This window comes from Diceros bicornis, assembly GCF_020826845.1.
Source record: "Diceros bicornis minor isolate mBicDic1 chromosome 1 unlocalized genomic scaffold, mDicBic1.mat.cur SUPER_1_unloc_6, whole genome shotgun sequence".
Taxonomy (NCBI): Eukaryota; Metazoa; Chordata; class Mammalia; order Perissodactyla; family Rhinocerotidae; genus Diceros; species Diceros bicornis.
In genome coordinates this window covers 894,725-966,813 of record NW_026690859.1, presented here as the reverse complement: position 1 = coordinate 966,813, position 72,089 = coordinate 894,725, and positions in this window count along the sequence as shown.

Here is a 72,089-nt window from a genome sequence, read left to right as displayed (position 1 = left end):
GTTCTTCTCAAACTGTGGTTAGACATTTATTTACTTCAATTGCTTTTTTTTTTCATAAAGAATAAAATGGCTGGATCCTGGATACTAATTTGCCTCACTAATAGATGAGGCAAAAGTCACTCAGGGTCACCTGATGTGTTCCATTCATACCTGAATTTAAAAGACATGTTAGGAAATTATTTTACTTGCGATCACGTTATGAAAAACTTACTTACTATTGAAAACACTCATCTATCTCATTTTTGTCTTAAGGTAGTCAAATCTGTGTGTGAGAATACTTGCAGTTTTATAGTAGCTTTTGTCCATTCCTTAGAGTTACAGTGGCTCCCTTAAAGAGGAGACCCGTCTTCACTGCGAGCTGGCCCACAGTCCTCTCCAGGGCTGTACGGTGGCTGCCAGCCAGCTAAGTAGACTCATAAGTGGCCGTGACTGTCAGACTCTCTTGATGCTCGGCAGGCTGCTGAGATTTATTTCCCCACCATAGCAATATCAAACACTATAGGAACAAGAATAAAAGCTCTCCATAGATGACACACCAAAACACAAACTTTGCTTACAAAATAATATTACAGCTTTTCTTCTGTGTAGGCAAAGCCTTTTAGGTGAACTTGAGACGTTCTCTCTGTGTTTAATTTCAGTGGGGTGTGTTTCACATGTTGTCAGGAACAGATGCACAGTTTTATGGATGAGTTGTCTCTTTCCCTCCTGTCTAGCAGTTTTATGGTTTGATAGTTGCCATCACGTGTTGTCCTCCGCCTCCAGCCCAGAACCAGATCTTATGATATTTTGATGCTCTGTTCTGTGATCATATTTGGGAATCTCAGACCCAGTTTAGTTCAGATTCTGTGTTCTTCGCCTCCCCAAGCCCACGGCTTCCTGTGAGATCAGGTCACCTAGCCCCAGTTGGTAGCTGTCTTTTTCAGCTTCTTTTTAAGAAGGGCCTCGAGCCTCAAGTGTGGCTTGAGACTATTGTCTTGCAGAGAGCAAGACTCCTTTACCCCATAGGAATTGAGTTATGGCTGCCAGTGCTGGGCTCCATGCCTAGGTCCCAGTAGGCGTGGGGCTGCCCTCCTGCCACCACTGCATACATGTGTACCTTGTGCACTGAGACCATTTTTTAATTCTTGAACCCAACTGTGGCTTATGGGCTTTTCTCTTTTTATATTTTATCATTCATTGTCAGCTCCCAGAGGACAGGAACTGTTAGTTTTGTTCATCAGTGTAACTCTAGCATGCAGAGTGGAACCTGACACATAGTAGATATCCAGTAAATATTCATTGGATAAATAAATATTCCTTGCAGTTTTGTAGGACAGGAATTCAGACAGAAGACAATGAGGAAGATTCATTTATGCTCCGTGATGTCTGAGACCTCAGCTGGGGCAGGCTGGGCATCTCTCTCTATCGTGTGGTCTCAGGACCTCCCTACGTGTGTCCCCAGCACGGCGGCCTTAGGACAGTTGGAATTTTTACATGGCGGCTGAGGGCTCCAAGAGCAACTGTTTCAAGACACAAGAAATGGAAGCTGCTTGTCTCTTAAGGGCTGAGCTTGGAAGCTGGCACAGCATCACGCTTGAAGTATTCTGTTGGTCAAAGCAGTTATAGAACCTGCCCAAATTTAAAGGGAGGCGACATAGACCCCACCTCTAATGGGAGGAGTGTCAATTTATGGCCATCTTTAATCTGCCACCTTGAATATTAGAAAAACATCCGTGTTAGAAGGCATCTCAGAGGTAATGTCTTCTCACCTGCCATGCTCTGGACATTTCTTTTATAAATAGCAGCCCCAACAAAGGCAGTTCAATTTTTGCTGAGATATTTTCAATGACACGAAAGTAAGCTTTTGCTGGGATGTTAGACTAGCCTCTGACGTTAACTTTGAGATAAAGTCAGTCATAAAAATGGAGAGTTGATTTGATCACTGGGAGTCCTCATTTTTAAGCTAACCTTTTTGAAATTTTTAATACAAAACTCCAAGTAAAGCAACAGTTATAGTGCTACCCAGGGAAAGTGGGAATCTCTGGGATGCTGAAATCTGAACCATGCAGGATGTTAATGTGTCGGGCGTAAGCCCTCTAAGTTGCATTTAAAGTGGAGAAAACCGGTTGAGAGGCAACGGCCGTAATTAAAGAGGGGTGCTACAGTCCTGACGTTAGAACAAGGCAGCCAGTCAGCTCGATGGATGCTGTTGAGGCTAAATGGGAAGGACTTTTGTGTCACATCTGGTGTGGCTGATGAGGGGTGGGGAGAAATGGTGCCTCCAGGGTTTGAGTCTTGGTGGCTGGAGTTGGACTACTTTCACTGAGGCATTAAAGGAGGAGGATGAGCATTTGTCACTGAACTGAGATGATTATGAAATCCAGGCTATATGCTTGAACCTGACACATAAATACATAGTTCATCAGACAGAATATGAGACTGCCAGGTCTCTACTTGGGGACCAGACTACTTCGGACATGAAATCCGTTGGGCATGCTCACAGAATAGACTAGGTAGCTGTTGCCGTGTTGTTCTGCCAGGAGTTTCGATAGTCTTTCACAGGTAGTGTAAATCTATTGAAGAAAATTTTAGTGAGAGAATGACATAATAAATTAGGAATTTTAGGAAGATCACTTTATTGGCATTGTAGGGAGTCAATTAGGAAAGGGTAAGTCCAGCTATAAGTCTATTTCCTTAGTCCAGGGGTGTAAACTAAGCCCAGGTCATTAGTAATGGAAATGAGGTGACAGATTTGAGAGTTCTCTAGGAGAAGGATTCCAAAGGGTTTGGCGATAGAGGGAGAGACAGTGGCAGGAAGAGGGAGAGAGAAGTCTAGGATGAATTGGGCTTGAAGAATACTAAATAGGTGGTGATGTGTTAACTAAGATAAATGGTAAGAGGAAGAGGTTTGGAAGGAAAAAATGATGAGTTTTATTCCTTATCCTAATCAGAGTATAATTTGCATATAGTGAAATGCATGGATCTTAAGTGTACAATTCAATCAATTTTGGCAAATGCATATACCCTTGTAACTCACAGTCCTATCAAAATATAGAGCATGTCCATCAGCCCCAGAGAGTTCCCCTGTACCCCTTCCCAGTCAGTTCCCCCTCCAAAAACAACCATTACTCTGATTTCTATCCCTATAGATTACTTTTGTCTGTTAGAATTTCTGAATGGAAGTATGTACTAATGGCAGCGTGTACTAGTCTGTGTCGGGCTTTCCTCATTCAGCGTAATACTGCTGAGATTAATCTATATTGTTGTGTGTATTAATAATTCAATCCATTTCATTGCCAAGTAGTTTTCTGTTATATGACCATACCACAGTTTATCTCTTCTATTGATGGACGCCTGAGCTGTTTTCAATTTTGGCACTATTGTGAATGAAACTCCTACAAGAATTCTTGTACAAGGCTTTTTGTGGGCGTAAATTTTTGTTGCTCTTGGACGTATACCTAGGAGTGGAATTGCTGGGTTTCAGTTAAGAAACTGCCTAACAGTTTTTTAAAGTGATTGTGCCATTTTACACACCAAAATATGAGAGTTCCAGTTGTTTCTCATCTTCACCAACACTTGGTGTTGTCGGTCTTTTTCATTTTAACCATCCTAATGGGTGTGTGGAAGTATCTCATGGGGTTAATTTGCATTTTACTGATGACTTATGATGTTGAGAACTTTTTCATGTGTTCACTGGCCATTTCATCTTTCTTCACTGTCTACTCAAGTTTTTTGTCCTTTTAAAAAAGTTGGATTGTCTGTTTATATTGAGTTGTAGAAGTTCTTTATATATTCTTGACACAAGTCTTTTGTCAGATACATGTGTTGAGAATATTTTCCCCAATCTGTAGCTTGCCTATCGATTTTCTTGATGAGTAAGTGTTGAATCCTGGATCCTAGGAAAGAGCTTGCAAATGGATCAACTCTCCCTTATTCAACTTATGTTCCAGTCCTCTTGATCAAGCACCCTAGACTCCAGTCTCACACACGCTCTCCTGACTTATGCTGGTCCATGCTGGGTAGGTTTTGTAGCTCCTTGGGGCACAGTCCCTTTGCTCCCTTGTGAACCTCAATGTGTCAGCAGCTGGCTTATGTTGTGACTTAATCCTAATTTTGAGATTAAATCACAGTCATAGGGATTAAAGTCCTGGTGGCCAGGAAGGGCAGATCCTGAATATCCACACCCCACTGAGATGGAGGTGGGTGTTGACACGTTTCATTATACGAAAACAAAACAAAACAAAATACCATACAGTGCTTAACACTACCCCCGACCTATCAGAAAAGTCTTACATAGTGGAAAGCTGTCAAGCTCTTTGTATCAAGTGTAAGTTTTCCATAATTTTGGCTGAGAGCTTGAATTTTGTCATTGTCAACAAATACCGTCAGTTGTTTTCCTTGAAGTGATAGGCTCTTGGAGGTAATTTTTGAGAAAATGTGTGCCAAATACCCAAAACTGAATAACCCCAGTTTGTCAGTCGTTCTTCTAAGTAAAAGTGACGTTCTATCAAGAGTGGCTAGGTCAGCTCAGATTGTCACACAAGTGCTTCTCCTCAAGACAGCCATTGTCCTTCAGTGCGTAACAGAAGTGCTTCCCGCCTACTTCCCATTTCATCACATACTATGTATTATATCAAAATATTAAAAAGAGGTATATTCAAGGTCAAGATTTAATAAAGTTAATAACATATGGGCCGGCCCCGTGGCATAGGTGTTAACTGCGCGTGCTCCGCTGCTGGCGGCCCGGGTTCGGATCCCAGGCGCGTACTGAGGCACCGCTTCTCCAGCCATGCTGAGGCCGTGTCCCACATACAGCAACTAGAAGGATGTGCAACTATGATATACAACTATCTACTGGGGCTTTGGGGGAAAAATAAATAAATAAATAAAATTAAAAAAATGATAATATTTACTGCTCCATCAAGAACGTTCTTTAGGGGCCAGCCCCGGACGCAAGAAGTTAAGTGCCTGTGCTCCGCTGTGGCGGCCCGGTGTTCGCCAATTTGGATCCTGGCATGCACCAACGCACTGCTTGTCGAGCCATGCTGTGGCAGCATCCCATATAAAGTAGAGGAAGATGGGCACGGATGTTAGCCCAGGGCTGAACTTCCTCACAAAAAAAGAAGAATGTTCTTTAGTAAAACTGGCTTTTTTTTTTTTTTCCAGCGTGAGGTCATGCCTGTGAAGACTATGATGACTCTAATATAGTTTGGTGCCACCCCCTTGATTTGTGCTGAGGCGTCATCTCTCTTCAGTCATATCTGCTCCCCTCCACCTGGGGGCAGGTGACCTCTGTCCCAGCTTCCAGTGGGACAGATAAGTTTTGCCTGTTTCTGAACTTCATATAAATGAAATCATAGAGCATATACTTTTTCGTGCCTGGCTTCTTTCACACAGCATTATGTTTGTGAGATTCATACGTGTGTAAGGCTACAGTTTATTCTCATTGCTATTTACATTTTCCTTGTAGAAATATTTGTCGCTTCTGTTGTAGATAGATATTTGGGTTATGCCCATGTTTTTGTTTTTGACTCGTGTGAGTAGTGCTGCTCTGAGTACTGTACCTGTCTTTGATGAGCATATGTGCATGTTTCTCTTGGTATTTACTTAGGAGTAGAATTGCTAGGTTGTAAAGTATGTGTATTTCAGCTTAGCAACTGCTGCTGGTTGGTTTTCTATGATGTTATGTTTTTGAAATCATGAAATTAGATTGGACAAACAACTGTGATTTATATATAACAAAATAAAAGATGGGAAAATGTGTGGAGAGGCTGTTTGGGGCCACACTCTTCGGAGCTTGAATGCCATGTGAAGGCAGAGTGGGCCGGGTGGTACAGTGAAGATGGGGCTAGGTTGAATCCACTCCTTACATTCTGTGTTACCTTGGCCAAGTTACTTAACCTTCTTCAACATTAGTTTCCTCATCAGTAAAACGGGGATAGTACCCACCTAAAAGTGTTGTTTAGAAGATGAAATAAATAATGTATGAAAATTTCTTAGAAGAGGGCCTGGTACCTAAGACATCCCCCAAAGTATTAGTTTATTTCCTCCCAAAGGATTTTATTTGGAAATATTAGGAGATATTGATAATATTTGAGCAGGAAGATACATCATTAACTGTTATATCCTTTAAAGTGTTTAATAAACTAAAGGTAAGTCTGAGACTGAAGTGTTGGAGTTGCAATCCCCCAGTTTTCTGCTGGCGGGTATATTTTATGTCTGGCACAGAATGGCAGTGAGTGCATTTTGAGATTCATTCTTAAGATATTGTTCTACGGAATGCACAGACCTGCCCCTAGATCTACAGGGCTTTGAAGAGTAGAACTAACTTATTGTCATCACATAGCAAGAGCATTTCAACATTTTTCTTTCTGTAGCATCTGCCCCGGAGGATGAAGCTCTAAAAGAGAGACCAAGGATGCAAATATTGGTCTTTGTCTCAGCTGTAAAGAGATGACCATTGCTGTCATAGCCAAAGAAAGGCAAGGCCAAAGGAGCTGAAGTCCCAAAGTCTTAGGACTTAATAGCATGAACAGTGACGTCAGATATAAGGAGAAGGTAAGGAACAGCATCAGATGAACCTGACTGGAACAAAGGGAGGTGGCCTGGAGATGCTGGTGTTTTGTCTGGATGTAGGGGAGGAGGGAGCAGAGTGGAGGGCAACTCCTGCTTTCCCAGTGGACACAGGCTGAGTAAAGACTTGTCTTCTTCAGTCTCATCATAAATGTGTCAGCCTGTGATTTAGTTATCTGTGGTCTCTTCCAATTAAACAAGATACGTGCAGCCATGACCATCCTGGAGATGCTCATCCAGAAACTGTTGTTGGAGGATAACTGTTCACAAAGCTTATGTAAAAAAAAAATGAGAGCTCCCTATAGGGAGGCTGAGTGGATTAGTGGCATCTTCCTCTCATCCTTCAGTCACACACCATGCCAGAATAATCTTCCTAAAGTACCACATTGATCATGGGAAGCCCTACATCGAATGCTTAAGTGGCTCTCGTTGCCTATAAAATCAGTCAGACTTCTCACCCTGGCATTCATGGTCCTTGCTGAGCTGACCTCATTCTGTTGTGAGCCTTCTTTCTGATGACTCAGTAAAACATAATTTCTTCTTTAGGAAAACTAGTTTACTTGAGCTTTTATGTCTGTTTAATTCTTTGTGCTTTTATAAATCCTACTCATTCTTCAGGGGCCAATGTAAATTTATTTTCTGTCTTCCCTGAAGTTTTTTCTTTCCAGTCCAGCTTCCAGTATTTTCCTTCCTGTGAATTTCTGTAGCAAATAATTTGTTCATATTTAATTTGGCAACTAATCTTGTTCCATCTTGTGATGATATTTTATGGTGGAGTGTTGTTTACACCTTTTTCTCTTTGCTTACATTTTCATTGTTTTATTTTGTTCTCCAACCAATTCATGAGCTCCTTAAGCCAGATTCCCTGTTATCAAGTTACTTTTTAAAAGAATGAGGTTACTTTTTATGTCTCACTATATCAAGCTAGTGATTTACAAGTAATAGGCCCTTAATGAGAGTTTCTGTGTGTGTGTGTGATTATATGTGTCTTTTGACAGTAAAAATGAAGATAAATAAAACTATATGCCAGAAAACATCAAGGATATCTTACAAAACCAAAGATTTTCATAAGAAAAACAGAACTGAATTTTCCTGGAGCCAGACATGATGAGATGTTGCACAGAACTGAGGATGCCACGTCTACTGTGCAGAGACTGGATTGTTGGAGGCAAGTGTGGAAGCAGAGAGATGAGTGAAGAGGCTGTTTCACTCATCCAGGGGAGAGAGAATTGTAGCATATGTCACTGTGTTAGCAGCGGAACTGCAGAGAAGTTGATAGACTTGATGTGTAATTTTTGACAATACAATTGATAGAACTTGTTGATAGATTAAATGTTTGGGGAGAGCTAAAATCAAGGAGATGAGAGAAAAATCAGGGATGCCTTTTGGAGGTGGTCAACGTTGTAGAAAGAAAAGTAGGAAAGTGTTGGGTCATGAAAGTTGAATATAGCCAGGAAATCAGCTAAGATGAAGAGAAGAGCATCTATTGGATTTAGCAACGTGGAGCCCAGTGGCGATCTTAGCAGAACATTTTGGGTGTGTTGTAGGAACAGAATACACATCACTGTGTGTTGAATAGTGAATGAAGACTGGGAGGGGAAGAAGTGGAAACATGGTGATGAGAGTCTTTGGAGAAGCTTGTCAGTGAAGGAGAGCAGAGAGAGAGCCATCACTGAAGGAGGCCAGAAGGTCAAGGAAGCAGGAGATAAGACAGGCTTACTAAGCAAGTTGGTATTCTGTGTCAAGGACCCTTTGTGGGCAGTGTCAGCAGAAACATGTGGACTGATGATGAGTAACGATGGTTTCTCCACCTTTGTCCTCCATGCAGATACATACCATGGCTCCACAGAAGCCCCCAGTTGAGGACACGGTCCCAGGGCCAGGGTGGACTCAGGCTCTGAATTGAAGGAGATTATTTCTGACACCTAGAGAATGGGGGATCCTAATAGACTTTAAGGTCCCAAAGAAAAAAAGGCAATGGCATGGTTTGCCACCTGAGCGTGTGCACTGAAATTTGAAACCATTACACTTCTGTAGTGTTCCCAGTGGTATTCTTCTGTTATTTCTGCTGCCTGGACTCCTCCCCAACTTACATCGCCCCTTCTCCACTTTCTGTCATTCAAGAGTCAGCTCAGTGGCCCCAACTTCTGGGGTAAGAGTACCCCTCCATGCTCCGATGGCACCTGGGTGCCCACTTCCATCCGACTTACTGTGTTGGGTTGGGATGGCACCCACTTGTCTGCCGGTGTGCATTCTCTTTCTCTCTATGCCCCATCATGAGCCTGAAACCTGGAAGCAGAGCAGCTGAAACACAGTTGACATCTGGCAGTTAAGAAGGAGCCCAAACTCCCGAGTCATATTTGAGCGTCACCATTTCTTGACTGTGTGGCCTCAGGCACATTATTTAACTTCTCTGTGTTTTGTTCATTATCTGTAAAATGGGGGATACTAAAAGCACTTACCTCATAACACTGTTGTGAGGATTAAATGAAATAATACCTATAAAGCAGTAACAGTACCAGGCATATAGTAAGCACTCAATAAATGTTGCTATCATTATTAAGACATGGTAGATATTGATACATTTTTTATTGAAAGAATAAGTGAGTAAAGGGAAGAATAAAATCTGATGTAAAAGGAACCAGAACATGTGTCAGCCTGTTTTTCAATGCCTCTTCTGCCAGGCCGACTTAAGTACATCTCTGGTGAATTGCATAAGTTCTCTGAGCTAATTTTCAGGCCATGTACAAGGAGGAGTGAGAACAGACAAGCAGTGGTTTCCTGGGGGTGCCTGGAACCTGACAGAGCCGTCTGGCCAGTCTGATCAATGAGGATCAAAGGAAAGCTGCCTCTCCATGAGAAGGACAGTATGACTCATGACCTCTCCCTGCTTTCTCACTCCTGGTACCTCCCAAATTAAGTATCTATGTACAAGACCTTGTCTCCAGCTCTGCCTTTATTGATAAAGCTGAGACACAGATTGATAAAGGAGAAGTATGTAAATGTGATTGTGTTAATCAGCGTTCTCCAGAGAAACAGAACCACTAGGAGACATAGGAGTGCCATGACCTTCCGTCTGCAAGCTGGAGACTCAGGAAGGCTGGAGGTGTAGTTCCAGTCTGAATCCACAGGCCTGAGAATCAGGAACAACAGTGGTATAAGTTCCAGTTCAAGGGCGGTAGAAGACTGATGTTCCAGCTCAAACGTTCAGGCAGAGAGAGAGAGAGACAGAGAATTCAACTTTCCTCAGCATTTTTGTTCTATTCAGGCCCTCAGTAGGTTGGATGAGGCCCACATACAACAGGGAGGGCAATCTGCTTCACTTAGCCCACCAATTCAACTGCTAATCTCTTCCAAAAACACTTTTACAGACACCCTCAGAAATAACGTTTAGCCAGCGATCTGGGCACCTCATGGCCTGGTCAAGTTGACCTATTTAACAGCCTAACTAATGATCACAATTATTAATATAGTTATGGGATATTTACGTATTTATGAAATGTGTATACCACTTTCAACTGTTCTTTGATAAGCAGGACTGTCTTCTGTTATGAGTTTATGGCCTTTCTGATTTCTTGGTTTTAAATACTGTTCTTTTACAAACTGGCAATGATGATAGATAGTAGTCTCTTAAAAAATCTTGACTTGTCCGAATTAAAAAATCCATAACCCTACTTGGGTCTCTTGTATTTCTAAAACATTTAACTTTGAAGGGATATCCAAAAGATAGAACTCTTTGTTTGAGATTTGGGGGCAAAAGGGTATGGTGATGAACCCTGCAACGGGAAGCAGAGCCATGAGGTGGTGATGCTGGCCCGTCAATTTTGTGGCTCTTTTTCATGGAGAAACAGGCTAAAACAGCCTCAAAGCTGGTTTTGGCCAATGAAGAGGTAGATTTAGAGTGACAACTGGGCTTTTCTGTTCTATTTTCAAGACCTGGTTGGTTTTATATCTTGGCTGTATCCTGGTAAATACTTGCACTTTTGTCCCAAGGTTTGCATGGCAAAGATGGTCCTACAGCAAAATATCAGCTCCCCTAATGTGTGAAAAATGTCTGCTCATGTTAGCCAAGCTCAGTTGTCCCCCACCTATGCTGACATTTTCCTGTGGACGTTCTGATTTCTTAGTTACTTTGGGGTAGCTGAAATTCTGTAGTAGGAAAGAATGAACTTAATTAGTCTTATGTATTTTAATTTCTCATTATACAAATAATATATGAAGCGGTACCTTTGTAAAACATTAATTAATTAAAAGTTATATATGGATCAAGCTAAAGGCTCCTTTAACCACAGCCCCACATATATCTGTTGCTGTAGAAAAAATATTCTTTTCTTTTTGTTTTGTGTGTTTAAAGAAAATGGTATAAGATGCACCTCATTCTGCAGCCTCCTCTTTTCACCCAAAACTATATGGGAGATACTTCTGTAACAATTTGCTTGGATCTACTCCATTCTTTGTCACTCTGACACGTTACTATGTATAAACTACGTCTTGTTGAACCATTCTTCTTTTGGTGCACGTTTGGGTTGTCCCCATCTTTTGCTATTACAATATTATGAAGAGTATTCTTATACATGTTTCTTTTGGCATCTGTGTGAAAGTATCTCCTGGGCAGATACTAATAAACAGAACTGCTGAGTCATAGAAAATGCTCATTTGAAAAATTCAACAGGTATTTTCAATTTGTTCTCCAAAAGTTGTGCTTCAGTACTGTATGAGTGGATTCATTTTTCCATGTAACCAACACCTGAAACAAACTTTGTAAATGTTTGTCAATCTGATATCGAAGGCATGTCTCTTTGTTGACTTATTTCGTATTTCTGTCATCTCTGGGAAGGTTGAACATTTCTTGGTTACTGGCATTTCATATTTCCTCCACTGAGAATTGTTTGGCTGTTCGTATCCCTTGCCACACTTCCACTGGATGGTTTGTCTCTCATTAGTTTACAGGAGTTCTTCATATAGTCTGCGGAGAAAACCTTTATTACATGTTGGAGTGTTTTCTTCTGTTTTTTTACTTAATTTACGGTGCCTTTGGTCTTACAAAGTTGTATTTTGCTGTAGTTAGTTTTATGAATCCTATAAACTAGAGTTCTGTTTTCTGAGTCTCATTTAGCAAGACTGTCTACTATCCAAGATATAAAGATGTTCTATAATCTTTTTAAAACAATCTAATACTTTTAATATTCATTACACTTTTATTGTTTTTTATATTCAGATTTGGAGTTGATTTTTAAGGAGTGGTATGAGACTAAATAGAATATTTATTAATATTTTGTCAAATGAATATCTGATTGTCCCAAAATAATTTACTGGCTATTCCCAGACTTTATTAACATACATAGTGAATAGTTATATCAAGTGCTGGTAGATCAAGTAAATCACAGACTGACAAATGACTGTAGGATTTAGCAATGTGGTGGTCACTTGTGACTTTGGAAAAAAGAGTTGTAGTGGAGTGGTGGGGCTTCATTGGAATGGGATCAAGAGAGAATGAGAGAAATCAGAGATGGTGAGTACACACAGCCATTCCTGAGGTCAATCAGTTGTTCTTTTAAACCAATCAGAAGATGTTTTTTGACATTTTTAACAAATGGCTCAAAACAATGAAACTCTTCATGTAGATTTTAAAGCAGATTAGAAAGCATTCCATGTTTAAGTTCTGAAGTATGAGTTTCATACACTCATTGTTTTTGGCAACAGAACAGAGTCAATCCTCCTTATTCAGTAATTTGATATTCGTGAATTCACCTAGTCAGTAAAATTTACAGGTGAATCCAAACCCAACACACACTGTGTTTTCCCTGGTAATTCCTGGACGGGTGCAGAATGGCAGAAAGTTGGAGTTGCCTGAGGCGCACATTCCCAGCTGAGGTAGAACAAGGTGACACTCTTGTTTCAGCTCTCAGGTCAACAAGTGTCCTTTTCCTGGTCTATTAAATGGTACATTTTTCACCTTTTTTGCTTCTTGCTGCTGTTTTTCCTCTTTGTAATGATCCGCAAACATAATGCTGAAGTGTTGTGTAGTGTTCCTAAGCACAAGAAGCCTGTGATGGGCCATATGTAGAAAACACTTGTGTTAGATGAGCTTCCTTCAGGCATGGGTTATGGATAGTGATATTGGCTGGGAGTTAAAATAATGTGTCTACAGTCTATACTAAATAAGGTCTTTTCAAAAGAGACAAACATAAAACAAGGCTATGCGTTGATAGGTTCCCAAACATGTCACAACCAAAGGCTGCAGAAACCTAACCTTGTCCTTCCCCTAGGAGAACTGGTTCAGTCTGGCTCATGCAGTGTTTGCTAAAAATTGATAGAATGTAACTCTTCCAAATAGGGAGGATCAATGGTAACATGATGGAGATATTTTCAAACCTCTCTTTTAAAAATGATGTCTAAAAAGCAGGTACTTTCTCAACTAATGGTTGACTTGTCATCTTTACTTTGAAAGGACAGTGTTTTTAACAACATCTGCTCAGAAACATATCTTTGATAGACACATAAAAAAATCTCAGCAAATTGGGGACAACTGTCTTTTTGCAAAAGAAAATGTGTATGGAATACATATATTAACTTCAAGACAGTAGTTACCTTTGGGGAGGAAAGAGAGAGGAAGAAGAACGGTGCCTTCCACTGTGTATGTAATATTTCTTAAAAAACGACATCAATAAGGTGTGCTCTGTTAAATCTGAGCAAAGAATAAATGGTTTCTATTATGCCATTCTCCTTCTAAGTATAGTTGAAATAAATATGTAACTAGAACTGAGATGAAATAACACTAATGTAATATATGTTATTTGCTGGAGTGCTTCCACCATCTGATGGACAGCTCGTGATTGGTTGGTGATGTCACTAACCCCATCCAAATGTCACGACACGCTGTTTACCAGCTGTGGAGCTAGAAAAGGCTTGGTCACCAGCAGCAGAGCCAGAGTTACCTCGACCGACAAAGTTAGAGCCAAATAGCACCAGATCCTGCTCCAGCTGTGGACTAGTGACAGCTCTGGCACCAGCTCTAGAGCTCAGTTGCGGCCAGCTCCAGAACTAGAGCTCCCTCCAGCTCCCACACTTGACCAGCTCCAGAGCAACGGCCATTTCCAACACTGGCTCTTGCACCAAATCTGTCAACAATGCAGAGCTAGAGTCGGTCTCAGCACTGGAGCCAATTCCAGAGTCAGGTATATCACCATCGCCTGAGACAGGCCCAGCTCCAGCCCGAGATCAGGTCCAGCTCCTGGGCCAGTTGCACAGACAGAGCTGGTGGGATCTCCAGCATCAGCCAGAGCAGTGGCTCCAGCGCTAGAGCAGCTGCAGCACCGCAGTCATCGCCAGCAACTAAGGCCCGCCCGGCTTCAGCCGCACCCCAGAGCTGTCCCTCACCTTGCCTGTGAGGGGAGGTTGTCTTTTCCCTTTTCTATGTTTTATGATTTCTTATGTTTTATGTGTTCCAATTTAGATTCAATAAAGTTTAGTGTTTTCATCACTTAAAGTTGTACAATTCAGGGCCGACCATTAACTACATCCTCTATGCTGTGTACCATCACCGTTATCTAGTTCCAGATCATTGCATCACCCCACCAGGACCCCTGTACCCATGAAGCAGCCATGCCCCCATATCCACTCCCCCACCCCCTGACAAACACTGATCTGCTTCCTGTCTCTGTGCATTTCCCTGTCCCTGGTGTGGCTGTCCTGAGCACAGCCAACCCTCCTTTGGCCCCTCCCCCACATGCTGAAGACCCCTGAGGATGCCAATGTGTTCAGTGCCATGAACCCGAAGCCTAGTATGACTTTGACCTGAAGAAGCCCACCGTCACCAAGGGGGTGAGGTCAGGCATGGAGACAGTTCAACCCTGCTTCACATGAAGAAGAGGGACTCGATATTGCCAAGGGCAACTTCCCCTCAGTCCCTAGTGCTGTTCAGCCACAGGGCCACCCTCCCCAGGGTCTGGCTAGCTGGGGATACAAGCAGGTACAGACTAGAGTGACAAAAACCAGGTGGCTATCTTTTCTGTCCAACCTGCTGCCCCAGGCTAACCAGGAGCAGTTTCACCCTGAACCTCTCCTGCTGTAGACCTGATACCTGCCAGTCAGCAGGCTGTCCTGGCCTCCCGTGGACGACTGGCATCCTAAGTGCCTTCTGCCCTCTAGGGTTCAAAGGACTAGCTGACATTTGCCAAGGAGTGCTGCCCATGGGCATGAAGCCCTGCCTGCCACTGAGGCACTGCCCTCTGTGCACCTCCGTCACAACTTCCCAGGTGTGGGTTACTTGCATCTGTGACTTCAGGTGTCCCAGAGTCCCCACTCACCCAGTGGGGGTGACCTCTGCAAATGCAGCCCTTCCATCCAGCCTCCAAGCCTCCAGGCCCCAAGACAGGCTTCAGGACCAGGGACAGCTCCCACTCCAAGTGCTGGGACACCTCAGGTGGGGCCAGGACATCAGTGGCAGGGACATTGTCCAATGCTCAGAGAGCACTTGGCTGGTACCTCCAGCTCCAAGGTGGAGGAGAGCAACATGAGTTTTGACCCAGAGTCCCCTGATGGCAAAGAAAAGAAGGTGGCCTCCCTACCCATAATCCCTGACAGCCCATTCCCAGTCCCTTCTTGCCCGGGACCAGTGTTCCCCATCGACACCTACAAAGGGGCCAAGAAGCTCAGGAGCTGGATGCCGGCCTAGGGTATCCTGCGGGTCCAGAGACTCTGCTGATCATGCCAACCCCCACAGTTATGGAAATCAACCGCCCCCTGGTCCCCGATGGTCTCTGTTTTCATCTTGGCCTCCAGCAACACCTCTTCCTCCTCAGCCTCCACCATACCCGTGGCAGCTTTGGTCACACACAAGCGTTGTGTCTCAGGCTCTTCAACCATAGCTCCTCGCTGGCCCTCTGCATCCAGCCAGTGGGTGATGCTGCATCATCCCTGTCCACCTGGAATAAACAACAGCAACATGGACAGGAGCGTCTTGTTTAGCCCACTGGTGGGACATGCCCTTGGTCCCATCACTCAGAGCTCTCTGAGCACAGATCTGTCCTGAATGGCTACTTTGACAAGAAGCCCTCTCTGGCCCCTCCAGGCAGCATGCCCAGCCCTGGTAGGAGGTAGGTGACTGCCACAGTACCCACTGTACATGGGAGGAAATGGAGGCAGCCTTCTCGTCCTGTTGGTTCTTAGGGATCTGGGCTTGAGTGGAGGTGGATAAGGTGCCCACACCAAGCTCCCTCCAAATCTAGGTTCTAACCGCCAGAGGCTCTGATGAGACTGCTCCTTCAAGTCCACCCAACCTGTAGTGAGGCCCGACTCCTTGCCTGAGTCACGGCCCTCTGTGATCTGGTCCAGACACCGTGCCCAGAGTGCACCCCTCACCACACCCCAGCCTCCCTAGAGCCTTCCTCCCCAAGGACCCTGCCAATCCCCTGCCCCCTTCAGAGCTCCGAGGCTACAGTGTCCCTCCCCCGAGCCCCCATCCAGGATGGACTCACCTCTGTGCTGGGCTCACAGGCCACCTCCTCAGGCTCCTGTGCTAGCAGAGCCTTTAGGGTCAGATTGACCTGGGGTCAAACCCACAGCTGGGTCACCTCACAGCCCTGTGACAGGCAAGTTCATGTGGTGTCTTCTCGGAGCCTCAGTTTCCTCCATGAAAAATGGGGTCAGTGACTCTGACCTCAGGAGGGTGTGTTGGGATTCAAGCAGGGAGAAGAAGGTGCCCAAAGTGCTTGGACACAGGAGGTCGCCTGGCTGGGGGAGCCCCAACGCAAGACAAGGCCTCGATGGTCAATGCTGGGCTCAATGGTGGTGAAAAGCAGGGATTTCTAGTCCCCTGTTCACGTCTGGAATTGGTCACTTAGAGCAGAGTGACCTTGAATGCTAGGACCACTTGTCATCTGTAAAATGGGGTGCAATCACTCAGCACCCAGGGGGCTCCCTAATGACAGTAACTCGCTCCAATAGTTGCCCAGCTGGGCTCCCTTCAGCTCCTCCTACACCCGCCAGGGCTGAAGGCAGGGACTGGCTGGACCCCATGTGGCCAGGAAGGGGTGTAGAGGAGGAGGGAAAAGGGTGTCCTGGCCTTCTCCCTATCCGAGTCTGCGTCCACCACTGTCTTCGTGTCCGCAGGACCAGCCATGCATGGAGCTGAACCCTGGGATGCAGTCTGTGGACCAGGACAGTGAGGTCGGTGTATATTCAGTGACTTTCACGTCCCCAATGTCCACCTACTCAACTGTGCACCGTGGGGCCCACCTGGCTTGTGTGGCATGTTCCCGGGACGTAGGAGATGTGAGGGTCACCGAACAGTTGGCTGGGGAGGGGACAGACGAAAGCAGCCATGTCAGGGGACCGTTGTGTTACATGTGTGTGCTGCGGGCTGTGTCACCCAGAAGTGCTGTGTGCAGGGCCCCTCTGTGTGCCTGACCGTGGACAGGAGGCCTGGTTGCCCCACAGGAGAGAGGCCTGTGAAACCGTGAGGGTATCCCTGCCACACTCATGTGGGCAGAGATCCCGGGCCATGTCCATGCTCATCGGGGCTGATGTTGCTCCATGTCCAGCCCTCATAGGACAGTTGGGAAACTGAGGCCAGGAGGAGCAGGGACAGGCCCTCGGCCCACGAGGTGGGCAGAGTCCAGAGGAGAAGAGAACATTCCAAGCTCTTAGGCCAGCCTCAACACTTCCAAGGGGTTGGCTTTGGGAATGAGAGCTCCTAAGTTCCTGGGGGACCCCTGCCAACGTCCCCCATGTAGGGCCCTTTCCTCTATGCATCCCCACGTGGACGCACTCACACACACAAGCATACACACACACTCTGACTTCTCAGCCCTGTGTCAGTCGGGAAGTGCACACTGGGGAGGTGACAGGAGGAAGGAAGAAAGAGGTTGGAGGCAGCTCTGCCATGGGGCAGGATCATCCGGTCCCCTAGCAACATGCCCAGGCCCATAGCATGTAGGGGAGAGATGCCAGACGGGTGGGCAGGTGTCCCCAAGGTGCACAGGGGGATGCAGGGGTTAGGGCCATCCCTAGAGCAGCCTGCAGAGAACCAGGTCTGGCGTCCTGTGTCCACCACTCTGGGCACCGGGAACTAGGATGTGACCCACTAGGGGGAAGGGGCTAGAGGAGAGAAGGCCTGATCTTCGGCCTCTGTAAATTGGGGTGTATAGATGGGGTGACTCTAAGGGTCCCACAGGCTTATAGAAGAGTCTATTGACCTTCGTTCTCCATCCATGACCCACTGTTCTCTGAGTCCTTGTAAAATGCATTCCATTCCCTCGAGGTCTTGCTGAGCAGAGGGCAGCCTGAGAGCTTGGGGCCTGGGGACCCAGGCAATGCAGAACATGGCAAAGCACTTGTCGACTTGTCTGGGGACCAGGGACAAGGCTATCCTTGTTGGAGCCTCGGGGTCCTCCTTTGAAAGTGAGGTGGAGTCATTGCCCTGGCTGGGGTGAGGAGGCCTTGTGAGTCAACGGGACACGCCAGGGCCAGTGTGAGGAAAGCGAGGAGCAAGAGAGGCTTCTGAGGTCCCTCACGTCCCTCCTGGAGCCCGCAGGTCCTGTTCATTTGCACCCTCGGCCCTGGTGGAACCACTACCTTGAGGACCCCAAACAAAGAAAGGTGTGTGTTTTGCTTTCTGCTTTCCTGCCTGGGGCTGCAAGGCTAGGGCTGACCACCAGGGGTGTCCTGTGTCCACTCGTGCTCAATGGAGCAAGTGGAGCAGGGACGCCCAGGCCTCGTTCTGGATGTTCCCCTGTCCAAAGCAACCTTTGATTACTGGCATCCACGTCCACAATGGGAGCTGCTCAGAGGCGGGAGGGTTCTGAGATCCTCTCATGATTCTTTCAGCTACTGTGGCCCCAGCACTCACCCTGAGCAGGGCCCATGTTTGTCCTGAGGGCAGTGCTGAAAGCACCCACATGGTCCCTGTCCTCCAGGAGCTCACAGCCTGGAGGTGGAAGGGACAAAATCATGAACAAATCCATGTGAAAAAGAAGAGCAGGTGCTACAGGGCAATGAAGCAGGGTGCTGGAGGAGGGAGGGCCTGGAACCACTAGCTGGGTGTAAAGGGCCTCCTTGGGGACATTTGTGCCCTGAGCAAAAGGACAGGAGGAACCAGCCCTGCATCTGTCTGCAAACAGCGTGCTGGGGGGAAGCTCAAAGGCACAGAGACTTGGAGTCAGATGAGAATTTGACGAGAGAGGAGGTGAGAAAAGAGCCAGTGTGGCTAGAGTGAGCTGGGGAGGAGAAAAGTGAGGGACAGAGGATGGCAGGGCCAGACCCAGGCCTGGAAGGAGGTACTAGTTGTCTATGCTGGGTGACAGCATTAGCCTCACTTAGCACTTACAAGACCTATCATTGAGCATCTGACAGTGTCTCTACCAGGGTCCAGGCTCAGGTCAGCTGGGATGCTCCCCATCAAGGTCTAGCAGGAGGCTGGGGCTGTGTTCTCAACTGAAGCTCGATAGAGGCAGGAGCCATCTCAGAGATCATTCACAAGTATGGGGGCAGTGGTAGGATTCAGTTTGGATGGGGGGTTTCAGGCCTTTTCTGTCTGTGGACAGGGACCCTCTGCCAGTTCTTTGCACTTGGGGGTGTCATCGGGATGGAAGTTCATAATATCTGATCTGGCTTTTCCTGAAAAGTGGATCAGAGAGACAGAAAGAGAGAGAGAAAGAGAGACAGAGACACACAGAGATAGAAAGATGGGGAGGAGAGACAAAAAGAGGAGACAGAGACAGTGAGAGAGAGAGGAGAGACAAAGAGAGATACAGAGAGACAGGGAGGGACCAAGAGAGATACAGACAGCCAGAGACACAGAGACAGAGAGAGACAAAGACAGGGAGAGAGATAGAGACAGAGAGATAGAATGAACACAGGAAAGACAGAAGCAGGCAGAAGTCACAGACTTTTCATTAAACCGACCGTGGAAGTGACATCCCATCACTCGGCCCTATTCTGTTGGTTAGAAGCCAGCCACAAAATCCATTCTCCTCAAGGAGCGGGGATTACATAGGAAGTGAGCCTAGTAAGTGGGAACGCTGGGAGCCATTGTGGGGGCTGCCCACCACATAGGCTGAGATGACCGCCACTCAGGCACTTGGACCTGAGTCTAAACATAACAGGAGGCCCTGGAGGGTTGCGAGCCAGAAGGAGATGATGTCTGAACGTCATTTCATTTCGACCCTCCCTAGGGACACTGAGAAACAGGCAAGAGGGGAAGTGCCTTTCGCAGATGATCAGCAGACCCAACCTTCTTTGAGTTGTATTCTCTGCCACAGCCAGCCCTTTCTGTCATCCTTGCACTGCAAAGTCTGTGCAGGAGCTACTTGTGGGAGCAGCCCATGGTTTCACAGGCTCTGAAGGGATCTCTAGGTCTATACACCTGATGACATCCCTAGGAAGTAGATACTAGAATGACCCCCACTACACAGACAGGGACACAGGGGAGGGCCTGAGAGGCGCAGGGTTGTCCAGGGTGACATCACTGGCAAGAAGCAGGAGCGGGACTGAATTCAACTCTGTGTCCTCAAAGCTGGGGCCCTGGTTGCATCCAGACCTCCCCAGAGTCTGTGGGTTGGACTGTGTTGGTGTGACTCTGTCTGGACAGGGTGTGGAGATGGAGAGTGAACAGTCAGCAGACCGGGGGGCCCTTAGGAAAGGTCTTGTGTGAGGAGGAAGCTTAGGTAAGGGGATCCCAGGAAGTGACCTCACAGAGCCCAACAGAACTTGGAACCCTGATAACTAGGCAACGACATTCTAAACACAGCCCCCAAGTGAGCTCACTTGTCTAGCACTTGTCTAGAAGGAGCAACATGTTTAGTTGCTGCTTCCGATACCCAGGGGCCGGAGCCCCAGGAAAGCCCCCAAACACCGATGCAGATGCTGGTGCCCCTCTCACGGCCGACGGCTGTGGCCATTTACCCGGAAGGATGGAAAGGTAACATCGGGAGGCCCAGGGAAGGCCATTCCAAACCAGGATACCACTGTGGTCCCATCAGGGCAGCCCTACATCCCCTCCCCATGTGTGCCTGGAAGGGCGGGTTCATGTGGGTAGACCACCGTGAGCAGGAGCAGTGGGTGAGGTGTTAGAAGCCTGGGGAGGGGTCAGTCAGGTTCAAAGCCAAGGTCAAGGCCGGCTGGGTGGGACGTGGAGTGCTGGGGTGGCGCCCTTCTGCCTGAGGTTTATCACAAGCCCCTGAGGTGTATGTCTCTCCTCAGGTGTGGAATACTGTGCAGACACAGGTGTGTGCCTGATCTGGGAGAATTAGGTCCAGAGGGCAAAAGCAGCAGCAAGGACAGCTGGGCAGGGCTCTGATGCCTCTGGGACGGAGCCAGGCACTGTCTTTGCAGAGCTCCAGACAGGAGATCAGCGTGGAGCTGGTGGAAGGGGATATTCCATCCATCTCCCAGATGGAGGCGCCGTTGTCCCACAGGACTGGATCAGCAGCTACCGGGAGAGGGTGTGCAGTGGCAATGATAAAACCCTCAGAGCCACCAGAGGACCCAGCTTCAATCCCGGGAGAACAATCATATCCACCATGTCCTGCAGCAGACCAGGAGGCAGCTGAGGGCCGAGATTCCAAGCAGTGTGCGCCATACCCTGCACAGGCTCCTGTAGGATACCAGGAGGCAGAAGAGGCCCAAACTTCTGTGCAAGGAGAGCCATCCCCTGCACAGCCTCCTGCAGGAGACGAGGAGGCAGATGAGATGCCTGCCTCCATGCAGGGAGCGCCATCCCCTTCACAGGCTCTTGCAGCAGACAGGGAGGCAGCTGAGGCCCCAGCATCCGTGCAGGCAGAGCCATTCCCTGCACACGCTCATGCAGGAGAACAGGAGGCAGCTGAGGTCCCAGCCTCTGTGCAGGCAGAGCCATACCCTGCACAGGATCCTGCAGGAGACAGGGAGGCAGCTGAGGCCCCAGCCTCCGTGCAGGGAGAGCCATCCCCTGCACAGGCGCCTGCAGGAGACAGGGAGGCAGCTGAGGCCAAATTCTGCGGCCTTGGAGATCTGGCTCGCGAACCTCCCTCATTAGCACCTCCAATCCCACCTGTTCCACCTGCTCCGTTACCACACATTTCCTTCTCCACCCTGCTTATTGTATTTTTTTCTTTCTTGGTTCCTTTCATTGCTTTGCTTTTATTGATTATAACTTGAATATTTAAAATAAATTTAACTTTCATCTTTTAACAATTTATTGTTTTTCATTTACACTTCATGAGCATCAAGTACACTCACAATGCTGTGCATCCATCACCGTTGTCTGGGTTCAGAATATTTCATTCTCCAAAAGGAAACCATGTTCTAAAAGCAGTCATTCCCGATTTCTCGCTCAGGCCCTGGCAACACCTAATCTGTTTTCTGTCACTGTTTTTTTTTTTTTTTAATCTGTTCTGGATGTTTCCTATAAGTGAAATCATGCCGTAGGTGACCATTGTGTCTGCCCACTCATTTTCACACGGCCTGACAGCTTTTCATTTTCTGTTTTTATTTGAAATATAATTTCTCTAAATTGATAGGAAAATCCCAGATGAGTCTAGACTTGATGTATCAAAGAAAGCCCTTTTGGTAAATATGTGCATAATCTTGGGGTACAGACGGTTGTTCTAAGTGGGACACCAGAGCCAGAAGCCACACAGGAAACGCGTTGCTTTTCGTGCGGCCAAAGCAAAAACAAGAAAAGGGTTGAAAGCTGGAAAGACAAACCATAAACCGGAATGTATCCTCATAACACAAGACCAGGGAAAGGTTACGCCTACTTGTGGTCCAAAAAAATGCTTGAAAGTCAGAGTTTTAAAAAGAGATAAAGAGCAAACTCATTCTACGCCAATGAGAGGTGCTACACAGGGGCAGCATGTGTCAGAGATGCTCGAGCTCCCCGAGGAGGAGACGCGCACATGGAGACACTATGGAGAGAACACTGGGCCCCATCAGATGGGCAGGGCTCCAGTGTGGTGACGACAAGCCCTGGTGACAATGTGATGAAGCCGAGGCCCCAGTAGACCCCTAGAGACAAGTGTGAAAGGACAGTCCTCTCTGTGGACCAGCCTGCAGGACCCATCGCTGTCCCCAGGGGCACGCCTGTACTGGCGGTGCAGATCCCAGGACTTCATCCCACAGAAATTCCTGCCCAACTTTTCAAAGATGTATTTTCCAGACTAATTCATCACAGCACTGGTTGCAATAGCAAGCAATTGGAAGGAACGCTACTGTCCATGGCGAGGCGATGGGATCCATCCGTCTCAACTGTAAGACCACTTATATGTGATATCAGCTGGGAGACACGCATCTAGGAAAATGAATCTGTGTGTGAGCGAGAGACAGAGACAGACAGACAGAAAGAGAGAGACAGAGCCAGAGAGATACGCACTAAATTGTCCATGGGGTTCACCTCTTGGGATGGGAATTGCCACTCGCTTCTCTTCTCCTTTAGGGGCCTTCGTGATGTTTCAACTTGATAGAATGTGCCACCATTCCTCTTATAATTCTAACAGGATTAAAATCACATGATTAATGTTATCCAATTATCATTCATCTTTGGACTGAAGCATATTATTTAGTTTTTCTTTGTGAAGGTTTTTATGACAAAGACAATGAACTTTTATTTTAGTAAAAGAATGAATTCTAAGGGAATTAAGAATTAAGTGGAAACTGAGGAGTGCCCTTAACAGGCAGTATTCACTGTTTCAGTCCTTTGCCTTTGTATGCACGTGTGTGTGCACGTGCCCATTCAGCTGTGTGCAACTGTATGCACATGGGTATGTCTATGTGCAAGTGTTTGGGGGTGTGCACTTGCGGCTATCATGTGGGAAGGACTGCAGGGAGTGTGCTCTTCCGGAACCTGATTTCCCCAGGGCTTGACCCTGGCCAGTCAATCCTCTTCCTCCTCTGTGTCGGCCTCAGAATTTCCTAAGAGCCTCTGCTGGACAACACGGATCATTTCTGGTTTTTCACTCCCGTCATCATGCTGAAAGGAACACCTACATCCATAAATCTCTACTTCTTTAGGACCGATCCCTAGATGTGGAGATTCTGGCACATAATGTAAACGTGATGTTAAGGTGTTGGTCACAGCCTCTGACACCCAAGGTCTCCTTCTGTCCTGTGATCTTGTTTGGGAACGGGGAGTCCAGAAACCCTGAAACAGAGACCTGAGGGAGGAAGGGAGAAGGAGGAGCAGCTAGGATGCAGGGGATGAAGGTACCTGGGGTGACCTACCCAGCTGGAAGGCCCCGCTCCTGTTCCTTCTGTCCCTACCGCTCCCCTCACCCCTGGCCCCGCCCCTACCACACCTGACCCCACTTTGGCCTTGCCCATGCCCCTCCTGCATCCTAACTCACCTGAGCTGAGCAGCCTGGCCTGCCATCCAGGACAGATGATGTTGAGGGTCTGCACATTTCTGCCTGTTTCCTCTCCCTCCAAACAGAGAGCCCCATCCTCAGTTAGGAAAACACATCTAGGGCAGTGCAGTGAGTCACAGGAACCTCCTTGAACATGCTCACTCCAGGGGGAGTTCTCAGTTGCAACACTAGGACCCACTTGAGCTTGTGTGAGCAGAAGTGACTTTTACAAGACAGAGTGGAGGTGTGATAGAAGGTGCCAGAAGGTCAGAGCACAGGGCTGGAGGCTTTGGAGAAGGTCATCATGCCCAAAGCACACCTCAGGGTCTTCCAGGAGTGATGGCTGCCTCAGGCACTGTGCCAGCCCCAGCCCACATATCCAGCACATTCAGCCTCTGCGATGGAGGGGCCCTGCTCATTGGGGATGAGGGAGAGAGCCCTGGTGACCTCGGAGAGTCACTGCCATTGGAGCCTCGGTTTCCTCACCTGTGAAATGGGGTGGCAGCCGACCTTTCGTGGTGGTGTCAGACAAGTTCGCTGAGGCTGCACCTGGAGTGCCCTGCACCTTCTCAGATCTCAACAGCGACTAGCTCTAATGAAGAGGAATCACAGGACGAGAGATGGGGCTCGGTCCTGGATCCCCAGATGGCTGGCTGACTGCCGTGGGACGAGATGGGGTGGACAAAGGCATTCCAGAGGAACAGCGGAGTCAGAGCGAGTAGGGTATGCCTGGTGGGAGATCAGAGTGGGCAGAGGCGAAGGGCCCCAGGGGGCTCTCAATGGGGTGACATCAGCAGGAACTGCTCACGGTGATGAGCACTTACCGGGGCCTCTGTTCTCCTCTTGAGCTATCTCCTTGACGCCTCCCCACAACTCCTTGGGGGAGGAGCAATTATTGTCTTCATTTCACTGATGAGGAAACTGAGGCTCAAAGAGACTTGTCCCCTCTGTGCCCTGCAGAGTGGCAGAGCCGGGATTTGAACCCAGTGCCTTTTATACCCTGTGGGGACTGCCTGAGAAGGGCTCCCCCATGCTGAGGGAGGGACCACTTTTCCCTAAAGTTCTGACAATTTTTGGTCCTGATGCCCAAAGAGACCTCACTCTGCGGGGGGATAGGCTGGTCCTTGGTACTGGGAGAGCCCACAGCGCCCACGGCTGGCCATTCCCTGTCCACCATACCTAGCCCCAGGCAGACGGAGTGGCCCTGTCCCTTTAGTTCAGTGATGGCTGGAGGCCAGAAGGGTGCAGGCCCCAGGGAGACCAGGACCCCTGAGCCCGAGGAGGCCGCAGTGCAGGACAGTGGTTTGGAATGATCCAAAGTCAGAGAAACAGGGGTCATAGTCCCTGCTCAGCCTCTTTCTAGCTGATGATGCAGGTGAGGCTCTCAGCCTCAGTTTCCCCATCTGTACAATGAGGAAATAACTTGGCCTCCTGATGGGCTGTTGGGAGACTTCCCTGAGGAATGGCTTGAGAATCTCTAGCCTGGTGCCTGGAGCGTGTTAAGAGCCCCCTGCCAGGCTGTCACAGTGGTCCTCTAGGGCGCAGGATCTGGGAAGTCCCTCCTCAGGTTTCCTTCCTGCTGCCCCGCTCCCGGGAACATTCAGCATTGTTTGAGGAGGAGCTGAAGATGATCCAGGACCACACTGTGTTGCAGGTGACGGAGGCTCAGCGCTGGAAGGACAGCTGGACATGCTCCATGCCACCGTCCAGGGCTTGTGCTGTGACCCCCTGTAAGCCTGCCACAGATAAAGGCTCCTCCTGTGTGGATCCAGCTTCTGTGGTTTACTCACTTATTGCTTCATTCACCCAGTCATTCCTTTACTCATTCCTTCACTCACTCACTCCTGCACTCATGTACTCATTCATGATTTCGTTCATTGTTTCTCTCACTCATTCAGCCAATACGCTCTGGTCCCTGCCATGGGCCGAGCACTGTAACTTCCCCAGTGAGTATGACCCGACGTGGTCCCTGCCCACCTTGAGCTCTCATCCACTCTGTGACCTGAAAGAGGGCTGTCCTTCGGGTTAGCAGGTGTGATGAGCACCAGGAATTCACTTCTGAAAGTAGAGACCACCCATGCAAAGAAAAGAACGAAGAAAACTCATGCTTGGCAATTCATCGACAAAAAAAATAATTAAAAGTTAATAAAAATAAAGATATCCTATATTTAAGAAAATGTGGGTTCTAATCACAAGTGTGCACTCATTCCTACAACCAATGAGAAGTAATCCAGAGTGGACTGGGTATTTGTAGCACATTCTTCCAGCCAATAATAGCATTTCAGTAAACCTGTTCCGGGGCCTCACGATTTTCCTAAGGCCTCTGTGATCCTCCAACACTTAAATCTTTCTCCTTGGAAGCCTCTGTCCTGTCACCCTCCTTGTCGAATGGCTCTTCCACTGTTGGGGGGCCTACCCTGCACGGCCACACTCGTCCGTGACTCTCCACGTTGTTTGGACAGGCTGCCCCCATTCCTCCCTCAGCCTCACGAGCTCCTGTTTCTTTGGCAAGGTTGGTGTTTTCACTGGGTGATCACCTGGCATTCTTCTTTGCAGTGGTTTGCATCTTCCCACACTGTGTCTCCTCTGACGACTCCGGGAGGCAGGCATTTTGTCCCCATCTTACAGGTGAGGAAGCTCAATCCAGAAGGCTGGACGACCTGCTCCAAGTCACATCCAGCGTGGAGCCTCAGCAGAGTTTGGGCCCCAAAGCAGACAAGAATGTAGGGCAAGTGGTTTGTTTGCAGGTGATGGAGGAGGCCTGAGGGAGGCCACGGGGAAGGGAGCCTGGAGGAGGAGAGACAGTGAGGGGCCTGACGAGGGCGCACTGAGGTGAGCATCCATCCTAGTCCTGTTGGGAGACGAGATCCCACCCGGACTGGCTCTGTCCCCGTGGATGGAGGGTTTACCCCGTGTCATGAAGGCTTCTGTGTTACAGGCTGGCACAGGTTTGCAGGAGAGGAAGCTCCCGGTGCAGGAGAGAGCCCCCAGACAGAGAGTGGATGCAGGTGCTCCAGGGGGACATTGTGGGCCTGCTGGGGACTGGCTCCCAGGGACTGCAGGGACTCAAGTGGGCTGAGGGAACTGAAGGGCAGCAGCAGCAATGTCTGCAGGGGGGATCTGCACACATGTCCCACACTTATGCCCCCAGAAAGGCTGCTCTGCGTGGCATTTCTCCTCCCAGATGCGTAGTTGGCCTAAACCGCCCCTCCACTCCACACCACCAATTCCTTTCCATTCGTCTCAGGTTACTAGAAATTCAGAATATTTTAGTTGATGTTGGAGCCCAGAGACTTTTGTTTGTCCTGCCCATGTTCTAACATTGCTGGCCTTTTAAAGATCTCAGGGCTTTGACTCCAAAACAGCAAGATGATGAGGATCCCAGAGAGCATTCTGGAAGCAAGACTTTATGCTTTGCAATACTGCCATCCCACCAGCTCTTCTCAAAATACCTCCAGGACACAGACTCACAATCTTGGGTCCTCAGATTTCTGAAAGGATGCGCCTTTAGAAAGTGATCAGGGTGTGGCGGCAGGACACACCGAATGGTTGAGTGAGGAATTCAGCCGATCCTCTTCCCGGAATGCCATGATCACACCGGACGCGCTGTCAGAAAACAACCTCTTGGAAGAGACCAAAGACATGCAACCAACTGAGGAGCATTTGAAGCTGAGATAAGAACAGTGAGAGTCGTGGTGTTTTTGCCCGGAGCAGGTCCCGTCCCCACCCCCTCAGTGTGACGGCCCTGTGAGCGGAGCAAGCCTGAATGGGGGTGGATTCACTGTCAGAGGTTGCCCACTTGATGTCGGCATGGGTGGGCAAAGCCCGGCCCCTAAGCATTTCTGGAAACAGTAGCCATCTCAGTGGCAAGCTGACGTGGAAGGGTAACTTTGCAGCCGCCTGAGGTTGGATCTAGAACAGAGCAGCGAATCAGCCAGGAAGGTGAGACGGACAACCACACAATGAGACAGACACAGCGGCCTTGATGGGCTGCACATAACCCCAGGGGCTCTGAAAGTTTGTGTGCTTGTGCAGGCCTGTGCCGAATCAGGTGAGACCAGGAAGATGGGCATTGTGGGGATGCTTAGAGACCTGCCACCAGCCTAGGCTCTGCCCCCAGGTGTTGCTGCCTCCCAGCAAGTCCAAGTTGACTGAGGGGACAATTCCCAGCCCTGTCGAAGGTACCTATCCACTCTGGGGCTCCCATGGAGAGAGGCCTTCCCACCTGGAAACTTCTCCCCAGGTCTTCTTCAGAGGCTGAAATGAGGTGCTCTCAGAGCAGAGAAGATGATGAGCAGTGAGGAGAGGCTCCTGAGGAGTCGGCCCTCCTGGGGAAGGAAGCAAACGAGCTGAGAGGGTGGAGTGGTCCCTGCTTGCTCTGGCCTCAGCCCCTTCAGTGTACATCTCCCTCCTGGAGGGGACAGGAGCCCAGGGTACCCGGGAGAGCACACCCGGGCCGCGATGAGCAATGCTCCCAATGAGGAGGATCTGAGCTCAACGCAGGATCAGCCCAGGTAGGAAGGGAGCCTTTTGCCACCAGGACACTAGAGTCAAGGTCAGCGTGCCCCTGCAGGGATGATCTCCCTGCCTGTTTTACACGTCCCTGTGGACAATTGACTGCTTAGGGACTGGCTTCTGACCAGCAGACCCAGCACAAGTGACAGGACGACCCTTCCCAGATTCCATCACCGAGGCTGTCATTCTCTCTCACTCACTCTCTTCTGTTCCCTCTTCCCTCTCCCCTTGTTCCACTCTCTCAGTCTGTCTAACCCCTGGACCTGGGGACATACATGGACGTCCTGAGCTCCCCTATGCATAGGCCCACACAGAAGAAAACCAAGGGAGTGCCCTGGCCAACAGAGAGAAAGGAGCCAGGCTCTCAGTGAAGCTGATCCTGACCGAGCCCACAGGAGTAAGCTTGACAGCACATCTCACCCTGGTCCAGCCTCAGTGGAGGCCACAGCCCCAAACGGAAGTCGTCATGAGCAGAGGCTCCAACTCAGTTGTGCAGGATTCCTGGTCCACAGAGATGGAGAGAGAGTGAATATTTGCGGTTTAAAGATACAGGGTGGGGAACAGTGTTGTCAGAGAGGAGGAGACACCTCACACCATCTGCCAGTTCCCGGGTCTGGCCTGCCCTTCTCCCTCCTCTCCCTTCCAGGCTCTCTGCAGCCACAGTGCCCACCTCTCTAACCTCCTCTAGCCAAACTCACTTCTGCCTGGGTGTCTCCACACCAGCAATGCCTTCTCCCTGGCACGCTGATCACAGGTGAGTGCAGCGCTGGGTCCTCATTTCACTCTGGTCACAGCAAATGTCACCTCAGTCAGGCCTTTCAGACCCTCCTACCCAGTGAGACCCCAGCCCTCCCTGAAGGACACTCTTTATTTTCATTGCAGTTCATGCTCTTCTCTTTCACGTGTCTCTGATTTTGTGCTTTTGTCCATCTGCCTCCAGACTGAGCTCCTGGTGGGCAGGGACCACTGAGTAGATTTCAGCACCACCCTTAGGCCCACCAGGACTCCCGGCCCAGGGTGATGGCTTGGCATATAGCTGCCGAATGAACAAATGGGGGCATCTTGGATCCTTCCTTCCTGCTTTTGCTCCACTCAGATGGTGAAGAGGAACACTACTAATAGAAAGTGGGTCCAGAGGCAAGCGGAGGGTCAGCATGACTTCTGCATGAATCCTCCTTTCCCCAATTGCTCCAGCAAAGCTCAGTGGGCACCACTGACACAGGAGGCTGCCACCTGATGGCCAGCACAGGAACTGCAGCCTCAGGCAGGGACAGCACAGCACCAGTCAGGCATGTATTTCTTGTGGAGAAATGCCTATCCAAATGTATTGCCCATTTTTCATTGTGCTATTTGTATTTTATTGTTGAGAGGTGACAATCTATTATATATTCTCAATAGTAGACCCTTATCAGATATGTAAAGATCTGTAAACATATTCTCCCCTTCTGTGAGTCGTCTTTTCACTTTCTTGATCGTGTCTTTCAACACACTCAAGTTTTACTTTTGATGAAGTTGAATTGATCTGTTTTCCCTTTGGTTGTTTATGTGTTGGGTGCCATAATTACAAAAACATTGCCTAATCCAGGGCCATGTTTTCTTCCAAGAGTTTTATAGTTTTAGGTCTTACATTTACATCTTTGATGGTAAGAAGATGTAACATTTTTGTATATGGTGTGAGGTAGGGGTTCACCTTTATTCTTTCACATGTGGATATCCACCTGTCCCACCACTACTTGTTGAAAAGATTATTCCCTCCTCATTGTCTTGGCATCTCAAATAATTCTAGAATCTGTGGTTGTTGCAGGTGGTGTGACTTAAAGTTCCTTAGAATTTTTTCTTTACACGAAGGTTGCTGTTCTCTGGCCTTGTGGACTTTCACCCACTGCATATGTAGACTGATCATTAGCGAAATAATCATATCAGGTATTTGGACTAGTTTTTTCTTTGCTTGCGGTGGGTATGTAAGTCCACACCCTGTTACTCCCTGATGGCTGGGTGGACCACATTGCACCGTTGTTCTGGCCTGGATTATCACTGTATCCTTCTAACTGGTTTCTCTGCCTCTATATTTGACCCACAATCTATCCTCAATACGCCAATTGGAGTGACCCTTTAAACCCAGATGTCACACCCTGACATTGGGAAATCTCTCAAGGGGCTCTCCATTTATCTCAGGGGGAAAGTTCAAGTCCTTATGCTGGACCTCAAGCCCAATACAGTTGATCCCACACTCTCTCTGACATCATCTTTGGCCAGTTATCCCCTGTACCATTTGCTCCAGTCCTTCTGCCCTCCATTATGCTCCTGGTACATGCCGGGCACTCTCCCACCTGTAGACTTGTTCTCTATGTTCCTTCCACTTGGAATCCTCTTCCACATGATGATTTCATGTCTCATATTCTTTACTATCTTTAATTCTGTGTTCAAATGTCATGTTGGTGAGGCTGTATTGACCGTGTCATTTAAAATATAAACTATCCTTTTGTCCTGACACTCCCTATCCAACTTGTTCCCCTTTCATTTTTCCCCTTAGCACTAACACCCTATAAAATAATATATAATGATAAGAATCAGTGTTCAATCAGGACACGGAAACCAACCAATAGATTGAGCAGGGACAGTTTATATAATGAGCAATTAACCATAAACCTTTAAAGGGAACTATAGAGAATAGCCCAGAATTACAGTCGAGTAGTTAAGAAAGAAATAAATTTGGGAGAGGACCACCTCGCCAAGGCTGCCTTCAGGCCTTGTTGGAGAAGGAATATTTGCAGTACAGGGATGGTGGAGAAGATTGTCATGATTCCCAAGACCAGTACCAGTCCAAGGTCAGGGCAGAGCTCAGCAGGTAGGGAACAGCAGGCTGAGACTGGCAAACAGGAAAGCTCTGTCCCCTCCCAGGGGCAGGTAGGCTGAGGTTGGGATGCCTACTTGATTCGCTGGGATTCCACTTGCAGCGGTGCCACTCATTCTCCTTATTAAGTCATCCAAGGGGATCCACTGAATCCACTGTGGATCACCCACTGTGGGTGAGTCCCTGTAGACACCCCTGAATTGTGCCACTGCTGGTTGTACTGCAGGATAAAGAAAAAGAAAAGAAAAGAAGCACCCTGGAATTAGGAAGGAAGGCCCTTTGTCCTAAACCTTCTCTGACAAAGCTTAACCCTTGCCAGGTGCAAAAAAGAAACGTCTACTGGGTTCAGCTCCATTATTGCAGAACAGATAACAGAGGCCAACACTCTGATGTTGTTACACAGGGGCAATCCATTGATAACTGACACCATAATTCCCTTATTATTTTGTTTATGTATTCCATGCTTTTACTTCCAACTTGCCTCTATTGCTTTATTTGAACTAAGATTTTGAAGACAGCATATGGTTGTATCAAGGTTTCTAAAAAAAGGTATTTTGATCCCCTCAAATGCCATTATTAGATCAAAACAACAGAAGAATTAAAAGTACAATGTAGCTGTACTATCAGTATATGCCTTAAGTAAATCGTTTACTGTCAAATTCCTCTTATATGAAAGCACCATGCAGTTTCATTTTAATGATGTTAGCTTCAATAATCTAGTATAATAATACACTCCTTTGTAATGAGTAACTATGTAAAATGAAGTTACAATAATTTACAATTTATGTCTCTGACATGACCCAACTAATCTCTACAAGCACCACTGAAATCTTGATTGATGCTTGGCTACCTTGTTCTACTAGAACTAACGGGAATATTTCACTGACAACAAATACTGTTTACCTGCTGTGTAGTTTATAAGGGTTGAATTCTTCTCTACTTGAAAATCACCATTTTCATCTCTCCATATGGATACCTGTTTATCGGCAGATAGCTTTGCAGTCAGTATAGTTTTATTCAGGAGAGTCTTATATAAGAAGTCATAAAAAATGAGTATAAATAACTTACACTTCGGCAATTATCTTTTTCTTTTTTTTCCCCTGCTTGGAAAGATTTGTCCTGAGCTAACATCTGTTGCCAATCTGCCTCTCTTCTTTCTCCCTTCCCAAAGCCCCAGTACATAGTTCCATATTCTACGTGTAAATCCTTCTAGTTCTTCTACATGAGCCAACGCCACATCATAGTCAATGAGAGACGAGTGGTGAGGTTCACACCTGGGAACTGAACCTGGGTCGCCGAAGCGGAGCGTGCCAAACTTTAAACGCTAGGCCATCAGGGTTCGATCCAGGAAATTTTTCTAGAAAAAAGTTGGAATCAAGATGTATGATTTATTTCTAAAAATATCATAACATACTTTAAAACATGAAATGCTCAACATGTTTAAAAGCACTTTACCACTCAGTTTACCTTAACAAAGATATAGCAAACGTTTTGAGAAATATACTTTCAACAGGAAAGTCCAATTGTAGCTTTATGCTTTTGTAGACCGCGCCCAATAACGTGGCTTAAAAAATATAACTGTAAGATTCTCTCAAGAAAATGTATTTCATTTCTATAAAAATCGTTCTTTACAGTGTCTCAATGTTTGTTTCCTACTAAGCTTCTCAATGTTCTTTAGGCTTAACAATATAGTAGAATCAAGCTCCTATAATCTAGCTTTTAATCCCCAAATCCGGAAAGCTCTATCTCAAGGTCATCAATGACCTCTTAAATCAACGAATAATATTATTCCCATTTTATAAGTGCGAATGCTGGGTTTTAAAGAAGTCAAGTTCATGCCCAATATTGTTTAGCTAGTAAGAGGCAGAGCCTAGATATGACTGACTCCTGCTGTCTGATTCTAAAATCCATAAGCATAACCTCTAGGTATACAGCCAAACATAACATTCTGTACTCTTGCAACAGAATAAATGCATTTGCTTTTTCCTTAATGTCTGTAACACGGTTCTTAACTATTCCAATACATTGGTTTCTCCCTTTGTGTAAATGAGAGTGTTCTTCAAAGTACCTTCCTTCCTCTCCGCTCTTCTCTATACATTCCCTTGACTCCCAGTTCTTGAATTCATTTAACAAGCATTTATTTTATTGAGTCCATACAATTCCAGACCCCATGGAAAAACAATGAAAAAAAAACCAGTCCCTGGCCTTGAAGGATTTACAGACTACTATGGGAGAAAGCCCTATAAGCAAGTCCAATACTATTTTCAAAAAAACAAAAAACAAGTTTGAGTCTGCACAAACACAGAAGGCTATCTATGACACACAGCACGGGTTTTCAAGCCTTTTCTTAGGAGGACTACAGTTTTTTAAGAAATAGTGTTTAAAATTTCCAAAAGAGCACGCAAGACCTAGAACTTCCCTGATCCACTGTCCCCTTCCCACTACAAGCCATGTTTTTTCTAAGACTCTTAAGAACATTGTTTGAAAACCACTATATTCTAACATCTTAATAGTTTTGCCTTTCATGCCTAGGTCTTTTATCTACCTGGAATGGATTTTTGTGTACGGAGTAAAGTAGGGTTCCAATTTGAATTTTTTCCACACTGATATCTAATAGTCCCAGGACCACTTAAAGAAACGCCCCTCCTTTGCCCTCTGCTCTGTAAGAGCACTTCTATTAAAAGAAATCAAGTTTCTGGATACACGTGGAACTGGATTTGGGTTCTCTACTGTTTTCCACTGGTCTAACACTGTGCTGATACCAAAGTGCTTTAGTTACTATAGCTTTATATATAACAAATCAGGATATCTCATAGATCAAGTCTTCTCACCTTGACCTGCTGCTTAAAAAAGATCTTGGCTATTCTTAGTCCTTTGTATTTCCATATGTATTTTAGAAAACACACGTAATTTTGAGCTCTGTAATTTCCTGGCAAACTGGTAAAATACCCACAAAACAAATCTAGATCAGTGCTTCTCGACCAGGGCAATTTTAACACCCCCACCTCCCACCCCAGGGACATTCAGCAACGTCTGGAAACATTTTTCGTTATCACAAAGTGGGGGGTAGGTACTACTGGCCTCTAGTAGTATGAGGCCTGGGAGATGCTGCTAAACATCCCACAGTGCACAGGACAGCTGCCACAACAAAGAATTATCCCATTCAAATTTTAATAGTGCCACATTTGAGAAACCCTGTCCCAAATAAATCAAGGGGCAAATTTGCATGGGCCCATTAAAGGCCAGGTAACGTCTACCAAAAACAATAATTTAGTTTTAGAAAAACTGAACTGCCATGTGCCAAATGAGATTTACTCCAATTCATTAAAAAAAAATCATATTATTTGGATAGAACAAAATTCTTATCTTCTTGTTCTCTATAGCAGGGACATTTTCAGGAAGCTTATTGGAGGGGTTAAATTTTTAAAATACAAAGTTATAAAGAAACAAGACATAGCCAGAAGATACTAAAAAAAAAAAAAAAAAAACTCATAGAAATCAGTAAGAAACAATCCAATAGAAATATGGGCAATCTAAATGGGCAATTCACTAAAAGGAATATTCAAATGACCAATAAACATATAAAAAGATGCTCAACCTCATTAGTCACCACAGAAATACCAATTCAAACTCACGAGAACACCATCCATGCACCAGAATGGCTAAAATTTTAGAAGACTGGACATATCAAGTGTTAACAAGAATGCTGAACAATGTAATTCCCATATACTACTGGATGTAGGGAAGGGGTTACATAAACTGGTTCAACCACTTTGGAAAATGTTGGCAGTCTCTACTATAGCTGAACATATCCATACACTATGACCAGCAATGCCATTCCTAGGGATCTATCCAACAGAAAATACTTACCTATTTGCAAAAGCATGAACAAGAATATTCATAAAAGCATTAAAAGCCTAAAGGAGAAACCATCCAAATGTCTAATAACTGCAAAACGGATTAATAAACTGTGATATGTTCATCGAAGGAAATAATATACCACAACAAGAACTACTACTATATGCAACAGCACAAATGAATCCCCAAAATACAGTGTTAAGCAAAAGTACGCAGACTCAAGAGTACAGATATCACTCCATTTCTATAAAGAGGCAAAACTCATCAATGGTGACAGAAGGGAGAAGAGCAAATACCTGTGGAGAGAAAGGATAGTGACTAGAAAAGAGCATAAGAAGGGGCTGTAGGGTGTTGGTAATGTCCTATTTTTATCTAGGTGGTAGATACACGAGTGTGTTTACTTTGTGAAAATTCATCAAGCTATACACTTAGGATTTGTATGCTTTTCTGTATTTAGCTTATATCTTACTAAAGAATTTGCTTAAAAATATAAATAATACAACCCTCATTTATCATATCTGATGTTTCAAGAGAGTATTCTAAACAGCCCAAACTCACAATGATGCTAAAATGCAAGTTGTGTATATATTGACAACTGATTTTTTACCAAGGCACAAAGGCAATGCAGTGGATAAAGGATAGCCTTTTCAATAAATGGTGCTGAACAATGAGATATCCATAGGAAAAATAAATGAACTTGGATCCATACCTCACACCATATACCAAAAATAACTCAAAATGGATTTTAGACCTAACAGTAAAACCTAAAACTATATTTTATAGAAAAATTCTTGTATTCAAAATATATAAAGAACTATCAAAACTTAACAATAAGAAAAAAAAACAGGCAAAAGTTTCGAACAGACATTTTATCAGAGAAGATATACAGATGGCTAATAAGCACATGAAAAGACACTCAACATCATAAGTCATCAGGGAAATGCAAATCAAAACCACAATGAGATACCACACTACATGACTATTAGAATGGCTGACAAGACTGGCCATACCAAGTGTAAGCATAGATGTAGAGAAATGGGAACCCTCGGACACTGCTGGTGGGAATGTAAAATGGTATAATGTATAAACACTTTGGGTAACAGTTTGGAAGTTTCTTAAAGAGTTAAACATAAGTGATTCACTCATTCTACTCTTATGTATTTGCCCATAAAAAGAAAAGCACATGTCCATAACAAAAACTTACATACAAATGTTCATAGCAGCTTTATTTGTAATAGCCCAAAACTAGAAACAACTCACATATACATCAACACCTGACTGGATAAACAATTTGTAGTATATCCATAGAACAGAACCTTAATCAGCAACACAAAGGAACAAACTGTTCACACACAGAACATGGATGAATTTCAAAAGAATTATGTTAAGTGACAGAAGCTAGACAAAATCAGTGTACAAATTGTCTGATTCCATTTATATAATCTCTAGAAAATGCAAACTAATCTATAGTGATAGAAAGCAAATCAGTGGTTGTTTGGGGAGAGTAAGTCACGGAGGGGTGGGAAGGAGGGATAACACAGGAGCATGAGAAAACTTTTGAAGGTAATGGATATGTTCACTATCTTGACACTGACTGAAAGTTTCATGGAGGTACACCTTATGATGGAGGCCATGACTTATCAAAGCGTACCATTTATTTTATTTTTTTATTTATATATTTTTATTTGGAAATGTTTATATCAGTACAGTGAAACTAAATTTTAGAGACACTGGATGTCATTAGTTTGGATATCATTAGTTTATTATAAAAGAGAGACATGGAAATTATTTACATGATGAAAGATTTCAGTACTTCAGTGGAATGGGTAGCTTGACGTGATGCCATTTCAATAGTGATTCATTTCAGTCTACATACTTTCCAAGAATGTCACCATCTTTAAATAAGTAATAATCCTTGTCGTCTAGAGCTACTTTGGTGCCTCCGTACTCTGGGAGAAGAACTTTATCTCCCACTTTCACACTAACTGGTTGAATCTCTCCATTCTTTCCTTTAGAGCCCGATCCAACAGCTACTACTGTTGCTTGCAATACTTTTCCTTGAGATTGTTCTGGAAGCATAATGCCTCCTTTGGTTACAGATTCGGCTGCACTCCTTTCAACCAAAACTCGGTCAAAGAGGGTAAGAAACTTTCTAAATGCCTGTCCTGCCATGACTCCGGCCGCCGCAGCCTACGCTCTGCTCTAGCGCCGCCGTCGCAAGCAGAGACCCGCAATCCGACCCTCGAGACAAGTGAACTTGGGACAAGGCACCCGGCGCGCAGGCGCGCTTGCCCCGGACCCACGCCCCTCCCCGCGCGAGGGGGCGGCCACAGCAGCACGCGCTGCGATTCGGCAGGAGGGCCCTGCCCAGGCCCCGACGCTAGGACCCCAAAGTGTACCATTTAAATAAATGCAGTTTGTTTTCTCAAGTATATTTCAATGAAGCTTTTCTAAAAAAAATACAGGTTGTATATAAATATTATAAACCAAATTTTCTATAATTAGCTCAAAATCAACTCCATTCATTCACACAACAAATATTTATCTAGCACCTACTATAAGCCAAGCACTCTGCTAGGTTCCAGGGTTACAGTGGTAAGCAAACTGACATGGCTCCTAACCTCATGGAGAACACAGTCTGCTAGGGGAAGCAGAGATTAATAAAAGATGCACACAGACACATGGATAATAAAAACTTCACAGACAAGTGCTGCCAAGGAGACAAACACAGTGAGATGACACAAAATAACAGGGAAACCAAATCTGATCTAACGGAAAGGTCAGCATGGCTCCCTCAAGGAAGTGAAATTTAACCGATACCTAAGAGAAGAGGAGGATAACAAGTTGAAGATGTAACTTTCCTCAGAAGAGACACTAACACAAGCAAAGGCTCTGAGGCAGAAGAAAGCATGACCCTTTGAAGAAATGGAAAGAAAGTCAAAAGGGCTAAGGGTCAAAACAGTGTAGACAACACTATTGGTCACCTCTCCAGTAACTATTCCATCTCCTCTTCCTCACTCCTAACAGAATCACACTTGGGTTCCAGCAGCCACCCTCCTCCACACATAGTCATGTGCTTTAGAGGAAGATGACTCTATTCTTGATTTTAGGAATTGGATATGTTGAGACTTAATTCAGTCATGGCCACCTCTTTTCTCCCTGCCAGTGATTAGTTAAAGAATGGCATGAGTGAAAGCAGGAAAAGAAGTTATTGCATGCTCTACACAAGAGATGGTAGTTTGGACCAGGGAGTTGTCAATGGAGATAGAGATTTGCACGGAGAAATAAGGTAGAGCAACGTGTACAGGGTGTCTCCTAGGTTTCTGGCTTAGGCAAATAACGATCAATCTTTTCCATATAGTCAAAACCAGAGAAATATCTTTTAAAAATTAAGAGTCTTATGTTATTCTTAATATATTTCTCTTAAATAAACTAAATTAGAACTTGTCAAGGATCATACCTAAAACATATCTCATCCTCATGCAGGATACTGGCTTCAGAAGTTCATGCAAACTTATCAAGAATGAATGAGGCTAACTAGATTTTGTCTAACAATACAAATCAATGTTTTCTAAAATTCTAACCTATAATTAACAATGCTGCCTACAAATAACATCAATTTCTGAATATCATTTATTTTGCCTTGCCTGCTTCAAAAAATGATTTAAGCAAGCAAAATGTCCAAATCAATTAAAAGCCAAGCCAAGAATAAAGTAGTCCAAGGATTTCTGACCACTCTTGTGTTATCTAAAAATAACTCCAGAGAAATTAGATGGAGGTACCTAATCAATTATGCTCATCAAATTTACCAACCTAGGTCTCATAACAACAGTAATGGAGGTTCCTATTACAGATACCAACAGACCCAGGCAAAAATATAAGCTACCTTGACAAGTTGATGAAGTGCCATTTCTTTCAGAAGGTGGTGTACTTGGACTGTAGAAATGATGTGAAGTTCCTCGGTCCTTGCCATCGTTTGTAAAATTCTTTGAATGGCACGTACAACGACGTGAAAGAAACATATGCACAGAGAGACATGTGTACACAGGCATACCCACATGCACACAAACACACAAATGCACCCACACATGCACAGGAGCAAGATGATGCCATTTGCATTTGGTAGAAAGTTATGGGAGCAGAATAGAGGAGGAACGAGGGACAGGGAAAGCAGAGACCACTCAGGGTGTGTCAGTCAGTGCAGTCACCTCACTACTCATAAGTCTGGAACGAGGGAAGGGCAGCAGTAATAGAGGGAGGAGGTGGATTAGGGGCGTGTGCGGGGCCAGCAGCCCTGGTGGTATGGGTAGCAGACATGAAGGTCAATGTGATCTCCCAGTGTCACTGGGGGCACTGATGGGAATACAGAACACAGGAGCCAGGGTACATTCGAGTGATAGGAGATCAATTCAGCCTGCAAGGGGTGAGGGGGCTGCAATGGGAGCCATGGGCATCCTGGTAGGGACATTTAGAGCAGGCTGGACACTTTGCTTTTAGTTCAATAGGTCTGGTAGGAAAGTGCGGGGTGGAGCCATCAGCTCCAAGGATGGAGCTGGAGCCTGGACTAGGACCAGCTCTCTCAGGGGAGCTTGGAGTGACGGGGGCTAGTCCAGGATCCCTGGGGTTGGGGCAACAAAGACCATGGGAGTAGGGTGGTACATACGAGGAAGCCATTGCTTTATCTTGCTAGCTCTTAATGCAGAGGTGTACTGCTTCACATTCTGATAACATTCTCCCTTCCAGATAAGCTTTCTCAGAAGAAATCATACCCAAGAGTAACGATGGCTAATTATGCAAAATTAAGAACATAAATTCACAGGATACCCCCCCAAAATGATTTAGTCACCACCTACATGGCAAAATTAGGGGCCTTTATGAAGATGAGGGAGGAGAAGTATCCTATCTCCAGGTCAACCCAGGGCCAGACAGGTGAGCAGGGAGCAGGTGTAGGGTCCCCCACCCAGCCCTGCAGCTGTCCCTTGTGACTGCTGGACTGAGTCTGCTCTTCATGCTGTGATCTGAGGGACCCAGTTTATTCCTCCGCACACTCTGGAGGTCATTTGAGAGTCTCTGGGAGGGCTGGGCAGTGGGCATGTGTGTGTCCCAGGTCAGGCACCTGCACTGGGTTAGGGTCTCAGTCCTGTTGTTCAGAACCCCAGGTGGACGTGGGCCAGAATTTGCTCTCTTGTGTATTTGATGGTGTCTCCCAGGCAGAGCAGGACACCTTCCTGCCCAGCAGGGGAGAGGGGGACTCAGTGAGGCCTTGGACAGATTTCCATCCAAAATGGGTCCCTGCTAACCCCTTACTCCTGGTGAAGTTATAGCCAAGTCAGGTAGCCTTTCTAAGACATAGTTTCCTCAGAGGCCAAAGTCATGGTTTGGAAGAAACTTTGCATATTTTAAGCCCATCTATAAATGTGAGGACTGTTGTCCCTATTATGTGTTTATGTTTTGCAAGACTATTGCGCTGGGGTTGCCATTAAAAATCAAACACATTTTTACAAAACGTGTTATCAACTTCAAATTCCATGGTGCTGTTGGAACAATATTTGAGGTCTGCAAATGTTTAGATGCCACCCAGTCCCTAGTCATTACCCCCCCACAGGGGTCGTCACATCCTCACATCCTTGGGACCCCTCTGTGCCTCTTGTTGGTACTTATGTGACCTGGACATCCCTGACACTCTGGCCTTGGCTCCAGGCATCCCCAACTGTACAGTAAAAGGTTCCTGCCCCCTGTCTGCCCACTTGCCTCCCTATGCCCACTGTCCCTCTCTCGGAGCTGGTCAACTTGCCAGCCTCAGTCTTGTCCACCCAGGCCTCAGGACCCAAGTTCCCCTCTCTTTGCCTTTTCCTTGTTAAATGCCCATGTCTAGGTCCTCCCTCTCCCCTACCCCTGAAAAGACTGGTCTCATTCAGTCTTGAGAGTTGTCCTCAGCCTCTCAAGGAAAGTGATTCCCAGCAGACCCAGGAGTGAGGTGGGAGCTGGTGCTGGGAAACCAGATCCTGGCGGTTGGTCACACCCAAAACCTGGGGAATATCATGCAATGTGTGCTCATCATCAGAATGAAACTGTACGTGATTTCAGGGGAAACGGTTTGGCAATAGTAATGGTTAGAGGACCTGAGGCCTTCAATGGTGTCAGGACAAAGGAAGGTCTGGACACATAATCATCATAATTTTCATCCCATGTTCCTCAATTAAATGAATGGTCGGATGGATGCTGGATGGATGGATGATGAATGGATGGATGAAAGGGTAGTTGATGCAAGGATAGTGAGTGGATGGGTGAATGGATGGATGGATGGGTGGGTGGATGTGTGGTTTACCGTTGGATGGATGGATGAGGGATAGATGAATGGATGAATGAATGGTGGATGGATGGATTGTGGGTGGATGCATGATGGATGGATGGATAGATGGATCGATGGATACCTATGAGGCCAGGATTAATGAAGCACACATGGACACCTCTAAGGTAATGAAGTCTAGATCCACTTGACCATCACTGTGAGCTCCATGCACACTTGCTCCATCCTCTCTTCTTACTTGCTCACACCTTCCTTGATCTGTGTTGGGGGCATGTCCAGTTCTGAGAGGTATCCAATTCCTTTTGGAGTTCTCCTCTCAAATGGCCCATTAACTGCGCCTCCCCTTCAGGATCTTAGGGCCATGGCAGCTCCTATGGAAATCTTACAGGACGTTTCCTATTAGTGTCAGCTTCCTCTGCTGATCAGACGGGAGGGTGGACCCAAGCGTGGGGACACATGGCTGTTTGCCTCCCACAACTCCCTCAACCATTTAATCTCTCTTTCCCTATTTCACCCAACTTCGCAGTCCATATTCCCTGAGCTATGGACATCTGCTCCGATGTTAGTCATTTTAGAGACATCTGGGCTCAGTTCTTTCAGTCTTTTACATTATTCTGCCTAAAGCCCTTATTACAGACATCCCTTTATTCCAGCTTTGAGGAAAATGATATAGAAAGCCCTGGGCTAGACCAATAACCTCAAGGAAAAGTGGCATCAGCCCTGCAGCCCTTCAGCTTCACAATGAACTTCATGGTCATTTGGAGTTCAAGATGCACATCATGGGGGTTTTCTTGTCTCCCCTCCCACTTCCAAGCTCCCCAATCCTGAGCCTGGGGTCCTGGAAACAGGCCTCACCCCCCACCAGTGCTCTGCAGCCAGGCCGCAGCCTGCCAAGTTGATCCAACCTCCTCTACATTATTAATGTGCTGGTTTTTCTAGCAGACGCAACACAATAAAGATGGTGGTGATGGTAACGAACGTAATGGTGAGTCACCATCGTGTACTGAGAACTAATTCTGGGGTGGCTCTCTGAAAAATGCTTTACCCGCCTTACCTCATTCACATCTTGCAAAAGCCCTGTGCTGCGGGCGCTTGAGGAAGGGGAGTCTTTGTACTTCTCATGTGAGCTAGAAATTCAATAGATTGACAGGTATTGGTGATCTCTGAGCCTGGAATATAAGCTTTGCACTGGTTTCTGTTGAGACAAGGAACAGAGGTCTCTTGTCTACAGGACAAGTGGGCAAATGGGCAAGGGGCAGACAGTACCACAAGTCATCCTGCTGGAGCTGGTGGGCCCCAGGTATGCTCACCTGTCGGCTCAGGACTGTAAGTGGGATGGGCGGGGGCGATGGTCTGGATATTCCCCACAGTAGGCTGACAGCCTCTTCAGGATCCTGTTGGGCACTGTCAACAAGATGAGCTTTATGAGTCCTTAGAATAGGCCTGAGGGGGCAGTTCTGAAAGTCTGTTAATGAGAGGCAAAAATTCCCATCCTTCAGGGGCAAGAGGAGGTAGTCAGGAGGTTGAATGTTCCGTAACTCATTCCTTTCCGCCCACCACACTTGCTGGGTGTGGTTTTATAACATCCTCATCTCTGGAGACACAAAGAGAAATAAGATGGAGTCTTCAGCCCAATCTTCATTGTCTCCTTGAGCAGCAGATGGACGAGCTTATCCCAATAGGAGCGACAGTCCTGCCATCTGCAGCCCGCAGCCTCATCATGCTTGAGATGGGAGGCCTTCACCAAGGAGTGTGTTCCAGGCTGAGATTGGGGGAGGCGGAGTTTGCAAGATTCATTGGACAATCTCCTGACCATTCATTCTATGTGGCCACATTGGTACTTCCTGGGGACATTGGTGGGGGAGGTCATGGAGGTCCGTGAGCTCAGAAGATCATGGCAGTGGAGGCTGATGAGAGGTGATGGAAGGGGCTACAGGATTGACCCTATCGTTTAATTTTGTTGGAGTAAAGATGGTGCAGAACCCCAGGCCAGGCAGGGGCTGGGCCAAATGGATAGGCTAGTGGCACTTCCCTGGGTTGAGGGGAGGCAGGATGGGCGTTGAGTGAAGAATGAGGAGGATGCCTTTTGGTTTCAACAGTCGGGGCTCACCCCCTGGAGACCTTGGGATGCTTCCATCACCAGACCAGGGCTCCAAGGTGGCTTCTGTTGTCCAGGAAGCCCAGCGGATACAAAGTATTTAAAGTGTCCTTTGTGGAATCATCACCTTGAAATTCAAAGCCTGTAAGTGGCCACTGGCTCAGCTGCATGGAATGCTTCCAGGGGGCAGCATTTCTGCAGGAATGTGCCAGGTGACCACCTAGACTGTGAATTTGGATGAGGACTCATGTGATAGAGCCCCCCTCCCCTGCCCCTTGAAAACCTCAGATCATCACCTAGGGACACAGTTTTTCCTCTACTGCTCAGAGCCATCAGTCATCCCGGCTGGTCCCCACACACAGCTCGTGTTCTTTCCACACCATATCCACGAACTGACTTTCTCCAGTTTCCCAGAGCCCAGACACACTCTTTGCTGGACACCCCTCCAACTGTGAGCCTTTCTCACAGAAAGTGGCTCCATGCCCAAGGACAGGACACCTGTGCTTCCCCTAACTCACAGGGTCATCACCCTCAGGGGACACGACACCATGCTGAAACAGTTCCATCATCTTCTCTTATTCCATCCAGAGAACCAGTAAAGAAATTTGGGGTTCAGGTCAGCTGCTCCTAAGCTCCCTGCAGCATATGGAACAACTTATGAAAAGAAGCTTCAGGGAGCCTTGGCTGATGGCAGTGATCTGAGGCCAGCTGAGAGACCTAAGGTGGACAGCATCCCTGCCAGCCACCAGACACGTCTACTCTGTACTGCTGGGGATCTGAGCCTCCATCCCTCCTGACCTCGCAGCTCTCTGCACTGGGGCCTCCCACAACCTGTTTTCCCTCCTTCAGGCATTAAGACCCTCCCCAACTGCATGAACCCCAACAAGTCCAACATGGCCCTATCCCATGTCATTTCTAGGGTGGAGATCCATCATCAACACTTGGTTCATCCTGGAGAGGGACCATGGCATTGCTTAATTCCAAGACAAGATGAATAACCGGGACATGCAGATGATGAAGTCTTCAGTGGGGGTCTCCACAGGGCAGGAGGGGCCTTAGAGGCAGTGGTGTGGCCACACAGAGTGGGCTGTCTACGTGGGCCAGCACATCTAGCAGCTGCACTGAGCCTTTGAGCCAAACTGTGCCCTGTGCACTGATGGGGAAGTGTGTATGTGTTCATGTGTGTGTGCACTGTGAGGTGTGGGTTTAAGCCTGCACTGTCTGTCTCTCCACCACCATCGTGACTCGACCCCTTTTGGTCACTCTGCATCCACCCAGATGATCCTTCTGACATCCTGGACCCTCAGACCCTGTCCTCTGCCCACCTTCTCTCAACTCCCACCACCCACTGCCCTGGCATCACTCTGCGCATTTAACCATCTCCACCATGACAGACACCCCCATTTATGGCCAGCCCATTTAAGCCAGTACCCACCAGTGTCTCTCCAGCCAACACACTGGGGGCTCCCTCCCCTGATGAATCCTCAGCCCACTGGCTCTCCGTCTGCCAACCTTGCTCCACGTTCGCTTTCCTTCCCCTACGTCACGTCCTTCCTTCCTCTGCACACACTAAGCTCCAGGACAGCCCCACGCTCCTATCCTGCAGCTCTGTCCTGTTCCTTCCATGATCCTGGCCAGGTGAAATCCACCCTGGGACCCAGCTCTGCACCTTCTCTGCACATGCCCCAGCTGTGAGAGGGTCAGAGGCTGGTGCAGAGTGAGGGCTGGTCCCACCTTCACATCATGACGGCAGACCACAAGGCCCCTCGGTACTGACAACACTCCTCTCAGTGTCCCTGGGTCACCTCACTCCTCCACGCTCTAGGTGCATTTCACATGTCCCTTCTCTCCTCACCATCCACCCCTGCTTCCCTGTGCAGGACAAACCTTTACCGCAACAAGGCTCAGGGCACGGATTGTGCACACTGTAGTGTGCACGGCTTGGTGGGGCAGCTTGTGGGTATGGTGTGCACACATGTTGCTGGCTGGGAGAGGGCTGAGGTGTAGCTTCTGAGACTCATACTCCCCCAGGGAGAGGTCAGGCCCAGGCAACTGGGAGGGGCAGACACCCTGGAAGGGAGAAGGGTTACATCAAGGGACTGTCCCCTCTCCAGGATGAACATCTCAGGGGGCTTCAGGTTCTAATGGGCCAGGCTGGGAAGATGGGACTCCACTCAGGAGGGGCTGGGGGCTGATTCAGTTGAGGGGGAAGAGAGTGTAAGGTCACTGGCTCCTGGAGGCCGGGCATTGACAGCCTGAGCCCCCTCCTCTTGGTGTGGTCCCCCCTGCGAGCCATCAAATGCACGGATGTCCCTCATGAAGGGGCTGTAGCAGGGTGGAAAGTGCACCCCTGAGTCCAGGGAGTTCCACACCATCCCATCCACAGAGGACAAGTCTCTGCTTTCCAGGGCCAAGGGGCCCCCTTTCATGTGGAGACTTCAGATAAGGGGACCACCCCTTATGCTGAGGCAGATAAGCCTCAGCCACCCAAGAGGCTCCTTGGCTCAGGTGACTCCTGTCCCAAATAGAAAAAAGTACAATGAAGAATATAGACAGGACCCATAATACCAACACTATATCCACCTCCCCTAACTCCCAGGTCTGGTCCTTTGGATTTAAGTGTGGATCAAACTGGGAAATTTGCTTTTGGCTTTTCATGGCATTTCCATCACCCTCCAGACTCTCCAATATTCTCGCTGGAAGGACTAACCAGCTAGAGAACACCCGGTTAGTTAACGTCCTGTATTTATAGAGGGACAGGAACTGAGATGGGGAAGGAAGGAGGAGCCCCAGGCCTTTGAACCTTCCTCCTGCACCTCAGCATCAGCTCTGCTCTGTCCCCTCACCCTCACCTGGAGAATGTGTCTTGACTGGATCCCCATCCTGCTCCTCCCTCCGCCACAGGCCATCGTCCACCAGCTCCCCAGCCCAAAGAGTTAAGGATGGCAAGAACAACTACAAGAACCATTATTTATGGAGTTCTTGCCCTGAGCCAGCAAGGAGTTAATTATCTCACTGAGTAAGAGAGAGGTTCCAAAAGTAACCCATTTTACAAATGAAGAAACTGAAGCCCAGAGAGTTAATCTCATGGCCAGGGTCTCTGAGGTAGGAAGAGGTTACATCCAGGATATGAATGTAGACCCATAAGTCTGGAGTCTTGCACTAACACGTATGCTTTGGGACTAATCAGTAAAAAAGTTTATAATCATGAGATTGGATTTGCAAGTTGGAGCATAGCATACATACCAGCAAGTACAGAAATCATACTTGCATTTATCCGTGAGTTATCCAAAGGGAACACCACCGCTAACCAGTACCCACAAAAATAGAACATGACCAGCCCTACAACGGCCCTCTTATGTGCCCCTCCCAGGTCACTGACCTCTCTCTCCCAAGGGGAACCAATACTCTGACTTCTGAATTTGTTTTTCTTGTCTTTGAACTTGATTTAAATGGAAATATACAGAGTGTCTTCTTTTGTGTCTGGCTTCTTTCATTTTGCTTGTAAGATTCATCAATATTCTTGAATGTGGCTGTAGTTAATTTTTATTTCTGTATAGTATTCCACTATAAAATATATAACCCATTTTATTTATCCATTCCACTACGGATGCGGAATGGGTTGTCTACAATTTGATGATATGCCAAAAAAAGCTCCTCTAGACATCTTGTACATCTTTTGGTGAACATATGAACATATCTGTGTTGGGTATATACCTAAGCATGGAATTGTTGGGTCATAGAGTATGTATACGTCCACCATTAGGAGATACTACCAAAGAGTTTCAAAGTGGATTAAACAGTTTGCACTCCCAGCTGTGTATAAAAGTTCGAGTTGCTCTGCATCTCCACCAATGCTTGGTGCCGTCAGAGGTTTGATTTTAACTGTGGTGGTGTATGTGTATTGGTAGCTCATTGTGGTTTTAATTTGCATTTTCCTCCTGAGTAATAACGTCGAGCCCTTTTCCATTTCATTGTTCCCATTTGGTTATCTTTTTTTTGAAGTGCCTTTGAAAATCGGTCCTTTTTTTTTGGTGGATTGTCTGTAATATTTTTATAAATTTATGCGAGTTAGTTAAATATCCTAGATAAGAGTCTTGTGTCAGATAAATGAATGGAAAGTGTTTATCCCCTTTGTGCCTGCCCTTTTTCCTCTCTTAAAAGTTTCTTTTCACTGAAAGTTCTCATTTTTAATAATTTCCTGTTTATCTTTTTGTTCCTTATGTTTACTATCTTTTGTGTTCTGCGAAATCTTTGCCTGCCTCAAGATCCTGAAACTGTTTTCCTAAGGTACCTACTATAGAAGTTATTGTAAAAACCCCTGTTTAGATTTAAAATCCAACTGGAATTGACTTTTGTTGGTACAGCCAGTATGGAAAACAGTGTTTTCTCAAAGATTAAAGATCAGAGTTTTCTCAAAAGATTACAAATGGAACTCTCATATGATGAAGCAATCCCACTACTGGGTATAGTTCCGAAGGAAATGAAATCAGTATCTTCAAGTGATATCTGCCCTCCCATGTTCACTGCAGCACTTGTCACAATGTTACCGAACCAAAATGAGTTCCCTATTTGGTGAGTTGAAATCAAAGCCTTTGCCAGAAGTAGTTCTCACACAAAGTACAATTCATTTGCAGCAAATAAGGGGACCATAGGGAATCGCTTCCAAAGCTTTGGCTCTCTCAGAAAGGGAAAACAAGTGCCTTTTATTTTTGGTAGGGAATAAATATTCAAAAGGAAAATTTCGTCATCACGTATAGAGGTGGGTATAAGCTAGCCCAGGCGTAGTTTGAAAACATGCTTTCACCTACATTTCATGCTATGCTAATAAGGCTTAAGCTCCTCCTGCGGTGGAGATCTTAACATTAAAATGAAGCAAAAGTAACTTTGGAGACTTCTTGGCCCATCTATGCGGGCGTTGCTTTTGCAGTGGGGTTTGGACTGGTTCAGGGTGGTTGGTGACTGCGTCTCTTAATGTAACTGAGAAACAACTTTGAGAAAGAGTTAAGGGGCCGACCTGGTGGCATAGTGGTTGGGTTTGGGCACACCGCTTCAACAGCCTGGGGTTCGCAGGTTAGGATCCCTGGCGCCGACCTATGCACTGCTCATCAAACCACGCCGTGGCAGACGTCCCACATATCAAAAAGAGGAAGATGGGCACAGATTTTAGCTCAGGGCCAATCTTCCTCAGCATAAAGAGGATGATTGGCAACAGATGCTAGGTCGGGGCTAATCTTGCTCACCAAAACAACAAAAAAGAAACAGTTAAGTGCTTTCGAAACTGCCTTTGAATTACTCAGGGCAGATAGTTGGTGACAACAATAGCCAAGATATGGACACAACCTAAGTGTCTGCTGATGGATGAATGGACTAAGAAACGCTACATGTATCTACAATTAAATATTATCCAGCTTTAAATATGAGAGAAATCCTGCCTTTTCTGACAACACAGTTGAAATTGAGGACAGTATGCTAAGCGAAATAAGCCAGACACAGAAAGACAATCACCGCATGATCTCATTTACATGTGGAATCTAAAAACGTCAAACTTGTGGAAACAGAGTGGAATGTGGCTACCAGGGATGGAGGTTGGTGGGTGCGAGGGGAATGGGAGATGTTGGTCAAAGGGTACAAACTTTCAGTTATAACATGAGGATGTTTTCAAGATCTAATATAGAACGAGGTGACCAGAGTTAATAATAATGCATTTTATACTCAAGAGAATTGATCTTAAGAGTTCTTAGCATTAAAAAAAGGGGGAGTTATTACAGGAGGTGACGGAACTGTTCATTAGCTTGATTGTGGTATTCATTTCACAATGTGTACATACATGAAATCATCACATTGTACACCTTCAATATATACAACTTTTCTTTGTTAATCATACCTCAATACAGCTGGAAAAATATTTGTGCAGACTTCAGAAAATGCTTACGAATTAATGTGAATGAGGAAAACAAGAAGTGAAAGCACAAATGCAGCAGGGCCTGGGAGAAAATTTGCCAAATGTTACCCGTGGGTGATACTGGCCTAGAGCAAGTCGACTCAAGGGAAGCCGTGTTGTAACTTAGAGTAACCTCTGACTAGCTCACTCAAGCTCTGTGTGTTTTACCTTGCACATAGCCTAGGAGATAAACAGCTCTGGGAAATAATCCTGGCTGACACACGTACCTCCCAAGAGTGATAGATGATAACTTTATTCTTTTGAGTTTCTTAGGAACATGACGACCTCCTCAGGAAGAACATCTATGCTGGCATCCATCATCGATGACAACTGAAAGACCTGGTGTGATGTCTCCAGTCTCCGATGCCAGATGGTCAATGTTCCTGAGCCCCCTCACAGCCCACTAGTCCCTACAGAACTGCCTCTGATTATGTGCTTGTTTAAGATGGTCTCTGGGACATGAGTCTATCATCTTCCGATTTTGCTAACTAATCGAGTAAATTCCTTTCCTGACCACTGACTCATCTTGTGATTGATTGGCTTAAAGGTTGCAGCAAGCAGAAGGAGCCTTTGCTCGGTTACATGGGCAGGGATTTGCAGTGATTATTAATTTCTTCTTTACAACTTTCTCAATTTCTCACGTTTTTTAAAAGCACATTCACTTCACCAGGAGAAAATCAGCAGCAATTGTGAGTCACAACAAAAAGTGGAGAGATGAGAGTGTGCACCCCTAGCCCTACTGGCCCCAGGAGGGCTTGAGGGAGAACAGTGGGCAGTGCAGGCAGCCCTGACCCTGTTTGGCCCAGGGTCTCCTTCCCCAGAGCCTTCTAGGTGTCCACCAGGCCCCACCAGTGTGGCTGCAGAGCTCCTGCTGCAGGTGGCCCCCATCAGGGTGAAGCCCAGCTGAGTGGTGGCCTCTGAGTGACCAGCAGGACCTGGTTTGTGATCTTGGTCACAGGTGGGCAGGACCTAGGAGGGTTGGTGGTTCACTTGGAGAGGGGTGGTGGGAGGGTGGACAGGGGCTGGGGCAAAGTAGAGCAAGGGCCTGGGAGGGAGTCCCAGCAAAGGAACCAAGGGTTGGCCAAGGGGCAGGGCTATGTCTGAGAGATGCTGAGCAGCACGGGGGGGGTCACTGGGGCTCAGGGAAGCTGCCCACGGCTGACAGTGACAAGAGTCTCCCTCAAGGTCACACAAGGCCCCTGACCCTGTGGCCTTCAACCCAGCGCCCACCTTGACCCCCTATCCTGTCCTCCCTACAGCCCTGTGAACTCTCCTCTGGGCCATTCATGGGACCAGGGAGTTCTGGGACTCAGGGCCAAGATTTTCCCGGAGATTTCTCATCTGGGTGGTGTTTAGGGACATCCCCGCTCCCTTCTGCTCTGTGCTTGGTGCAGGACACCTGGGGCAGCCCTGAGCTGGACCATCAGTGATCTGAGGCTGTTCTCCTTTACTCTGCTGGGCTGACAAGGGGACCTACATCTGGCAAGCTCAGCCATCTGCACAGGGGTGGAAATCCCAGGCTGCCACTGCCATTTTCTGCTTCACGTCTCGAGTCTCCTGGGCACCGCCATCTTGCATGACCTTTGCCCTCACTCCCCAGTGGAAGAGCCCATGGCCACGTTTACTACTGGCTGAAGGCAAAGGCACTGAGGGCAGCCAATGGCTCAGGGAAGACTGAGGGGTGCGTCCTGTTGGTGTTGAGCATCTCTGAGCCCTGGCTGGACAGACAGGTGCACGGCAGGGCAATGGTGTTTCTGGGCCAAGCTGCCGAGAGGCGGGGTGAGTGACTGGAGCCCCCACTTGGGATCCCGGGTGTGTCTTCCCCTCTATGCCTCTCCCTGGTGAGAAAAGCTCACAGCCTCTGCACCACCCTCACGCCTCGCCCCTCCCTGCCCCATCCCTAATCTATCAGAGACTAGCAGTGCCACTTCTGAACCTCCTTACCCCACGGGGGTCTCCAAAGCCCCACAGCAGGTGTTGCCCATGCCACTGCCCTCAGCCCAGGGCACACATCTGAGCTGGAGAGGCATGCAAAACTCTCATCCCCAAGATTCAGGGGGTCCAGAGCCCCTCAAGAACCAGCAATCTCTCCCTCCTACCAACTCCAGGCCGCAGGCCCCTTGAGGGGAAGGAGGGAGCCAGGTGACCCAGAGCTGCCCACTGTAGTCTCCCCCACCAGGCAGCATGGACTCGGGGACTAGTGTAGTGTCCAGAAGAAGATGAATGGTCTTGTGTGGCTTGTCCCCTCTGAGGGGACAGAGAAGGCCATGGAGGTCAGGAGAGAAGGCTCTGGGGAGATAGGAAGGGTCAGGCCCCCACCCCAAGCCAAGGCACCATTTGCCTGATAATCAAAGACGAACCGGCCAACCCCACTGGCAGCATTTCCCTGGAAGAAATTTAGGAGACCCACGGCCACCCTGGGCTGCCTTTCTGAGCCTCTGGATCTGGATGTGGGGACAACTAGGGCCCTTGCCGGCCCCAGATAAGAGAAGAGCCTTGGGAAGCACCCACATGACAGCAGAGCACTCCAGCCCCGTGACTGAGGAATTTTTGATGCCACTCTCTGAGTGGACACTGGACAGGGGTAGGAAGAAAATGCCCCTAATATATCTGTGCCTACTGTATGCCAGGTCAGGGAGCAGCCAGTCACTTCTGTCACATTCACGGAAAAATGAAGTTAGTGTCGCTTAGTGAGTAGAGCCTGGGGGAGGTTGATGGAGTCTCCCAGCAGTGGAAAGACATGAGCTTTGGCCTTTCAGGTTCCTGGATACTGTGCTGAGGGAGGGGCAGCAGCCCTCCATTCACAGAGGCCTCCTGGGAGTGGAGAAACAAGGGTGGTGGATGGTGGTCGACCCAGCAGAGGGCAGGCTTAGGAAGAGTGGCGGGGTTGTCCTGAGGGGAGTGGAGCCCTGCTGAAGGACAGACCTTTTCATACCTCTTGGAGCTCATCAAAGTAGAGCAGAGGCCTGGGAGGCAGTCCCAGCAAAGGAACCAAGGGTTGGCCAAGGGGTGGGGCTATGTCTGAGAGATGCTGAGGAGCACAGGGGGGTCACTGGGGCTCAGGGAAGCTGCCCAGGGCTGACAGTGACAAGAGTCTCCGTCCAGGTCACACAAGGCCCCTGACCCTGTGGCCTTCAACCCAGCTCCAAGGCCAAGGAGATCCTTTCTTAGAGAAAGTGAAAGGACCAGAGCACTCTGGGGCTCTACGTGTTTCAAAGTCTTTATTAATATGCTCCAAGTGCAGAGTGCCCATGCCCTCAGGGACCAGCCACCTGTGCTGATTAACAGCACCTTCTTTATCCCCAGTGACCAAGCGAGGCCAGAGCTAGAACGTCCTTCCCCTGTCTTCCCAGGGGTTCTCACCTCGGAACCCTGGGTGTGGGTTGGGGGTGGCAACAATTTTTCAGTCTGTGGCATGTTTTGCCCCCTTAAATGACAGTGGTCTCCCCCGTTCACTGGCATAGCCCAAAGAGCCTCCACACATTTCCCAAAACCCGGGATACACGGTGCCACCCAGGGCAGGGTGAGAACCTGGCCAAGCTCAGCAGGTAGAAACTCCAGGAACACTTTTCCTGACCCTGAGTTCCACACCAGGTGTACTTGTTAGCTGAAGGAGGGCATTGGTGACACTTTTTGCACATCCAATTCCCCATATGACATGGGGACAAGGCTGCTACCTGGGTGGGAATTCTGTGCCATTGAATGAGATCAGTGCACGTGGAGCAGGCAGTGCAGCGGTAGTTGTCAAGGTGAATAGAATCAACACAGGGATGGCAGATATGGAGACACGACTGCACCTGCTCCTCCAACTCTCCTAAGGATAAAATGTGGTAAAATTCATGCCTTCCCACTCATCTAAAATACCAGCGCCCACCTTGACCCCCAATCCTGTCCTCCCCACAACCCTGTGAACTCTACTCTGGGCCATTCATGGGACCAGGGAGTTCTGGGACTCAGGACCAAGATTTTCCCGGAGATTTCTCATCTGGGTGGTGTTTAGGGACGTCCCCGCTCCCTTCTGCTCTGTGCTTGGTGCAGGAAACCAGGGGCAGCACTGAGCTGGACCATCAGTGATCTGAGGCTGTTCTCCTTTACTCTGCTGGGCTGACAAGGGGACCTGCATCTGGCAAGCTCAGCCATCCGTGCAGGGGTGGAAATCCCCGTCAGCAAAATACCAGGGCTGCCAGTGCCATTCTCTGCTTCACGCCTGAACTCTTCTGGGCACCGCCATGTTGCATGACCTTTGCCCTCACTCCCCAGTGGAAGAGCCCATGGTCACGTTTACTACTGGCTGAAGGCAAAGGCACTGAGGGCAGCCAATGGCTCAGGGAGGACTGAGGGGTGCGTCCTGTTGGTGTTGACCATCTCTGGGCCCTGGCTAGGCAGACACGTGCACGGGAGGGCAATGGTGTTCCTGGGCCAGGCTGTGGAGAGGCGGGTTGAGTCAGTGACTGGAGCCCCCACCTGGCCTCCGGGGTGTGTCTTTGCCTCTGTGCCTCTCCCTGGTGAGGAAAGCTCACACCCTCTACACCACCCTCATACCTCACCCCTCCCTGCCACATCCCTGTACATTCCAGATTCGTGAGAGCTCAAGGAGGGGAGAGTGAGGAACGGGGGATCCCTGACCACCCCTTGTCCCTCACCCCCAATTAGAAACATGTGCTCTGGCTCAACCGTCAGCATGGCCTCCACTGGTTCCCAAGAAACCCCTTTCTCCCTCAGCCACCAACACTAATCCATCAGAGAGATGTGCAGTGCCACCTCTGCACCTCCTTCCTCCATGGGGATCTCCAATGCCCCACAGCAGGTGCTGCCCATGCCACTGCCCTCAGCCCAGGGCACACATCTGAGCTGGAGAGGCATGCAAAACTCTCCTCTCCAAGATTCAGGGGGTCCAGAGCCCCCCAAGAATCAGCATTCTCCCCCTCCCACCAACTCCAGGCCACAAGCCCCTTAAGGGGAAGGAGGGAGCCAGGTGACCCAGAGCTGCCCACTGTGGCCTCTCCCACCAGGCAGCATGGACTCGGGGACCAGTGTAGTGTCCAGAAGAAGATGAATGATCTTGTGTGCCTTGTCCCCTCTGAGGGGACAGAGGAGGCCACGGAGGTCAGGAGAGAAGCCTCTGGGGAGATAGGAAGGGTCAGGCCCCCACACCAAGCCAAGTCACCATTTGCCTGATAATCAAAGATGAACAGGCCCACCCACCTGGGAGCATTTCCCTGGAAGAACTTTAGGAGTCCCACGGCCACCCTGGGCCGCCTTTCTGAGCCTCTGGATCTGGATGTGGGGACAACTAGGGCCCTTGCTGGCCCCAGCTAAAAGAGGGGCCTTGGGGAGCACCCACATGAGAGCAGAGCACTCCAGCCCCGTTACTGAGGAATTTTTTATGCCACTCTCTGAGTGGACACTGGGCAGGGGTAGGAAGAATATACTCCCAATATATCTGTGCCTACTGTATGCCAGGGCAGGGAGCAGAAACTCAATGCTGTCACATCCGTGGAGGAATGAAGTTGGTGTCGCTCTGTGAGCGGAGCCTGGGGGAGGATGACGGAGTCTCCCAGCCGTGGAAAGACATGAGCTTTGGCCTTTCAGGTTCCTGGATACTGTGCTGAGGGAGGGACAGCAGCCCTCCATTCACAGAGGCCTCCTGGGAGGAGAGAAACCAGGGTGGTGGACGGTGGTCGGCACGGCAGAGGGCAGGCTTGGGAAGAGTGGCGGGGCTGTCCTGACGGGATTGGAGCCTTGCTGAAGGAGAGCCATTTTCCTACCTCTCAGACCTATCCAGCTCTTTTCTTTCTTTCATTTTCAAGTTAGAGGCAGCAAAAGGACAAGCTTAACTGTCTCTCATCCCCTTTCCATACCTTCAGCTTTGATGTCCACCCATCCTATGATGCCTGCTCTCTCGGGAAGGTAAAGGCAGGAGCTGGTGGCTGAGGCAGCTTCTGTCCTTGAGTTAGGCGGCACCAGGAGCGACTGGAGTGGAGGTAGGAGCCGGCGGCCCGGCCCCTGGCATCTGTGGGCAGCCTGGTGGTGAGGGAGTTTGTGGCTCTTGCTTCAAGGTGGTGGGAGGCTGTGAGAGTCAGGAGTGCAGGGTGGCCCCTGCCCTGTGGGCAGGACAGTGTTCTGTGGACGGCCACACGTGTGTTCATATACACACATGTATGTGTGAGCATGTGCCATGTCATCCACATTAGTGTGTGTGCGAGAACACGTGTGTAGAGCCCAAATCCTAGTTGACGGACTGACCCATCCAGTATTTTGAGGCCTTGGTAGCATTCTTACCCGGGGACCACATGTGGAGTTGACGGTGGTGTGGTAGGCCTTGCATGCAGGACTGCCCTAGCCCACTTGACTGTGTAATCCTGCTCTGTGGTGGGGGCAGAGGTGTCCCCAGTAGGGGCTCTGCTGTGCTCTGCGAGGCCTGGCAGTCCATGAAGCCCAAAGGGCCTAGGCCTACTGAGCCGGCTCTTCAGAAGCATGCAGTCCTCAGGATACTGTTCATAGGGAGAGGTTTTGGGTGCTGGTGCCCCCTCACCTACTGGGGCTCGTCCCTGAAGAGGGTCCAGCAATGTTGGAGAAGGGGTGGGAAGGGGGTTTGTAAAAGAGGCCAAGTCGATGTCCCAAGTCACAGGCCAAGCCCAGTGTTTCTCCCTGTCCCCTGCCTCAGTTTACCTTTGCAGGAAATGGTCCAGGGAAGAACTCAGCAGGGTGGGCTCCATGCTGGGGTCGGGGAGTAAGAAACAAAATCCCACGCCCCCCTCTTGCACTATGCCAAGATCATTTCCTTTATCCTGAGATGGGGTGAGTGGATGTTGGGGGTAGAGTGGGATTCTGGGGGGCCTTGCCCTGCCCAGGACCTCGTCTTCGGGGGTCAGGCCCTCACCTGGCCTGCCCCAGGTCACCAGCTGTAGCAATGGCACTTACATCTGTCCCAAGGTCTGGAGAGGGGAGAACTGGGCAGCCTTACACCCTGGTGGGGACATTCACTATTTCTTTCTTTCTTCAAGAAACACGAAACCCTCAAGATTCATGTATTGTGTGATGGAGAGAAATAAATACCAAATATTCCCCCCAAAAGAGAATGTATTTTGTACTTTGTAAAGTGTTAATTAAAACGGAGAAAAATATCATGTTGGTTGAGGCCGTCTGATTTTGTGCTGCTCCAGGGCCACATCTCATCTCTTTTCTTCTCCATTCCGTGGTCGAGGAACATGGCCAGGGGCTGGGAGGAAGGCAGAACAACCTTCCCGTCCACACCGAGCAGCTGAGAGAGGACACATCCCCAGAGCGAGAGGGATTGTATTAGTTACCTGATGCAGGGTAATGAGTTGCCCCAAACGCAATGGATTGAAATGATTGTTTACGTGTTACCATTCCTGTAGGTTAGGAATTCGAGAGCAGTTTGAGCAGTTGGGTCAGGGTCCCTCAGGAGGCTGCGATCATCTCAAGTCCTGGCTGGGACTGCAGGATCTACTTTCCAGGTGGTTTATTCACAGGGCTGGCAAGTTAGGCTCAGCTGTTGGCAGGGAGTCTGTTCTTCTCCACATTGACCTCCCCATGGGGCTGCTTGAGTGACCTTACAATACAGTACCCGGCTTCCCCCAGAGCAAGGGATTCAAGGGCCAGTATAGGAGGCAAAATGGTTTTTTGGCCCTGAGCCTCAGAATTCACATGCCTCTCCCTCCACCATACTCTGTGAGCATAGAGCCCCGGTCTGATTTGACACAGGAGGAGAACACAAAAGGGTGTGAAACCAAGCGGGCAAGATCGCTGGGGCCATCTTGGAGATCGACTGCTATGCCCATCCATCCTCCCAAACATCTGGCTTAGGTAGGCCTGGGGGTCAGGGGGCCTGCAGAGCAGGACAGGGCCTTGCTGGTGGCAGGCAGAGGATCAGGGGCTGGATTCCGGGCCACAGGGCCTCTGGCCCAAGCCTGGAGCCCTACTGTGGATGTCACACTCCCAGGAAGGTACCTGGTGCTAGAAGTCCAGGAGGTGATGCCTCCCGACAAGATACCCTGGGGGCACGAGAGAGGGCTCCATGCCCAGCGTCCCTCCTACAAGGGCTCTGGCATTTGGTTCCTGTCCTTTTGGCAGGTAGACACTTGGGATGCCCAGGCAGGATGCCCAGGACCCAGGCAGAGGTCTTGGACCTTGGACACCCTTCACTGTCCCTCTCTGACATTTTCCACAGAGGGCCAGAGTGACCAGGACAGGGCTGAAGACCTGAGCCTGCACTGAACCCCACCAACCTCTATCCCCACCCACCTCACCCCCGCCCACAGGACAAGCAGACCTGGGGTCTGAAGGGAGTGACAATGGGGCTGAAACACTCTCACCACCCTGAGCCCAAGAAAGTTCTGGATGCTGTGAATGCTTTCCCTTCTGGGGTTCTCAGACTACGTGCCCCTCATTCCTTCAGAGACCCAATTGGAGCTAGGACATCCACAGGGACTCTTGATGTCCCCCAAACTCTCAAAAGTTACAAAGGCCTCCAGAGCCCGACCTCCCTTTCCCACCACTCATTCACAGTCGCTGTCACTCGGGCGGTGCTGGACCTTGTGCCAGGTGCTGGGGACCCCGAGGAACCTGCTGTGGCCCCTGCACCTGAGTCTCTCTAGGAGGTGAGAAGACAGGGAAAGGAGCTATTCCAGGGAGTGCAGGGCCAGGCTAGACCACAAGGGTGTGCTGTGCCCAGGGGTAGGGAATGACCACTGTCCAGCAGTAGGGGGCAGACCAAGAAGCCAGGACATTAGGGTTGAGCTTGGTAAGATGGGGACCCAGCAGAGGGAGGAGCAAAGACACAGAGGGCCAGAGGGAACCTTGGCTGGAAGGGAGGAGTGCAGCGGGGGAGGGAGGAGTGGATGGGGCAGGTAGGGGATGAGGCTGAAATGCAAGGTGGGTTCTCAGGTCCGCCAGGGGCCTCACCCTCCTACAGGTCATGGGGATCCACTGAGGACTTCCACGCAGGGGACAAAAGTTAACATCTGAGTGGGGGTCTACGTTATGAAGAGGGCTGATAGGAGGAGGGAAAGGGTACTGCCAGCGTCCTGGCCTCAGTTCTCAGGAGGGGTCCCTGGCTGGTTCAAGTGTCTTCTGTGTGCAGACTTGGGGTGGTGGGGGCAGTGGTGCATGCAGGGAACTAGCAGATGTGCAGCCAACCCTCAGAATCATGACTTTGCCCCCCCGCCCCCAACCAGGGCATAATTCCTCCTGGAGCAGCTCTGGCTGGTCCTTGGCAGGTTCTCACCACAGCTCACATTCGGGTGCCCAGGGGGGTTACCCATGCCAAGACTCCGCCCCCAAGCATCTGATTCAGTTTCTCTTGGAGAAAATAACGGTTTAAAACTTCCCCCACCCTCTCTCAAAAGGTAACATAAAGAACTCGGCCACAGAAGAAAAGAGCAGCTTCTGTGGTCACATGGCCCCCCTGGTTTTATTATGTGACATGCCACTGGGGGGCAGGGGGGCTCATGATGGTGAAAACGAGCTCTCCAAAGGGAATATGTGGGATGAGATGGTGGGGGTGGTTGTACCACATAGACAATACACTAAAACCACTGAACTGTACACTTTAAAATGGTCTTACGTTATGTGACCCACATGTCAATGTTTTAAAAATATCGATGTCATACAAAAAGCAACAGGAATGGATGCTGGGCGTGAAGGATGGCCAAGAAAGAATGTGAGTTATTCTGACACTCTTGAGGGTTAAAGGAAGTCCCTATCAATATTGTGGAGGCAGCACAGAGAACGAGGAGGAGGACGGAGGCAAGAACCCAGAGCTCCCACCTTGCAAATGTTGGTGGGGGAGCATCTCATTTGAGCTGTTTTTCCAGGAGCTCTGGACCTGAGCTGATCCAGCGGGAAGCTGTGCAGCGTCAGCAAGACCCAGGCCCATCTGCCACCCTGATGAACATGGGGCACCGGGAGGGTCCTGATGTCCAGCGAGAACCTCGGAGAGCAGGCAGAGCCTCTGAGGAGCCCGTAGGGAACAGCCCGTGTTGTCTTCAGGGCAATTAATACTCGGTGTCTTGGACTCAAGATCACCGAGCGTGTCATGAAATATGTGGTAAAAGTGTCCAAACTTAAAAAATTAAATGAAGGCCCCAGTGATCCCACTCCTTATGTATACACTCAAGAAAACTGAGAACATGTTCATACAGACACTTGTGTGTGAATGATCCAAAAAAATAAAACGCTGGGCCAACGTAAAACTCATACATGAAGTTCTGGCATTATTCATAATTGCCAAAAATTGGAACCACCCAAATGTCTACCAACTGTTGAATACAGTACATCAAAACAATCAATCAGTAACCTCCCAGATGATTCTATCACACAGGCACGGTTGTGAGGCCCAGGGTGAGGCGTAGAATCTGCCCAAAGGAATCCCCTCATGAACATGGCCTCCTTCGCCTGCTCTGGGGGCAGGCGGCCTCATCTTGATTTCCTAGTTTGAGGCCAGACTCATTAGAGGCAATCTGCCGCCCTATGCACCAGCTGGAATGAACGCGTCCTTCTCACCACTGCATCCCCTGCACCTGGCAACTCCTGGCGTACAGTCAGACAGGAACAGGGACCCAATCAGGCCTTTGCTTCTTCTTCCGTGTTCTCCCGCTGTAATGACGGTGGATGACTTAGCTGTGGAACAGCTTCCAGTCATGAGCCTGAGCCTGTTCAGTTTCTGTCTCTGAGGGTGGACTCACACGAGGCATTTTTCTGTTGGGCACAGATTCCTGTGTTCTTCTCTGGCAACAGCTGGCACCACCCTACCAGAGCGACAGCAAGACCAAGTCTCTCTGCTCCTCATGGGCAGCTCCCACACCAGCTACATCCCACCTGTTTGCCTCCCTAGCAAGACAATGGACTCCTGGTTCAAGGAGGTGACCACACTCCCGGGATTTTTCCTTTTAAACTTGACTGCTCAGCATGCCCTCAGTGTGGCCCCAAGAAAATCACAACGAGAGGGACTCCAAGCACTGTCTCCAGCTCAAGCTCAATCTGGGCTGTTCCGTGTGAAATATCAAGGTTTGTGTGGAAGAAAGGCTGGGTTTCTTGGTCGCCGCAGCATGAGCACCTGAGGGTAGCTGGGTGATGCACCCTGGGAGAGAGAAGGCAAGTGTGGTCTCCTTGGGGGAGGGGATACATTCCTGGTGCTCAATCATGGGGCAGGGCAGGCCCCAGGAGAATGGAGGCCTCACAGAGCCACCCCAGTCCTGGGGGCCACCCCCAAGGCCATCTGAAGTGCTCTCTGGGAATGTCAGGCAGCATGGTTAGGCAGAGGCACCTGAGCAGCTCCCATGCAGCCCCTGCGGGGAGAACGGCCCTCAGAAGGTGTGAGTAACTCTGCTGCTGGTCACGAGGTGCTGGGACCTGAGTGTAATGTGAGAGAGAACAGTGTGGATCTTCAGAAATGCAGCCCGAGTGTCTACCCTGTGCCAGGTGCTCAGCGAGACTGTCACCTGCTGTGCCAAGTCAGAGCACTCTTCCTGCCGTGTGGTGCTCAGCGTCTGACTGTGTCACATGAACACAGTGAGTGCACAGTAGGTGTTTCCTGACCTCGTGAAAATGTGAGACAACCACATAGTCAAGAAACAAGCATGATCAGGACAGGACTCTCTTGAGTGAGTCAGGGGTAGACCTGACGAGAATGGCAGGCCAAGTGTTTTGGATTCACTGATGTCAGGGTATGCCTGCCAGAAAGCGGGGCCCCGTCCCCGCCAGAAATAATCATTGAGTGGCAGCCTGTACGCCCGGCATGTGGTCAGGGAACAGAAGACCGAGACCTAGGCCCCTGGGAACGGCTATCCACTGAGGGAGATCGTGGTGGCCACTGTATGATGAGAGTCCCTCCACCTTCTCAGGCCACACCTGCCACTCGATCTCTGCACTGCCCTCCTCTACAGACCCCAATACATGCAGAAGTACAGAGCCTGAGTGTAAGAAGTCAGGACAGCCAGAGGACACGTCGGAGTGGCCCGTGGTCACTGTATTCAGGGTGTCTTCACACACTCACTGAAGTGACAGGAGCCCGGAGCCTGCAGACAGACTTTTCACAGGGAAAAAAAGGATAAATTATGGCAACGAAGCTAGTGGTGTAGACAGTTTCTGTGTGTTTGGGCCTGCCAAGGTCACAGGGAACCAGGAGAGCCAGCGGCAGAGGGAAGGCCCGATGGAAACAGCCCCTGAAACACCAAAGTGCCTCGAAACACTCTGCAGTGGGTTTTTGAAAGATAAATCCTTATTGTATTTAAATTATACATTTCTTTTGCATTTTTACAAGTGTTTTTTAAAAATGCTTTTCACAATTTCAAAAGACATTATTAAAATCCAGCCTGCAAAGGAAATACTTAGGCCTGTGTGTGCACACGGTCGCATGCGCACACACACGCCATCTCCACAGTCTTTCTCTGGAGGGAACATGAGAACCAGAACCGGTGGTGCCTCTGGGACAAGAGACGGGAGACTTAGTTTTCATAAGACACTTTGTACCAAGTACATATGTTCTGTGTTCAAAAATATCAATAGCTTTGTTTAGAAGAACTGACTTAGTAAACAGTAAGATAAACTACAATTTAAGAAAGAACATTTTAACTCTGAAATGAGCCTTTTGGTCTAATTGCATCCTCCCCGTTGTGAAAACCATTATTTTTCACTTTGGTGGCTGCGGTAAGGCACTCTAAATATTAAATGTCCTGCTTTCTTTTAAATGCGCTGTAAACCATTCCTCCAAACGGGCCTCTGCAAACAGCTCCTGGCACGCCAGCTTTGTCATTTCAAATCTTTCCCCCTTGGGAGCCCCTCTGGGCGTAGTGGAGCCTGGCCTGTAGCTTCTGCCTCAGTGAGGTCCCGGGGGGCCTTTGTTTTCCTGCTCCATGTGCCCGTGGACAGCCTCTGACGAGGCCTCTTCCAGGGCACAGGGGGACTGGAACCCTTGGTCAGGCTGTCCCCTGCTTGCACAGACTGCTCACTCACAGCCCCAGGAAGGAGCGCAGCACCAGGGAGCCTGCAGCCTGAGAAGCTGCTGCTGGGGGCTCGCTCTGGCTCCTCACCACTACGCGGTCTCTCCTGATGCCCTGGCAGAGGGTGTGCTGGGGCAGGAGGAGGCCAGCTGGGACCTGGGAGGGGAAGCAGTGCCCAGGGACCTGGTCCTGGCCCAGCCACACACTGGACGCTGCTGCCACATCAGGTAGTCTGCTCTGTGGGCACGCACTCACGCCCGTCCAGTCCAGCCTTATGCTCCATGGCAAATACCGGTATTCCAGGCAACCGATTCCCAGGCACCCTTGGATGTTCTTGCCTCACACAAACAGCTCTCCTTTGTCTGCATAGAAAGGAAAAGGGTGGCTTGGCTGGGCTAGGCCAGGAGCAAGTCACCAAGAAGAGGAAGGGTCATGAGAATAGGCTTTCTAGAACCAGTTACAAACAGAGCCCAATGTTAAACTTCAATTTCTACCAGGCATTAACGCCTCCTTTTGAAAGGAAAGGTATACTATCCCCAAACCAAAGACATGTGCAAGCCCCGAATGACGGTGTGTCCTTCACATGGAGAAGAGCACACACACGAAGCTGTAGGCCCAGGAGGCTCCTGGACACGGCCCACTCTGCTCGCCTCTTATACACGCCCCTCACCCATGGTCATGGCCCACTCTGCTCGCCCCTTATGCATATCCCTCACCCACAGCCACATCCGACCACACCCTGCCCTCCACACTTCCCGAAGTCTGAGCACACTCCAGTCCTGGTCATGCCCTGATAGAGGGAGACCTCCATCTGTCATTCCTTGTCTGGGTTTCCACATCTCGGCAGCATTTGGTCAAGGGACACAGGGTGACTGGGCACCTCTTTGGGCCGGGTCGATGTCTGTGTTCTGAGTGCTGGGACAGGACAGTGAGTGACCATATACGGTTCCTGTGCAGGAGCTAGTCAAACAGTTAGAAAGAAACAAACGATCAAACCAATATATACGTGTTTACAAACTGTAAAAAGTGCCAGGAGGGACAAGAAAGGACAGAGTTCTCTAGAGGACAGTCCAGGAGAACAAATCTAGACTGGGCTCGGGAATGTCCACCTCCAGGATGGGACCCCAGACCTCCTGGTGCAGCCTCCCGCTACCCATCCTTTAGATAACACTTCCGTCCACATCAGCTCTAGGCATTCCTTGCCACAGAGGCCCCATGTAACCAACTCCACCTGAGAAGCAGAAGAAGTAGACAAGACATGGAGAAGCCAGGACTAAAATAATCTGACTGATTAATAAGGAATCCTTTTGTTCCCATCTGCCAGAGGCCCTCTGGTCTAACCACCACCCTGGGGCCTCTACCCTCAGATTTTACATATTTAACAGAACAATTCAGTCTGGCCCCCAAAAGGTTAGCAGATCTCAGGGGAAACCAACCAAGTCCAACTCCCAGCTGACCACATGCAAACGCTGGGCACAGAAGGGGAGATATCCAAGCTCTGATGCTCCCTCTACTGAGGACAGTCACGGCACTTGGAGGGTGGCTGTAGGGTCTTGGGGGAAATCTACCAGGGGATTTCATTTCAGTGTGACCCAAAACGTCCACATGGCATGACAGCAAACAGAAAACAGTGTACTCTAGTTGAATACTTTGCACATTTCATACGGATTTCCAAGGATGTGACTCTGCACAGTTTAAGCCATAGATCATTGATACCTCCAGACTGAGTCCATAATGACTCTCATTTTTTAAATCAAAATAGCTTTAGAAGAGTCTGGCACCCTCAAGACATTAGTATATGGAAGTGCTGACTCCGAGTGACGGTGCTGAGGGATTACCCCGGTCATCACTACGACCAAGGGTGCTGTGTACACAGTCACCCCCCCACAGTCCACGCCACAGCCCATGTGTGTTACAGGCCTGAGATCTGAACATCAGAAGACAACTGAAGGGCAGTCAGGACTCTGGGTCAGGGGGCCCTTGGATAGTCCTCACAATAGCGTGGGGCCAGAGAACACAAACGAGGATGACCCAACTCATTGTCCCGGCCCAGACGCCTAAAGAGAAAACAATAACTCACCAGAGATGAGTAATTGAGATTTACAAATTAACATTCTTAAGTGCAAGGAAATAGCTAATTTACGTGAGGATCCCCACAAAATGAACTTAATTTTCTTCAGTCTTACCAGTCAGGTCAATTAAAGACTAGCAGACTGACCCGACAGTTACTGTCGTGGAACGGGAGAGGCAATCAAGGAAAGCGCACATCCGAGGGCGGGAGGCACCTGGGTGTCCGGTGGCTTTGTAACTGGGCAAGCATTCAAGAACAGCTCCATTCCAGTCTTGACTTTGATCATTCTCTCTCGGCACTTTGGAGAAATGGGGCATGTTTTCCTCCACAAAACCCCAGGGCATCTGACAAATCAGCGTCCTGCCGTCCCCCATTGCTGGGTCGGGTCAGGGTTTGGGCTTGGCCAGGAGCGGGATGAGTCCCACACTTTCATTTCCCAATGGCTCTCCCGGGGACTCACCAAACCTCTGCTGGGTTCCCCAGCAACCCGACATCTCGAGGGTCCCCCCCACCACCACCGACTGGCGTCCTCTTGATAAAATTCAATTTCACATGAGCCCAACCACAAACCAAAGTAACCAAAAACAAAACTCCAGGATGAAAAAAGACACACATTATATAACTTCAAGCCAAACAACGTCTGAATGAGCTGCTCTCTGTAATTATCCACGTGGGGCGCCCCTCCACTGGATGGATGGACACTGAAAGCTGCCCACGGCTTGGGGTGAATCCAAGAGAGTGCAGTCGGCCCATCACTGGGGCCACACGAGGTTGGACACTTACTGGTATGGGGAGCAAAGCGGCTGAGTCCACAGCAAATGCGGGAAACCTGGACTTCTGGGTTGAACTCCATCAAGCTGAAGAGAGTGGGTGGAATCACTTCCGGAAGAGCAGTTTCCACTACGTTTGGTCCTTTGCCAAGAATTCCGTAGCCTCAGACAAAAACATGTCCTTCTACATGACAGTAAAAACAGCGGTCATTAAGTCAAACCAAGTGCAGCCCTCCTCACCAGAAATTCAAACTGCACCACCGGGATGATTTAGATCCACAGGGATTGTTTTGTCCTCCTTGCTTGGCAAAAACACATTAATGACACTTGGAAAAGAATCAATTTCTTTTCTCCTCTTTTAAATTCTTACTCTGGGCGTATGTCAAGCAAACTAACCAAGCTCAGAATATAAATTTCCCACACCTGGAGGGCAACCTGGAGGGGCCTAGTCAACAAAGCACCCAGAAACCCCATGTGAAGACAGGAGAGCCTCAGAAGGGCAGTTGTCCCCCTACTAACAGCTCTAAGTTTCACACTGACCAGGAGAGCAAGCCAAGTACAAAACAACTTAGGGCCAGATGCTGAAAACCATCAGAAATGATGTTTTGCTTATAAAAAGTGGAATACCCATCAGTGATGCCAGATGTTTCATCCCAGGGGCAAGGGCCTCAACGTCGAAACCCTAAGGCTCTTCTCCCTCTGTCTCTGTTTCTTGGTGCAGCCTCTCTGGAGAAGGCAGGGCCGGAGTCTCTGGCCCAGGAGACGGGAGGGGGAGAAAGCAGTTCCTTCTCCACTCCAGAGGATTACTACAGAATTACTAAGCTCTGGGCTGGCTATTTGTCTACAGAGAAACCAGGGCTACTATCGTTCTGTCAGGAACATCACCCTCACCCTCTATTAACTGAACTCACTCTAACTAGGTCTTCCCACAGCCACGTTCCCTCCCTCAGGCTGAGGTCTGTGCCTGTGAATCCAACAGACACCGACCCTTCACCATCGACCCCTCTACAGCTTCCCAATGACCTGCCTGTAAGAGGCTCTCACCATTTCATACAGCACAGCCCATGCCCCTACACGCCACGTGCTTAACGGTCCCCACAACTGAGAAGCGCAAGTACCGGGGGACATTCACCCGAGTCACAGGAAGGGTCCATACTGTTAGGAAGACAAACCAGTGAGAACTTGGAAGGATTCTGTTGAATGGAAGGACCAGATAAGTGCCAGATCATTCATTCACTCCACAAATATGTCCCAAACAGCAAACATATGCTAAACATCTAACTGGTGATGGGAACATGAGGGGAAGGAAGAGACCCTGTCCCTCTCTCTGAGTTCAGTCTAGTGGAGGGGGCAGAGGTCAGCCAAAATTAACACCCAATTAATCTGTGCTGACTGCAAGGATGGCAGGACAGGGGCCACTGTGAGGAAACTCAGGGAGCCTGAAGTAGTTCATGGGCAGGAGTGTTCAGGAGGCTTCATTCTAGCCACGCAGTCTGAGGGATGAGTAGGAGTGTGGAGGGCAGGGGAGAGCACGGTATTCCACGTAGGGGAGACAGCACCTGCACAGGGAGGGAGGTGCCATGGCCCACTGAGGGAGTTTAAACAAGGGCTGAGTGGATGAAGCCAGGGGACGAGGGGGAATATTTGCAAAACGCCAGTGGGGAGCAGGGAGGGTAGATCATGCAGGATGCTGTAGATCACGGAAGGGTCTGGTCTTTATTCTAAGCACAATGCGTAGCCGGTAAGTGTTCTAAGTAAGGAGTAGACATGATTCCTAGAGGGGAACGTAAGTGGACATGGCAAACAGTGGAGAAGGAGCAGGCGGGGGACGAGCAGGGGTTCACTTTTGGACCCACTGAACTCACAGTGCTTAGAGATGGCCAAGGGCAAACGTCAAGTGGCACTGAGAGATGTCTGCACCTCCCAAGAGCAGGCTGGGCCTCAGCTGTCAGCTGGAGAGTGCTGAGCACACAGACGGTAACTGCAGCCACAGTGAGGGTGAGACCTTCTGAAGGAGAAGGCAGAGGAAAGGAGCCGAGCACAGTCCTGCCATGGGGACCTCCGACATAGGAGGGCCTGGCCCAGGAGCACAGCCAGGAAATGAGCCCAGAAGGAATGAGAAAGGAAGAGAGCCCTCAGAGAACCCTGTCACAGTGACGAAAGGAAGACCGCTCTTCACCAAGATGCTCAGCACGTCATAGCCAATGTCAAACGCTGCTGAGAGATCAAGAAAGGGAAAGATTGGACAATGGTCTCCAGGTTCTTTATTATTGTTTTCAGCAACATGGAGATCACCGTAACCCTAGCAAGAGCTACTCAGCAAACTGATAAGGGTGGAATCTGGGTGGAACGGACAGAGGAATGAGAAGGAGATGAGGAAATGGGGACAGTAAGTCAATGCAGCTCCTGAGAAGTCTGGCCTAGAAGTGGAGGCAGGAGGTGAAGCAACAGGTGGGACTTGGGGGAATGGGAGGATGTGGAGGGCTCCACACAGGACCTCTTAAGATGGAAGACACCTGAGTCATGTGAAAAGACTGATGGCGAGGGACGAGTAGAGAGGGAGACGCTGAAGTTGTGGGGAAGAAGTCCCAGCAGATGGAGTGAGGCTTCTGAGGAACGGGGGGAGATGGGATCCAGGGCACAGAGAGAAGCATCAGCTTCAGTAGGAAGAGACACGCTTCCCCCACCGCTATAAAGGGAAGGGACCCAGGGCAGGGACAGGTAGAGGCAAGTGTGCAGGAGTACGTGTGGGAAACTGAGGGCTTTCTCAGCTGACGGCATCTGTTTCCTCTATCAAAAAGGAGGCAGGTTCTTCTGCTGAGAGCGAGAGATGGGAGGGTCAGCGGTCTGGAGGATGAAGTGTGGCCAACTTAGCTTTCCAGCAGGATTTGATCTTGGTGCCTCTGCTGAGGGATAACTTTGGAAAGGCAGATTCTAAGTGCTTTGGAAAGACAGATTCTAAGTGCTTTGTTGAAGACAGCGGAACAACAACAGTCCCTAAGTTGACTCAAAAGGAAAAGAGGGGTTTACTGATCCAGAAAGTGTACACCTAGGTGAGCGAGGCTGGCAGAGCTGGGGCCTGGCCTCTGCTGCCTGGCTCGCAGAGAGCTTCTTTACCTAACTGTGCTCTAGCAAGGGCCACTGGAAAGAAATCACTGTTGTCACTGACAGGGGGAGGCTCAGGCCACAGTCAATATCATGGTTGTGGCGGGCTACTTCTAAAATGGCCCCTAGTAATCCCCATCTCCCGCTGTTCACACCCATGTTTACTCCCCACCCTTGTGTGCGGGCTGGACCTAGTGACTTGCTTCTCACAAGCAGAAGGGCAGCAAAAGTGAAGGGAGGTCACTGCCCAGATTAAATGAGAGAACACCGGCTTCAGTCTCACTGGCACTCCGTCTTACCCTCTCATTTGGTCACTCTGATGGAGCCAGCTGCCATGTTGGGAGCTGCCACATGGAGAAGCCTACATGGCAAGGAACCGAGGAAGGCTTGGCCAGCAACCATTTGCTGGACAACTACCAGCAAGGAATTGGGCCCCCTGCATCCTGCCAAGAACCATCGGTGTGCTCCTGGAAGCAGAGCCTTCCCAGTGGAACCCTACGATGACTGCAGCCTTGGAGAGACTCAGAGCCAAAGACCCAGCTAAGCCCCCCCCAGATGCCTCACCCACAAAATTCAAGTGGTACTTCTACCCACTGCTGCTGGCAGTATCATCTGGTAAAACTTCTGGAAAGCAATTTAACAACACATTCTGACAACAATAAAAATATCCTACTTCTTTGACACTCCTGGGATTTATCCTAGAGCAATAATCCAAACGAAAGAAAAAGTCACCTATGCACACAAGATAAATGTCATGATATCTCCAATGGCCACTGCACTCCGCCTCCAAAGAAGTATGCCACCTGACAACAGGGAAATGCTTACGTAATTATTTAATAAAATGGTTAAATGAATAATTAATTATGATAAATTAAATTGATGCTATATCATACAAATATTAAAAACTGTATCTGTGAAAACATTACCACCATGGAAAAATGCTTTATGTAAGTATAAATGGTAAAACAAGCATATAAAACCACACCTATGGTGTGATTACTGTATACAAATGTGCACACATGGTGTCCAGCCTGGTGGCGGAGTGGTTAAGTGTGCACGCTCCTCCGTTGCTGCCACCCGGGACTCCCAGGTACGGATCCCGGGCGTGCACCGATGCACCACTTGTCAAGCCATGCTGTGGCGGCGTCCCATGTGGAGTAGAGGAAGATGGGCACAGATGTTAGCCCAGGGGCAATCTTTGTTAGAAAAAAGAGGATTGGCTTCGGATGGTAGCTCAGGGCGAAACGTTCTCATCAAAAAAAAAGAAAGAAACGAAAAAAAGGGCTGGCCCTGTGGCTTAGCACTTAAGTGCCCGCGCTCTGCTGCTGGCGGCCCAGGTTCGGATCCTGGGCACGCACCAACGCACCGCTTCTCCGGCCATGCTGAGGCCGCGTCCCACATACAGCAACTAGAAGGATGTGCAGCTATGGCATACAACTATCTACTGGGGCTTTGGAGGAAAAAAAAGTAGTGCACATATGAACGAGGACTGGAAGAAAACACTAGACAATGAACAAAGATGATTTCATGTGCTGGTAGGATTACTGAGGATTTCTAAAAGATTTAGTCTTATATTTAATGGCCCTCCCTTCAGACCAATATCAGAAACAAAAAGGTTAAATATACAAGCTTGAGAAAATTTCTCAATCATTCCTCCCTGCATTAATCACATTCTTCCCAAATCAGTGAACATCAAGCTCCTTTTAGGGGACACTTGTTTTATCTTTGAAAGCCTCACACGGTTTCCTGTCTCTGCTGAGAGAAAGGCTCACAGCTCCTCTGCTGAGGGTTGGCTCTAATCCTCTACCCAATCCTTTATCGGTTCCTTTCCATGGGAGCCAGGGGTGAGGGCACTGGGAAGGGACAAACAGAACAGTGGCGCCCCAGGAAGTGATAAGAGAGATAAGAGTCAAATGAAGGCAGGTGGTTCTAGCCCATGAATGAACCACTGCTCACAGCTCCAGACTGCACCATCCCAAGGGGGTGTAAGGTCCACTACCTGTTTGCCCAGCTGCGCTCCAGCCACCAGAATAGAACTCTCCTTTATACGTTAGGAACAGACTATAGTCCTGACCACTGGCAACCTATCAGACAAACAGAGGGAAGGCTGATGAGAAGAAATTCTTGGAAGACCAGTGTCCTGTTCAAGGGACCCAAAGTACGGGAGCATTCCCAACTGCTCCTGAGCACCGAGGGGGTCGGATCCAGGCAGGCTGCCCAACACAACCTCCACTTCTTATTCTTTCTCACTCCACTGCAGCCTGGTTTCTGCCTGCCCCTCCACTGACATGGCTCTTGCTAAAGGAAAGGGCGAGATGTCCTAAGGAGAAGACCCAAGAGCTCCTCCATCCCAGTCCATCCCTGAGGAACCACTCCCTCCTCCACAAGCCTTTCTCTTCCCCATCCCTCTCTTCTGCCTCTCCAATAGCTTCCAGTCTTGCTCCCTAGCTCAGCCTTACTCCTTACCCTTCAGTGTTGGAATCCTTCTCCAAGGTCAGTCTTCTGTCCTCTTCTCTCCTCCTCTTCACACTCCCCTGGGAGGCTGCATACGTTTCCAAGGCTTTCCCTGTCACCTGTACACTGTTATCTCCAATCCCAAGAACTGTACTGAGTTCCAGACCTGCTTTTCTAACTGCCTAATGAAAAGCACCGTTTACTAAATGCTTATTATGCCAGGCACTGTGCTAAGTCAATAACCAAGAACACCTAATAAGAAACCGAATCTCAGAGAAGGTTGGTAACTTGCTCAAAGTCATCCAGTTAATATGTGGGGAAGCAGGGACTTGAATTTGCATCCATGGGACTTTCAAGTCTGTGCAAGAAGCACTATACTCTACTGCATACTAAAAGCAATTTCACTCTCTACCTCCTCCTCGCGTCTCTCTCCCACTCAACCCAAGCCTGCCCCTCCTCTAGGACTCCCCCATCTGGGTTGAGAACATCAGCAGCCACTCATTTGCCAGTGGAGTCAGGTTCCACTCCTTCTAGCTCACTCCCTGGACCTCTTATCAAGCCCCAAATCTGGTCAATCCTCCTTACATGTCTCTCCACATGTCCCTTCTCCCCACACCTTCCCAAGTGGCCTTCATCACCTCCTCCCCCAACCTTAGAAAACCCTGCATTCCTCACTCTCCACCTGTCTTCCAGCCTATGCCACAGCACTCCCCTGTAAGCATACCAAACTCCAGCCACGCCACTTGCTCTCAGCAGTTAAAGTCTCCACCTGCCTCCTCCCCTCTGCCATGAAACCTTTCCTACCACCCATCCCCAGTCTATCTGGTAAATTCCTCTGCCACCTCCTCCACGATGCCTTCTGTCCCTTCCATTCCACCCCCGGAAGACTTAACGACTCCCTTTTGCTACTCTTATAGCACTTTCTGTATGCATTCATTTATGTATTTAAGTATTGATTATAGTTATCTACCATGTGCCAGGAACTGCCCCAGGCATGGGAATAAATGGTGAACAAGATAAAGCCAGCCTGGGACACACACAGCGCCAGGACACACTCGGGTACAGCTAGTTTTTTCAATTGTCTCTCCCACTAGAGTGTTATCCCCCCCAAACCTTATTCAACTTGGTACCCCATGTTCCAGTACTGTACATCCTGGTCTACAGTAGCCAGGCAATCATTTGCATAAAAAAATTTATTAACTCAGAAAATCCCCCTAAGAAATTTCCCATCACCCCACCCAAGTTTCCCCCTTTCAAAAGTGCCCCAGGGTG